The 72,089-nt window shown below is 41.3% G+C and overlaps 1 protein-coding gene across 1 annotated transcript; it reads left to right on the top strand.

Annotated features, from left to right (window-relative positions):
- The first annotated feature begins 24,758 nt into the window (after positions 1–24,758).
- On the top strand, positions 24,759–40,008 carry LOC133814986 (protein FAR-RED ELONGATED HYPOCOTYL 3-like). The gene is made up of 4 exons (XM_062247884.1): positions 24,759–24,936; positions 36,756–36,893; positions 37,850–38,265; positions 39,017–40,008. The coding sequence occupies exons 1-4, from the start codon at positions 24,759–24,761 to the stop codon at positions 39,218–39,220; spliced, it is 936 nt and encodes a 311-aa protein (XP_062103868.1). The 3' UTR covers positions 39,221–40,008.
- The last annotated feature ends 32,081 nt before the right edge of the window (positions 40,009–72,089 follow it).

Genomic DNA, 72,089 nt, shown 5'->3' with positions numbered 1-72,089 from the left:
GATTCAAGAAAGATGTTGAACAGTACGACAAAAGATGTGCTGACATATGCGACCATGTCTGATCATAGAAATGAAACCAAAGTTCAGATACAGTTATAAGTCAGAGATATTTGACTTTATTTATGTGTAATGATTATGATTTCTGTTATTATTAAAATGTGATTGTAACAAAGTTTAAACACGGCCCATCGGCCCATATGTGCATCATTGATCCTATAAATAGGATGGATTATACTCATTTTTGAGGGGGCAATAATTTGTATTCAGAGAGAACTAGTGTTTTTTATACACGACTTTTGTATCTTTTTTTGGAGCTTGTGAAACTCAGTGAACCCTATTTTGCTTATCGCAGGTTTCAGAGTACATCAATAAAAATACTAAGTGGACGTAGGTCATTACCAATATCTGGGACCGAACCACTATAAATCTTTGTGTTGTTTAGTTCTTGCATTCAGCTTATAAATCTTTGTCGTTTTGGTGACTCCGTGTCGTTGGCTAAATCATCAGCCAACAGCCTCCAAGTCAGTTTTCGTTTTATGCACAATGCTGACTTATTTATGCGAACAACTTCACCATTGTTTTTGGTTACACACACAAATGATATTTCCGCCAATGTTAAAACGAAGTCCCCTAATAGTCTGAAGAGCAAATTTATACTTTCTCGCTTTTTCAGTGTGCTTCAAGGGTTCTTATAGGAATATACCAAATTTTTGGGCTTGTCTACAATTGCACTCCTTAACAAATGAATGGTCAGTCCATTATTTTGCAAGAATTTTAGGCCCACAGCTTTGACTCGTTGTTTTTAGGCCCGTTCCACGCTTGAAGAAAAATGACCTAAAGATTTTGGGAAAAGTTGATAACTACCCATTTTTAAGAGTAGTTAACTAAAACTAGACACTAAATATATTTAGTTAAACTTTACCCATTATTATCATAAGACTTCCCAAATTATCCTTAAGTGTTGTTGTAGTATGTATTATGTGTCATATTATAATTAAATTATAAATGCATTCTAATTATAGTGTGTCATATATATGTGTGACAACTATATTTATAGGACTGTATTAAATCTATGAAAAATTATACTTTAAAATGTAAACATCAAGACTTAAAATCTAAATCACAACTCTTTAAAATTTAAATCACAAAGTTTAAAATGTAAACAACAATCCTTTAAAATATAAATCTCAAGACATAAAATATAAATCACGACCCTTTAAAAGTTCAACCTCAAGACTTAAAATCAAAACCAAAACTCTTCAAAATGTAAACCACAAAGGTTAAATATAAATCACAAGGCTTAAAATCTAAACCACGACTCTTTAAAATTTAAACCATAAGGCTTAAAATTTAAACCACAACTCTTTGAAATTAAACCACAAGGCTTAAAATTTAATTCATGACTTCTTAAAATTTAAATTACAATGATTAAAAGTTAAACCGCTAGGCTTAAAATCTAAATCACGACTATATAAAATATAAATCATGATCTTTTAAAAGCTAAACCATGACTCTTCAATATTTAAACCACTAGTTTTTAAAATTTAAACCACAAGGCTCAAAATTTAAATCATGACTCTTTGAAATTTAAATCATGTCTCTTTAAAATTTAAACCATGAGGCTTAAAAGTTAAACTATTATGCTAAAATATAAACCACGACTATATAAAATATAATTCGTGATCCTTTAAATCTAAACCATGAATTTTTAAAATTTAAACAATTAGTCTTTAAAATTTAAACTATAAGACTTAAATCACGACTCTTTAAATTTAAACCACAATGCTTAAAAGTTAAACCACTAGGCTTAAAATTTAAACCACGGCCATATAAAATAAACCATCATCTTTTAAAATCTAAATCACGACTCTTTAAAATTTAAATCACTAGTCTTTAAAATTTAAACCACAAGACTTAAAATTTAAACCACGACTCTCTCTCTAAAATTTAAACCACAAATCCTTAAAATATAAATCATGACTTTTTAAAATTTAAACCTCAATGCTTACAATTTGAATCACGAAGTTTTAAAATTTAAACCACAATGCTTAAAAATTATTTTACTAGGCTTAAAATTGCAATATAAAATATCAATCATGATCTTTTAAAATCTAAACCACGACTTCTTAAAATTTAAACCTCTAGTCTTTAAAATTCAAACTACAAGGCTTAAAATTTAAACTACGACTCTTTAAAATTTAAACAACAAAACTTAAAATCTAAACCACTAGGCTTAAAATCTAAACACAACCATAAAGAATATAAAACATGATCATTTAAAATCTAAACTACGATTCTTTAAAATTTAAACAACTACTCTTTAAAAATCAAATCACAAGGCTTAAAATTTTAACCACGACTCTTGAAAATTTAAACTACAATGCTTAAAATTTTAATGACTTTTTATAAATTAAATCACAAGGCTTTAAATTTAAACCACTAGGCTTAAAATATAAACCACGACCATATAAAATATAAACCATTATCATTTAAATCTAAATCACGACTCTTTAAAATTTATACCACTAGTTTTTAAGATTTAAACCACAAGCCTTATAATTTAAACCACGACTCATTAAAATTTAAACCACACAAGGCTTAGAATTTAAAACACAACTATTTAAAATTTAAACCACAAGGCTTAAAAGTTAAGTTATTAGGCTAAAAATCTAAACCATGTCTCTTTAAATTATAAAGAGTAACATTTAAAATCTAAACCAAAGCTCTTTAAAATTTAAACCACGTCTTTTTAAACTCTAAAGCATAACGTTTAAAATCTAAACCACAACTCTTTAAAATTTAAAGCACAAGACTTAAAATTTAAACCAGTAGATTAAAAATCTAAACCACGTCTTTTTAAACTATAAAACATAATGTTTAAAATCTAAACCACATATTTTTAAACTATAAAGCATAACCTTTAAAATCTATACCACAAGACATAAAATTTAAATCACTAGGGTAAAAATCTAAAGCATAACATTTAAAATCTAAACCAAAACTCTTTAAAATTTAAACCACTAGGCTTAAAATTTAAACACCACCAGTTCAAAAATTCCTCGGCACAATTATTTGTTTCATTTTGTAAAAGAAAAAAAGAAACCTCACCACCCAAATCCCAGTTTACAATGAATCTTATCTTTGATAAATTAGCACTCCATTAAATAGAGCACATGAAACTAAATTCCAAAAACGAGATTATTAATTCAGTTATTCTAGGACGTGCCATTTTTACATTACAAAATGCTTATTTTCTTGTCTCTTTCCCTAGAGTTAGTCCTCAGAAGAACATTGCTTGTGTTTCATACATTTTCATAAAGACCTCCCTGCATCATAGGAACACTGGCTGGGATTAATTGAAAGTGAAAAGCATAATTTGGAAAAAGATGTGTCAACCAAGATTGTCAAATTTACCTTAATCATTGATGATGATAGTAGGATGCCACCAGCCTCAAGTTTTTTTTTTTTTTTTTAAAGAGACAGATCACAAGTCTGTACGCCCTGGTTTTCCCATGGGCTGATTAGCAGGTCGAGCCTCGGACTAATCATGGTTTAGTCGGAGGACTCCCCCAGGCCGGAGATCCTGTTTTCAGATCGTACCTTCTTAGCTCGAGGGATCCTCAAAGGCTCGCCGAGGGCCCCCAAGACTGGAGGAAGGCATCAGAAGGCCTGAAGGCTGAAGGTCGGTTCAGGGAAGCAGCTCGTGGTACGAGCTGGCCATGGATCTCTGACCCTTTGTAAAGTCAACACACGCAAGATAAACGTGCATATATCTGACATCACGTGTCCGATATCCCCCCTGACTTCTCGGACACGCAGCAGGAACGTGCGCATTCAAACACCCACGGCTGGGTTGGGCCGTGCGGCCCATTATCTCCCTACATACTGATTAGACCACACTTATGTGTCAGGTTTAGGAATTAATCATAAATGTCACAGAGTTGATATGACAAATGGAAAGGTCACGGGATGACCTCCCTACCAACTTCCAGGTGCCTTCTCCTATAAATATGGGGACCCTGGGAGTTGATAGGGGTTGGGAAAAATAGTCTCTGAAGAGCCATATACTTTGTAAACCAAATACCCAGAATATATGAATAATATTGACTAGTGGAGTAGAAGGATTTTAACCTTTGAACCACTTAAAAAACGTGTCTTGAGTCACCTAGTTCATTCTCTAAGATTTCATATCTGTGACGGTTCTACTTTGAGTACTAATCCCTTTCTCTTCTTCTCTTAATTACATGTTGGCGAAGAACCACGTCAACAGTTTGGTGCTTTCATTGAGAGCAAGTTCGATTAGTACTACCACAAACATCCAACTATGGTAACCACTCGATCCAGACATGGCAACGAAACAGAACAGCATGATGGGCAGGAGGCCCACCATGTTGCCATCCCTGATGAACAAATTCCTGAAGTCCAGCAGAGGCCAGGAAAGCAGCTGGTGGGCCAAGACGACACTGGTAGTTCAGTGCCCCGGCCACCTAATCCGAGTTATTATACTGCGATGGAGATAGAGAATGCTCAGCTGAGGAGCCAGTTAGCAGCAGCTGGTCAGCAAATCCAAGATATTCTGGACTGACTACCCCCTCTCACAACCAACGTTAATGTTGGAGGGAGGCAAGGTGAGGCTCCTAAGTCTCGCCGGAGTAATCGGTCCAGACATAGCCGTTCAGATAGACTTCCTGCAGCCAACTCTACCCCTTCATCACACCACCAAGAGGCAAACTTCAGGGAAATGCCTAGAACCGGACAACAACAATACAGTCGTTCGGTTAGGACATCAACCCCTAGCTCTCAACCTTCCTCGAGGGCGCCCAGGAGAGATCGAGGAAATTCCCGAAGAAGATCCGGGGAGGGCCAAAGCGTCAGCCCGTCCCCGAAGACCGTCCTGCGCCTCGTCCAGCTCGCCCAGCGCGGGACTAGCAGGCTGGCAGGGCCGAAAGGCCCCCACCGAATTTGATCCGTCCGGACGGAACTAGGATCACCTCCCCAGTCAGGCATCCTCCTTCTCCAATCAGATACCCGTCTCCTCAGCCCGTCCGAGACATCCCGGCCTACGGGAGTAGTAGGAGAGACCCGCCGTCGGCTAGGCCTTCCTGGCGCAGCAGGGTGCCAGGGGAAGGATCAGATCGTTACCGCCAAAGACGCACTCCAAGCCTATCCAGCAGGAGCCACTGGACCGGTAGTCGCCGGAGTGATCTCACGGGAGGAGACCTGCGTCAGCGACTAAGTTTGGCACAAAGTCACCAGACTACACAGGGAGGCGACCTCCGAGATCGCCTCAACTCTCACAGAGACGATCGAACCAGAGATGGTAGCCAGGCCCGTTCAGTGGGAGTCCGATCCGAAGTACGTAACGGAGGGAATGTCCCAAATAACCTATCTCAAGATAGGGGGGGCAACAACCCACCTAATATGTACAACGGGTCCGGAGCTGTTGAACAGCCCCGAAATAACCCAGGATCTCAGGACAAAACCCTCGAGCGCCTAACTCAAATGGAGGAACTGATGAGAAAGCTCCTATCAGAAAAAGAAAAAGACGAATAATATTCGGGTGACGAAATGGAGCTCTTCGCCCCCAACATAGCAGCGACGGCATACCCGTCTGGCTTCTGTATGCCTCACTTGTCAAAGTTCAACGGGGACGGAGACCCGTCGGACCATTTAGGGATGTTCAACACCCTAATGATGGCCCATAACATCGGCCCGGAGCTGCGTTGCTTGATCTTTCCTTCCACACTGACTGGACCTGCCAGGCAGTGGTTCAAGCAGAGTAAAAGGCAGTTAATCAGCTCCTGGAAGACCTTTTCGGCTGACTTCAAAAGGGCATTACGCGCCTCCCAGGCCGCCCGAGTCCAGGCCGACTCCCTAGCTAACGTGAGACAACAGCTCGGTGAGACGCTGAAAGCCTACTTGAGCAGATTCGCGAATGTCGCTGCTCGAGCCAGAGACGCTGACGATAGCTCCAGGCTCATGGCCATGAGGACCGGAATCCTGGTCGGTGGAGATCTGTGGAAAGATATTCAAAGGAGGGGAGTCAGCTCGGTTAGCGAATTCCTTAACAGAGCCCAAGAGTGGATAAACTTAGAAGAAGCTGAAGCTTCCGCCGCGGGGATCAGCCAGATTCCCGAGAAGCCCGCTGGAACGGAGACAAAGATCGTAGTGGCGATTCCCGACGTCGCGCAAAACAACCAGCCCGGTGGTGGCAAAAGAAAGGGAAATGGTGAAAACAGCCATCACGGTCAAAAGAAGAATAAGTCTGTGGATAAATTCAAGCCCGTGTTCACAACATATACCGAGCTCACCCAGTCCAGGGAAAATATTTTCCTGGCCAACGCTGCTCGGGTCCCTTGGAAAAGGTCGGAGCCATTAAAGCACCACAAGGGAAAGAGAGATACTTCAAAATTCTGCCGTTTCCATAACGACGTCGGCCACAATACCGACGACTGCAGGCATCTCAAAGATGAAATCGAAACTCTCATCCGAGCAGGCCCATTGGCGCAATACTCGCGAAACAGGGTCCCAGCAAGTCGACCCGTTCCAGAGGTCCTAGCCAGCCAGCCCGGGCCTCGGATAGATCAGGGCGTCCTTCCCCCCGCAGTCGAGGGAGAGATATCCACCATCTCTGGAGGACCGCATATGGCTAGCACGAGTAGAGGCGCCCAGAAGAGATATGTGAATGAATTAAAGGCTCACAACGGAGCGGAGTTCGTCCCGGAGCAACGTCAGTCAAAACAGCAACGGTTAGAGAAACAACCGATAACTTTCACGGAGGAAGACGCAAGCCATGTCCAATTCCCTCATAACGATCCCTTGGTCGTAGCAGTCCAGCTCGCCAACCGGAAAGTAAGGAGAGTGTTGGTGGACAATGGGAGCTCGGTGAACCTCCTATTCCGATCCACCTTAGAAAAGATGGGTCTGACCGTCGCCGAGCTAAAGGCAACCTCGATGATGCTATATGGCTTTTCGGGAGAAGGATCGGCAGCATTAGGGACGATCGAGCTGGTGATCACCCTAGGAGAAGAATCTCGAACAGTATCCAAACTACTCGAGTTCGTGGTCATTGACTGCTCCGCTGCCTACAATGCCATTTTGGGCCGACCTACGCTCATAGCTTTCAAGGCTATCACTTCCATCCGACACCTCGCCATGAAGTTCCCTACTTCAACAGGAGTCTGTACTATCAAGGGTGACCAGCTCGCTGCCAGGGAATGCTACAGCATTTCCACGTAGGGAAAATCTAAACCCGGGCAGCTGACAATGGCCATTCAGGGCGAAGAGGAATCTCAGGGACCCAAGGCGGCTCTTGAGATTGAAAAACCTCAGATTTCTGAAGAGGAAAAGCTCGCCTTAAGCGAGGACATTGACCCCCGTGTAGGCGAGGACAGATCCGAGCTCCAGGCTATTGAAGAGCTCGAGGAGGTGAACGTTGATAAACAAAACCCATCATGAACGGTTAAGCTTGGGAAGAACCTCTATGACCAAAGAAAAGCGGAGCTGACTACGTTTCTGCAGAAAAACCTGGACGTGTTCGCATGGTCGCACGAGGACATGATAGGGATCAGCCCGAGTGTCATCATGCACACACTCCACTTGGATAAAAGTGTTCCTACCAAATCCCAAAAGCAGAGGCGTTTAGGAACGACCCAAGCCGAAGCCCTTGAAGAAGAAGTGGCCCGGCTCAAAAAGTGTGGCTTTATCCGCGAAGCCAAATTTCCAATTTGGGTCGCTAATCCCGTGCTGGTTCCAAAGCCCAACGGGAAGTGGCGGACCTGTACTGACTTCTCCGACCTGAATAAAGCCTGCCCCAAGGATTGCTTTCCATTTCCAAGGATCGATCAGCTGGTGGATGCCACGGCGGGGCACGAGCTCATGTCCTTCATGGACGCGTACTCAGGCTACAATCAGATCGCGATGAATCCGGCAGACCAGGAACATACCAGCTTCATGACCCCGACTAATGTCTATTGCTATAAGGTGATGCCATTTGGCCTGAAGAATGCCGGAGCTACCTACCAAAGGCTTGTAAACAGAATGTTCAAGGACCAGATCGGAAAAAACATGGAAGTGTACGTCGATGACATGCTGGTCAAGTTGAAGACTGCCGATAACCACGTCTCCGACCTGGAAGAGTGTTTTAACATACTGCGAGAGTATGGCATGAGGCTCAATCCTCAGAAGTGCACTTTCGGTGTCGCATCGGGGAAATTCCTGGGTTTCATAGTCAATACCCGAGGAATCGAGGCAAACCCCGACAAGATCAGGTCACTGCTCGAGCTTCCTTCCCCTAGGTCGCGAAAGGATGTCCAAGGCCTCACAGGAAGGGTGGCAGCGCTCAACCGGTTCATTTCCAAATCAACCGACAAGTGTTTGCCCTTCTACAACCTGCTCCGGGGAAACAAGAAGTTTGAGTGGACAGTGGAATGCGAAGGCGCATTCCTCGACCTGAAGACGCATCTGGCTGAACCGCCTGTGCTATCCAAGCCCAAGGCGGGAGAACCTCTTTTCCTCTACATGGCCGTCACTGAGGGTGCGGCTAGCACCGTGCTAGTACGAGAAGAGGACCAAGTTCAAAAGCCAGTCTACTACATTAGCAAGAGACTCCTCGGAGCAGAATCAAGATACCCAATGATGGAAAAACTGGCGTTCTGCCTAATCACGGCCTCGCGAAAGCTCAGGCCGTACTTCCAGTCCCACTCTATACACGTCATGACCGATCAGCCTTTAAGGCAGGTTTTGCAAAAGCCTGAAGCATCGGGACGTTTGTTAAAATGGGCGGTCGAACTCAGTCAGTTCGAGATTTTCTATACTCCACGAACTACCATAAAAAGTCAGGCCTTGGCCGACTTCGTGGCGGAATGCATGGGATTCCAGGAGAATCCATCAGAAGGCTTGCCTCAGGTCGCCTCCCCACATTCGTCGTGGAAGATCTTCGTTGATGGTTCATCTAACAAGAACGGCTCCGGGGCCGGAATCATCCTGATATCCCCCGAGGGACATAGATTCCACTCGGCGCTAAGGTTCGGATTCAAGGCGTCTAACAACGAGGCAGAGTACGAGGCTTTGTTGGCTGGGCTGAGGGTAGCTAGTGAGCTAAAGGCGAGCTCCGTCCAGTGCTTCAGTGACTCCCAGCTCGTGGTGAACCAGGTTCTGGGAGAATATCAGGCGCGGGGACCCAAGATGGCCGCCTATTTGGCGAAAGTAAAAGTCGAGCTGTCTGCATTTGGGCGAGGGTCGATCGAATAGATACCTCGGGAGCAGAACGCCAACGCAGATGCTCTCGCCAAACTCGCCACCTCGGGAGAGATAGAAACCCTGGGGTTGGTGCCAATAGAATTCTTGGAAAAACCAAGTATAGAAGGAGATCGGGCAGAGATCGAGATGATTGATATTAGGCCGACCTGGATGACTCCCATTCTTGAGTATTTCGTCAAGGGCAGGTTACCCGAAGAACGTAACGACGCACGGCGAGTCCTTTATCAAGCTCCTAGATATACGCTAGTCGAAGGAGTGTTATACCGACGTGGGCACTCCCTAACTCTCCTCCGGTGCGTTCTTCCAAGTGAAGCGAAGGCCATCCTGCAGGAAGTTCACGAAGGATTCTGCGGAGACCACACTGGGGGGCAAAGCCTGGCCTTAAAGGTTCTCAGGCAAGGTTATTATTGGCCGACTCTGTCCAAAGACTCGATCTCGTATGTGAAAAGGTACGACAAGTGTTAGCGATTCGCTGTGGTTGCCCGAGCTCCTCCGGTCGAGCTAAAAATGATCTCGGCTCCTTGGCCATTTGCCGTTTGGGGAATAGATCTAGTGGGCGCCCTGCCCACCGGAAAGGGCGGGGTCCGTTACGCCGTGGTAGCCATTGACTACTTCACCAAGTGGGCCGAAGTAGAGCCGTTGGCGACAATAACATTGAAGAAGGTACTCGACTTTGTGGTGAAAAGCATCATCTGTCGATTTGGCCTACCTAAGAAGATCGTCTACGACAACGGCACTCAATTTGACAGCGATCTTTTCACCGAATTTTGTGAAAGGCACGGAATTGTGAAAAGCTTCTCGTCCGTGGCCTATCCCCAGGCGAACGGCCAAGTCGAGGCTGTGAACAAAACTCTAAAGGCAAGCCTCAAGAAGAGGCTAGATGAGGCAAAGGGGGTCTGGCCAGAACAGCTCCCCCAGGTCCTGTGGGCATACCGGACCTCGCATCGGACTCCCACGGGTCACACTCCTTTCTCCTTAACCTTCGGGAGCGAAGCAGTCCTCCCCGTGGAGGTTAAAGTTCTGTCGCATAGAGTCCAGTCCTACGACCAAGATCAAAACCACGAACTCCTATGCCATTCCCTAGATCTAGTTGATGAAAGGCGGGAGGATTCGCAACTCCAGCTCGCCCATTATCAGCAAAAGATCACTCGCTACTTCAACACTAAGGTCAAAAAACGTGCCTTTAGCGTTGGCGATTTGGTCCTAAGGAGAGTTTTCCTGGCCGGAAAAGATCCCAAAGATGGGGTTTTGGGACCAAACTGGGAAGGACCATACCAGGTCATCGAAGTCATCAAGGAGGGAACTTATAAGTTAGCTCGACTTGATGGAGGGGCGATCCCGCGGACTTGGAATGCCATCCACTTAAAGAAATACTATCAATGATCCACTTGTAAGGCCTGGAAGGCCACTTTCTATGTATAAATAAAAATCAAATGTTTCTTTTTATTTGCAAGTGTGATTTTAAAGTAACCACGAAAGACCCTTTCCCAGTTACTTGGGGGGCATATGGTACCTGGATATAACCAGGTCTCCTTAACGACTTAGAAGTTAACTTAAATTTATTGATCCTGGTTCTTCTTAAAGAGCCCGGGATATGGATAAAAGTTAACACGAACTAAGTTTCCAAAATAAGTTCCTGGTTTTAACCGGGTCATAAAACTTAGAAGTTAACTTAAATTTATTGATCGTGGTTCTTCTTAAAGAGCTCGGGATATGGATTAAAGTTAACACGAACTAAGTTTTCAAAATAAGTTCCTGGTTTTAACCGGGTCATAAAACTTAGAAGTTAACTTAAATTTATTGATCGTGGTTCTTCTTAGAGAGCTCGGGATATGGATAAAAGTTAACACGAACTAAGTTTTCAAAATAAGTTCCTGGTTTTAACCGGGTCATAAAACTTGGAAGTTAACTTAAGTTTATTGGTCGTGGCTCTTTCTTAAAGAGCTCGGGATTTAAATAACGGTTAGCATGAACTAAGCTTATATAAAAAAATATATATATAAGTTAAGATTGCCAAGTAAATCGTCTCGAGGTGAAAACACCTCATGAAAAGGTTACAAAGACAAAATAAAAATAATTAAAAATGCATAAGGAGAAGTGCCCTAAGCCCCATCAGCTGGTCCTTTGGAGGTCGCGGTCTCGCCCTGCTCCGCCGCGCCAGAGGCTTCCCCAGTCTCCGAGGGCGGTACCTCTTTGTTTAGGTGGGCTTGGACCTTCGGCAGCAAAAAATCCCAGAGGTCCGGCGGCATAAAAGAGAAGTTAGCATCCGGGTTATGGGCCCAGCAGTGATAGAACAGGTCCTGCATGGACTGCTCCGAGATGGCCCGCTCGGCTTCCAAGGCGGCCTCCAGGGTGTCCTGGGCCTCAGTCTTCGCTGCCTCGAGATCTGTTCGCGAAGTGGCAAGGGAGGTTTCAAGTTCTCAGTTCTTTGAGCAGCTCCTCTCTAGCTCGGCCTTCGAAGCCGCCAGCGCATCTTTCGCGGCCTGAGCTTCCTGAAGGGCAGCCTGGCGCTCAGCCTCCATCTCCTCGAGCTGAGCCTTGGTCCTGGCGATACCTCGATGTACGGCAACAATTCCCTGCAAGAAAGGAAGGATAAGTTGGCTAAGTGGAAAAATAAGGCATTGTGTAAGTGTTAAAGCTTTAAAAGAGTGGGGCAGATTACCGTTAGGGTCATGTCCATCGAAGACTCTATGACTCGGACTGGGCTCGTTGTTTCGATAGCCCGGAGATCCCTCTCTTTGAGCTTGTAGAAGCGGCTGACGGCATAGCTCGCCGACTCATACACCGTCCCCCGGAATGCTTCTGGGATCTTTTCCAGATCCTAGGGGTCGACTGGGATGCGTACGCCCGGAGTCCCGACCTCCAGTACCACGTCCTGGGTGGCTAATGGAGATCGCTGGGGCAGCGGGGGCATGTGTCCTGCTCCGGCAGCAGGAAGGATTGCCCCCTCGACCTGGGATGGCGGGGTTTTTTCCTTCTCCTTAGCCGGGGATTTGGTGGAGGCCCCGGCCACGCTCTTGGACTCTCGGAGCCTTTTCAACCTTGGCCCTGCTGGGGGATTCCCGCCGAAGACTACACCCCGCAGATTACCCCTGGGCTGAGACATCTCTTCTGCCAAAAAGAAAAACATGGTTATTACAAGTTAGCAATCATGCAGAGGTTAAAAGCAAAAAGTATACGAATATTAAGGGAGCCCTACCCCCCGAGCTGGAAGAGCCTAGGACAATTATCTCACGAACTGGCGCGGGTTCTAGGTTCGGTTCTGACTCGGGGCTGGACTCTTCTACATACTGTCTAAACCCCGGAGCATAGACACCCCTCTGAAGTGATGGCCATGTGCGTAAGTTGGTCCCATACTCCTAAAAAAGGATCGACCTAAAAGCTAGGGTATTATCTACTACTACGGTACCCCTAGGCCGACTCTCTTGGTGATCCAGCACGAGCCGGTCAACACAATGGAGCAGGAGTGTATTCAGGTCCGGGTCCCTCCCGTGACGATGGACGATCTGCCTAGGATTGAACCTAACCAGCCGGGGGTCTGTAGTGGCCCTATCTACATTCTTAAACAAATAAGGGTTACCTTGGCCGGAAGGACCCGTGGCTGCTCCGGTTTGGATCCTCTCCTCGTCCATCCCCTGGGCGACCTCCAAGGTCCTCTTTCTATTCCTCACGAGCGGAACTTCAGCCGCCTCGTCCTCCTCGTCTTCCTCTGCCGCGACCTCCTCCACGGTGATAGGCCTGTTGTCGCGGGCTGGGGGCGGCCCCCGAGGCCTCTTCAGGTTTAGAGTCTGGTTTGGGAAGATCAATTTGCAAAACACCATTGTCTCGTCCGTCACGAGCACGCGGTAGTCCTTTTCGCTGGGGGGCAGGCCCGCCAATGTGTCATACTGACCCCTGAGGGTCGTAGACTTTTCGGTCCTTGGGTAGATGGCTGCAAGATTGGCTGGAGTCAGGGTGGAATACGGGAGGAGCTAAAATAAAAAAAAAACTTAGAAGGCGAGCTAAGGTCAGGGATCACTTACGAGGGCGATTAAAATAATGGTGCTCGCAATTCCGGAACTGGTCCTTGAAGTCATTTGGATGGCTTGGAAGCTCGATGACCGCCGCCGTATTAGGGAAACGGGTTAAGTAGTAGAACCCGTCACCTCGCCACCGCTGGTCCGGGCTGGCTTTGAGGCAGAAGAAATATAGAATATTCGCAGGAGTGGGGACCTCCCACTCCTGCTTCTTGAATAAATACCTCAAGCCCGCCAGCAGACGGTAGAAGTTGGGGGGGGGGGGGGGGAGCTGAAATGGGGCCAACCCCACATAATTCAGGAAATCAGCGAAGTACTGATCCAGGGGAAGGAAGGCCCCTGCCTTGAAGTGTTCACCGCTCCAGGCCGCAAACGATTCGTCGAGTGGCGTGCAGCTCCGCTCGCCCTCCGCAGCAGGTCGGGAAATCACGGAGGCTTTCCCCAGTGGAATGTTGTGGGTGAGGAAGAGTTTGTTGATCTTCGCCTAGTCGGTTACCTTTGAGACGATTCTCTCCACCTCAAAGAATGCGTCGGGGGCCACCTCGACCTGCTTCTCCACGGCCGGCCCGAAGTGGGGGATCGGCGAGCTTGACATCACCGCCTTTCCTTTCTCTTGCTGGGATACCGAGCTTCCCACGTTCTTCTGAGGCAGATTCCTGTTTGGAGCCATCTGGTCGCCTATCGAACAAAAGAAAACACTTTAGAAAAGGCGACCCAAGCAGAAGGATGAAGCAATTATTATTTACACGAGCTGAGGTAAGCCCAGCCCGTGGAGAGTGGAACCACGCGGTTCAATGAACGCGCGCCTATGCTCCCAACAGATCCCAGTTTACTCGGAATTCGTGTGTCAGGGGGTTCAGAGTAAAAATTTGCCTTGGGGGGGAAGTTTCAACAGGCAGAGCGTTGCAAAACCGCTTTTGAGGCGTATCCCCTAAGCTACCCGGTTTTGCACCCAAAATTCCTAAAGATCCTAACCAGAAATTGTTCCTGAAGAAGCATCTTGAAACCCATACTCTAAGGCGATTTCCTACAACAAGTGTGCCCTAGCCTAAAAGGGGCTGTCACCCTCCTACCCACGCAACCCAGAAAACCCTTGCATGCGGCTACAGTAAAAAAATTTACCTAAGCTACAGTGGCATGTTTTCAAAATGAACAGGGTCAGAAAACTTACAGTATATGGCTGGATGGTAAACGAGAGTGTTGCGTTGGTAGGAGCCTCGTCGATGTAGTAGCTTCCAAAGCTTTGGAGAAACTCGTGCGCCTAAGCTTCTTGAATAAGGAAAATGGTGGCAGTAGAGTCGAGGGTTTCGTTCTTCTGAAAGTCAGAGAAGGAAGAAGGAGAGAGATTTGGGAAATTTTTGAATGAAGGGATGGCCCGTGCGTAGGGTGGCCACCCCCTTTTTATATAAGGGAAGGATCACGTGAAGAAGGCTCTTGGATGGCCCTAGTGAGGGATCCGAGGCCTTCCACTCGAAATATGAAACGACGGCTGGGCAATAGGCTAGGCCATTAAATGCGGTTCTCGTAAAACGTACCGTCACCACCCATGACGTTCCACGTATCAGACGCCTGCACAAAGAATGGAATGTGAAGGGTTGTGGGGAAGTCTAAAATCCCCTACTATGGTCTTCTATATATGACGTCATATACCACGAGCAGGAGCTTGGGGGGTAGGTGTACACCCTGGTTTTCCCACGGGCTGATTAGCAGGTCGAGCCTCGGACTAATCATGGTTTAGTCGGAGGACTCCCCCAGGCCGGAGATCCTGTTTTCAGATCGTACCTTCTTAGCTCGAGGGATCCTCAAAGGCTCGCCGAGGGCCCCCAAGACTGGAGGAAGGCATCAGAAGGCCTGAAGGCTGAAGGTCGGTTCAGGGAAGCAGCTCGTGGTACGAGCTGGCCATGGATCTCTGACCCTTTGTAAAGTCAACACACGCAAGATAAACGTGCATATATCTGACATCACGTGTCCGATATCCCCCCTGACTTCTCGGACACGCAGCAGGAACGTGCGCATTCAAACACCCACGGCTGGGTTGGGCCGTGCGGCCCATTATCTCCCTACATACTGATTAGACCACACTTATGTGTCAGGTTTAGGAATTAATCATAAATGTCACAGAGTTGATATGGCAAATGGTAAGGTCACGGGATGACCTCCCTACCAACTTCCAGGTGCCTTCTCCTATAAATATGGGGACCCTGGGAGTTGATAGGGGTTGGGAAAAATAGTCTCTGAAGAGCCATATACTTTGTAAACCAAATACCCAGAATATATGAATAATATTGACTAGTGGAGTAGAAGGATTTTAACATTTGAACCACTTAAAAAACGTGTCTTGAGTCACCTAGTTCATTCTCTAAGATTTCATATCTGTGACGGTTCTACTTTGAGTACTAATCCCTTTCTCTTCTTCTCTTAATTACCTGTTGGCGAAGAACCGCGTCAACAAAGTCCATGAGTAACCTCCTCTCAAGTTTATTAAGCATTCTCACTTATGGACGAAGAAAATTGTGGTAACAAATAGCAAACTTGGAAATTTAAACATAAAAAAAAATACAAAACAAAACAACACAACACAAATAGAAAAAAAAAATACACTGTCAGCCTGAAGTAGTAGTTGTAAGGATGACATTCTACAACTTTGCATATTTTTGTACCAATCTTATAACTTTTCCCAGAATAACTACCATCTCTCGAACTCATAGACTTGTGAGCATAAATCACTCCCCAATTGAAGCTGATATAGTTGTGAATTGTGCTGCAAAAAACTAGCAAATTGGTCACTTGTAGTCTTGTGCCAGAGATTGATCATGTAGATATAGTTATAGGGACAAAATTCATCCTTCAGAAAGTAGGCAAAGTGCAGAATCTTTAGTATATTGATCATGTAATATACGTACCCTATCGATATGATATTGTGTATGATTTAGTTGATTACTTTATGAGTTAGAGAATGTTATGATGGCAGATTATATTGTCCAAGTGGGAGAATGTTAGAATATTATGTGGACTAATATAATCATAAGTATAATATCATAACTACAATCATTAATATAAGAGTGCCTAATAATGTCAATAACCATAATGGGATGGTTAATAGTTACTAATTGTGTTAGAGGCACATGAGAGCACCCTTATGACTATAATTGGCCCATTAAATTATGGTCCACCATTAATAATGTGTATTAGACCAATAAGCCCAATAATCCCTTAGGGTTAGAATATTATGTGGACTAATATAATCATAAGTATAATATTGTAACTACAATCTTAATATATCACACACCCATCTAACCCTAAGGGATTATTGGGCTTATTGGGCTAATACACATTATTAATGGTGGACCATAATTTAATGGGCCAATTATAGTCATAAGGGTGCTCTCATGTGCCTCTAACACAATTAGTAACTATTAACCATCTCATTATGGTTATTGACATTATTAGGCACTGTTATATTAATGATTGTAGTTATGATATTATACTTATGATTATATTAGTCCACATAATATTCTAACATTCTCCCACTTGGACAATATAATCTGCCATCATAACATTCTCCAACTCATAAAGCAATCAACTAAATCATACACAATATCATATCGATAGGATACGTATATTACATATGACTTGGCTTTGAATACAATATCAATCATTAATATTTGTCATACTAGACATACATGAGGTATAGTAAAGTGAGACTATGCGCATTCATCTCTCTTTATACATGTCACTTCGATAAACAACGTATATACAAATATGTCAATAACAATATGAAGTGACTTCAACATCATTATGCATGTTCAGAATACAAGTCATAAGCATTCCATTCAAAATACTAGCATGTTTAATACATAAATAACAAAACTCCCACTGAGCTCAACAAGCTAGGCTCCTGACAATCCCATTCGGGCAACGTGCTCCAAAAACACACATATAGGTAAGCCTTTTGTTAGTGGGTCTACTAACATGCTAGTGGTAGGCGTGTACTCAATAGAAATGAGGGACTCGGCGACTTTGTCTTTAACAAAATAGTACTTTATATCAATATGCTTTGAGCGAAAAGTACTCCTAGTGTTCTTAGAGAAAGCTACTGCTGCGGAGTTGTCACAATACAATTTAAGCGGCCTCGAAATAGAGTCTACAACACTCAATGTTGAAATGAAATTCTGCAGCCATATTGCTTGACAAGTAGCCTCATAACACGCCAGATACTCTGCCTCCATCGTAGAAGAAGCTGTGAGTGTTTGTTTGACACTTTTCCATGAAACAGCCCCTCCAGCCATCATATAAATGTAGCCTGAAGTGGACCTTTTATCATCCACGCATCCTGCATAATCAGCATCACTAAACCCAACTATATCAAGAGTGTCAGCTCGCCGGTAAGTTAACATATGATCCTTAGTACCCTGAAGATACCTCATGACTTTCTTAGCTGTTTTCCAATGGCTAAGTCCAGGATCACTCAAGTATCTAACCAACACGCCGACAACAAAAGCAATGTTAGGGCGTGTGCATACTTGAGCATACATCAAGCTACCAACCAGTGATGCATAAGGAACGACTTTCATTTCATCTTTCTTTTTATCATTTTGTGGACATTGAGCCTTTGAGAACTTGTCACCCTTCACTAGTGGTGCCTTCTCAGGAGAACATGCATGCATATTGAACCTTTTCAAGATCCGATCAATGTAAGTCTTCTGAGACAAACGAAGAATACCATTAGCCCTATCCTGAAGAATCTAAATCCCAAGCACATAGGAAGCCTCACCAAGATCCTTCATATCAAAATGGCTAAACAAAAGTTGTTTTGTCTAAGACAATAGGTCAGAATTATTAGATGCCAACATACAATACTAGAAAAATAAAACTGCTCCCACTGACCTTCATATATATACATTGATCTACTACATTCTCCTTGAAGCCATTTGCAGTGACAATCATATCAAACTTGAGATACCACTGCCTTAATGCTTATTTAAGTCCATAGATAGACTTCTTGAGCTTGCAAACCATGTGTTCTTTGACAGACATCTCAAAACCAATAGGTTGAGTCATGTAAACATCTTCAAACAGATCTCCATTCAAGAAGGCGGTCTTCACATGTTGGGGTTTTATGCCCTAAGTAAAACCCAAATTCTTTGTAATCTCATTTTATTATCAATAAAAGAATAGAAATCATTTTTTGACTTGGTCAATCACTTTGCTCACATGTTTTATTTTCATGATTATTTGTTTAATATAAACTTCTATTAAATCTCGAGCATATAGCTAATCTTATTTATAGTGACGTAATCACAGTGGAATATAAATATGATTATATGTTCAAAATAAGTTAGTCCTAAGATTAATCAGTGCACCGGATTTACACTGACTTGCCAATCTACGATATGATCTACTTACACATTCCAGTGTTATGTTCTTTCCAGAACATTAGCAAAGTAGATAAGATCGGATGTATTTGTTACATCAGACAGGACCGATATTGACAGTTGATAAGATAAGTAAACATACCGTTATTATCTATTCTAGTCATATCATATAGTTGACCATAGGTCAATTCAATCTCAATTCTGAGTGGTTAGTATTCTAACTGATTGTATTATTTGAGTTCTTTGACTTGTTCGTTACTAGCTTACCCTACGGACTAGCCCATACTTACATCTTGGGAACTCAGTAGTATAATTGAGTGGGAGTGTTAATCATAGATATGAACATCTATAGCTTTTGATGAAGAAATGAAACGATGGTTTCCTTTTAGTTTGGTTCAAGGTGTTAAATGATAGAGATATCATTCAGTAATTAAATTAGTTTACTGAAATATCATTTACAAGGAACTAAGTGTTTTAAGGATAAAATACAATGAGGGGTAAAACGGTATTTTAGTCCTATCTCATTGTAGACCGTCTATAGAGGATCGAGTGACAATTATGGTTGTAACAATGGATAATTAATAGCGTATCTATATTTGTTATAGAGCGTTCTATGAATTCAAAAGTGCAATTCCAAGTCTATAGTGGAGTCACGAGGAATTAATAAGTTAGTAAATTTATTTGTTAGATTTATGATAACTTATTGGAGCTTGATTTCATAGGCCCATGGTCCCCATTGTACCTTGGATAAAATCATCTAGATAGTCTCAATTAATTGATTTAATCATCAATTAGAATTATCAAAGTTGACCAGGTCAATTTTGGATAGTTTCACAGAGTTGTGTAATTTTGAGAAGAAAAGAAAAATTATGGCAGATTTATTAATTAAGATAAATTGGTATCTAAATTAATAAATAAATTTAAATCAAGGTTCAAATTATAAATAATTAATTTGATAAAGGATTTAAATAATTATTTAATGAATTAAATCAATAGAAAATAATACAGGCCTTGATTTTAAGTCCAATGGCTTATAATCAAATGGGAAATTTCACGGGCCTATAGCCCATGATAATTTCGACCTAGGGCTTCAAAATGGCGATTATTTTATTGATTTTTTAATTAAATTAAATGGCCTAATTGGGTCTATAAAAGGAGTGCTTAGAGAGAAGTCTAAAGAAGAAGTTTGATAAGTCACAAGTCAAATTTTCTGATAATTTTAGATTCTCTCTAAACACAAGTCCTTTTCTAAGCCTGTTTGTTATTTTCTCTTCTTCTCTCTATATCAATTTAATTAATTAATTATAATATGGAAAATAGGGATAAATTATAGGGTGTAATAATGATGTTTTGGGGTAAAATGTGTAGAAAGTGGGGTAAAAATGTGGTATTTTTGGACATAGGGACATAGTGATAATGTTGGGCTCAAGACAATTGGAGGCATTGTGGGCTTTGGTGGCTGAGTGTGGCTGGCTGCTGGAGGCGTGAAGAGCTTCGGTGGGTGCATCATGTGGTGTACGGCCTGGAGGCTGCTTGGAGTTGGCTGCATCAGACGTGTGGGAAGCTGCTTGGAGTTGGCTGCATCATGTTGGAGAGTGAACGTGGCTGATGGCATAAGGCAATGGCTGGAGAGCTGATGGGCTTCCTTGGGCCTTGCTGAAGGTAGCTTGTTGAGAGATTGGGCCTTGTGCTGATGGTGTTTCAAAAATGCCATCTTTCACTTCTTTTTCAGCTTTTTATCATTTTTTCCAAACACAAAAATACAATAAAATCCCTACAAAATAAACATAAAATAAATCATAATAAAATATTTTCAACTATAAAATAAATCAAGCTCATTCTTTGAAAATTTTAATTATAAATTAATTTATATTTAACACTTAAGTTCAATAATACAACATTTTTTTTACCACAAATTGAACTACAATAATTCAAATAATTAACTACAACATTTCACAAAAAAATAACTATAAAAACACACAAAAATATATAAAATCAAAATAAACCCCATAAATTAAAAATTACTTTAAAACTTAATAAATCAATTAAAAACTCAAGAATTAAGCAACAATTAGCACATAAAAAGTGGTAAAATAACTCTATTTTGTAGAGTTATCACACCCTCAAACTTAATATTTTGCTAGTCCTCGAGCAAAAGAAAAATTAAAAACACACATTTTTTTTTTAATTGGTGATATCAAATGCTTAACTCAAAAATTACATAATGGAAATAGTTCAAAGAAAATCACAAATAAAAGTAAAGCTTATGTAATTAATTTGAAAAGTTAAAATTGTTTTCAACATATATACTTAACATACAAACACAAAAATATTAAATCATCATGCAAACATTTAGACAAACTTATGTAAACAAAAATAAATTAAACCTCAAGAGATAATCAAGTAAATTCTAGGATTTTTCAAATTTTTTTTTTTTTTAGAGATTTAAAAAATTTAATGTTTAAATAAACTATATCCAAATATCACAAAAGCTCAAATATAATAGAAAAGTGATATATTATGAAAAATATATATTTAAACAAAACTAACTTAAAAATTAAAAATAAAACTTAATAATTATTTATATTTTTATAAGAACTAAGAACAATTTCAATCATAATTCTTATCATTAGAAAATGAAAATCACCAAAAAAATTTCAAACAAAACAAAGAAAATAATTTTTTTTTAACATTATATAACAAATGAAAATCACATAAAAACAAAAAGAAAAACAAATAAAGAATTTGTTTTTTTTTTTAAATTTTACAACAAATGGAAAAACATGCATAAATACAAAGAAAAACACATAAACACAAAGAAAAAAAACATACACATAATTAATTTAATTTAATCAATTTAAATTGATTATTTTAATACCACTTTTTTAGCTATAAATAAGGGAATTTGGGGTCCATTTTGAGGGAGGTTACCATACCAAAAATTCTACACATTTCAAAACCTCTCTATTCTCTTCATCTTCTTCTTCTTTTTGGTTATTTTCTATGTATTTTTAGAGGAAAATTTTGGGGGTTCATCCTCCAAATTTTCCTATTTATGTTTGTAATTTTTAGTTTGTATTTGCTATTCTAGTTTTGTGTTTCTAATCTTTTTAAGATTATTAAGGTGATGATGAAACAATATGTAACTAAATAGTATTTATTTTGTATGTTGATTTCTCATTTTGTGCAACAAAGTTTATGGAATTTTCTTCTTCAAATATCTTCTTTCATCTTAAATATCATGTATTTTGGATTGTTAGCATATATTTACACTTTGTTCTTCATTAGTGCAAAAACATAATATTCTTTGTGTAAGATGTGTCATTAAATTGTACACATCCATGCTTAGAAAAAAAATATTATATTTTGCCTTATAAATAATGTTCATTGATTTATTTGTTATTTCATTAGATTGATTTACACTAAATGCTTTGAAATTATAATTTTGAAAAGTGAAGAAAAATCCTATCTTTTTAGAAGTAATTTGTGCTTAAAATTATAAATCTATTTTGAAAATAATAGTTTGATTTATTTTAACTATCACTAAAACTTGGGAATCAATGTACTTATAAATATTATTGAACTTATATTTTATGGATTCTAATCCTTAATAATCTTATTTTACTATCTTGATTTCTATTATTAATTTATGTTTATATATTGTCTTTAATATCTTTATTATTATCTTTTAGTTTATTTTCTTGTCACAAATTTTCATCAATCTTTGGAGCAAGGTTATAATTAATTGCTTTTGATTTAAAATAGTTTTCTTTTCAATTTTACACAACTCCTTTGGGTTCGATCTCGTGCTTACACGAACACTATTCTATAAATACGATTCGTGCGCTTGCGAGTTATAAATATTTAAAACATACCCGTTTTGGGTTCATCACTTGATGCCTTGGAGAAGCATTTGGGTGTAGAATCGACTCCCGGACTCTTCTACAACTGGCTGACCAGGTAGGAAGAGAAGGCCCACACTAGCATGGGTGAGTTTGGTGCCTGGAGTGTAGGCCATATAAGTGCAGGAGCTACGCTCCCACTTCATAACTACTTCGCGTGATTCCTAAAATTCGTGGGAATCGCGTCGTTCCAACTCCTGCCCCAAGCCTACAAGCTGCTCACGGGGTGGCGCATCTTCTGTGCGTCTAAGGAGATCCCGGCGCCCACCCTTGCGGAGATGTTGTATTTTTACAAGAGGGAGCCACAACTTAATGTCAAAGACAAGACCCGAGACGACTTCTACAGATTGAAGTTGTACGGTAACTATCCGGCTCCCTACAACACCTGGAAGCACCCCCCGAATGTCAGACACTACTGATTCATGACATCCGGGTTCCTCCTGGAGAAGAACCCCACGTTGGTGTTGGACTTTTAGCACGTGGGTAAGTTGTCTTCCCCCTTGATTCTTTTGATTTTCCTTTAGTTTTATCTGTCTCCCACTCACATTCTTGGGAAACTGGACCGTACGCCCAGACTCTCCTCACCAAATCGATTCTGGACCAGAAGAAGTTCTACGCCACCCTTAGCGCCGAGGAGCTGGACATGGGGGGCTTTGTGACCACGGACAATCTCCGGCTAGTTGGGATGCTTTCCACCAACTTAACAATAGAGGCCCCTAGCCTCCGGGGGTTGCAATGTGAGAGGGATCCCACCCTGAGGGAGGAGTTGTCCTTCGTGCAAATCAAGGTTGTGGAGGTCGCGCGCCAGGGTGGACGTGGAGAAGAGGAAGGAAGAGTAGGCCCGTCAAGCAGAGAGGGCCGCGTCCGAAGAGCTGGACACCCTTATCAAGGGGTCTCATCCTAATATTGGGGCTCTCGGAGATAGCATCTCGGGGCAAGGTAATTTGCCTATGCTTTTAACTTATGCTCCTCACTTTGAGGACTTAGTTAGGGATAGGAAAATGTACCGAGACTACCTGATTGGGGCTATCAAAGAAGTAGGGCTTCCATGCCCCATTATCCTGGATATGCTAACCCTCATGTACTTGTCCAAGTTCCAACAGTAGGGTAATTTTCTGGACCTAGACGACATGGGGGATCACATTCATTCCTTCGCCCTAAGGGAGTTGAGTCATGCCTGTTCTTTAGATTATGGTTCATCCCGGAGGACTTTAGACCTTTCTATTTGCTTTAATTTTTTACTATCGTCCCCCTTCATATGGAAATATCAGATTAATTTCTCTGTTTATTTCAGGTGATCCAGAAATGTCTAACCCCGTGGCCAAGATGAAATAGATGATCGAGGCCAGGGCGGTCGCGGCCAAGGCGTCGTTGAAGAAAATTGCCAAGGGCCCAGCCACAAAAAAGGTCATGGAGCTGGTGCTCGGGGGTTCTAGGTCAATCCTGGATGTTTCTGAGAGGGCTCCAGCTGTGAGTTCATCCCCGGTAGTGCCCGCCGAAATGATCCCGCCCCAAGTTTCTCCTTTCCAAGTTATTAACTTGGATCAGGAGCCGTCTGAGGGTGGAAGGGAAGAGAAGAAGGTAGCAGGCTCCGCCGCCGAAGAATCCCTGAAGCGGGCCAAGAGGGCTAGGACCAAGGATCTTGCCTTGTCCAAGGAGCACTCCTCAAGGGAGAGCCTGATTATCACGCAACAACTCCCAGATGCGCCCAGGCTCCCTATCAACCCAGCTCTCCCTGAGGAAGGGGATCTATTCCTCCAGGAGGAGAGGACGAAGATGGTGTCCCGGGCTTGGGATGAAGGCTGGGACAAACGAGATGAGGTGTACTGGGCCCTGACCATTCGGCGGAAGGTAGAATTTTCCAACCGTCCAGAGGCTTTCAATTCTCCCTAACCTATTCTGGACAGACTGATAGCCGAGATCAGGTTTCGGCCTAAGCTGGGCCAGGACACGGCTCTGTTGGCTGCAGATTTGCTAGCCCAGGTGGGAAATACCATATCTACCCTCTAGTTGAAGCGGTACGATTCCTTGGCCAGCCAAGATGTCATGTTAGTCTCCCAAACCATTCGTCACCAGGCCACCGTGGTAATGCACAGGCCCGTGTGAGCTTTTACTTTACCATACTTATTACTTGTATATTTTCTAACTTTGGTCTGTTCCATGATGCCCTGTTGGCTCATAAGAATGCAAATCTAGTGGCCGAGATGGCGATGAAGCTGGAGACAGCCCATATGGAGCTGGAGGGGGCTGTGAACCAGCGGGAAGCTGCTAAGGAGGTCCTGGCCAAGGAAGTTGCTCGGATCAAGGCTGACCATGAGGAGGATATTCAGATTCAAGCTCAGCACGAGGAAGCTTTGTCCAGGAAGGACGTGACCATAAGAAGTTGGTGGATAGCCTGGAGGCGGAGCTTGTTCGTGTTCGAGGCTCAGAGGCATCAACCAAGGCCCTCTTGGAAGCAGTTGAGGCCCAATCTCGCCAGGACCGGGAGAAGGTTGCAACCCTCGAGTCCAGGCCCTAGACAGCCTTCTTCAGTTGGAGGTAAAACGAAACGAGGAGGTTCGCCAAGAGAATAAGCAGATCGATGCTTTGCTGGAGGCCACTTTCGACGAGGCCATTTACATGGTCTGGCTCCAGGACAAGGACATGAACCTCCATGTTTATCCCGATCCGGTCATAAAGAGACCAAAATTTGAGGCTAAGGAGAAAGTTGATGCGGAGCTTTTGGTCGGGGACAAGCAAGATGAGACGGTCCTGGATGTTCCGAATCAGGGTGAAGCCTAGGCCTGGGCCTTTAAGTTGTAATCATGGCTTCTTTTTGTTTATATTTGTATCACTTTTGTGGATGTAGATGTGTCCAAGACAATTTTGCTTATTTGCTTTTTTATATATTGATTTTATTTCTTGCACAACGTTTTCCCTTTTTTATTTGTTTATTTTTCCTCCAAAATTCACTAAGTGTTTTACCACTTTGCATGAACATGAGTTGAATGTTTGGTCCCGGTTCCAACAGCCGGGATCACTAGGCAAAGGTTGTAGAAGGCATTTAGCCTGTCTGGGGACCCGTGTTCGGGTCTTGACGGCCTGGACCATTTTAGACTTATTAATATGACTTTAGCTTCTTTTTTTATCTCGATTTTGTAGTTCGGGCTCCAACTACCTAGATCGTTAGAGATTTCTTTTGGATATGACTTAACTAGTTAACTCGCTTTAATCCTGACGTTCTGGTTCCAACGCCCTGTACCGCTATGGAGTTATTAACTATCGTCAGATTTATTTGTCCTGATTCTGATGTTCAGGTTCCAACGGTCTAGACCATCAAAGATTAGTTGATTAGCTTATTTCGAACCTAGGGGTCAAGTTCCAATGGTCTGGGCCATTTATAAGTCTAATTTTAAACAACTTAGACCTAAGACTCACGTTCCAATGGTTCTGGGCCATTATATAGGAGACATGAATAGGGATTCGGTTACTTGAGACCATGTTGGGTCAACTGTTTTTAGGTATTTTGTACTCCCGGACCGTGTATGTCCGAGTTAGGACTGGACCTTAGCCGTATGTCCTATTGGGCTTTATACCCCCCGAACCATGTATGTCCAGGTTAGTACTGGGCCCGAGCCTTGCGTCTTGTTGGGCTTTGTACCCCCCGGACCATGTATGTATGGGTTAGGACTGAGCCTAAGCCTTGCGTCTTGTTGGGTTTTGTACCCCTCAGACCATGTGTGTCTAGGTTAGGACTGGGTCTGAGCCTTGTGGGAGCTACTTGTTACCATACTGTTGTTTAAAAGCGTAGCTTTAAACGAATGAAGTTTGTCTTGTTGGGTTTTGTTACCCCCAGTCTATACGGTCCGGGTCATGACTAAACTTTGCGTTTTGCATCCTGTTTTGTTTTTATTCTTGGACTTTTTCGTATAGATGGTCATACCCCCCAAGTGATGAAAGATTGTAGTCTTGGGTCACTTGTTAGAAAAAGAATGAAGATGGATGCGAACTTTTATTTCTTTACAATATTTCCTTATGATGTTTTGTACACACCATTTTTATTAAGTAAGAAATCACCCTGTCCATTCAAATTTTTTGTTTCCTTTGAGTAGATTAAAAAATGGGACACACTTGTCCATAGACTTAGATATGAATCTACTTAGGGCAATGTTTACCGAGTTTTTCAGAAACTAGAATTATGAGAAATATGAGAGCTAAAAAGTAAGGATTGAAGATAAACAAACAGAGTTTTTACGTGGTTGGGCGTTAATGAGCCTTAGTCCACGTGTCTATTGTATTAGACCTTAGAAAGCTTTTACAATGGAGTTTTATGCAAGTCTGAGTAGAGTAATTGCTTACAATAGAAAATTTGGGGGCCCCTTCTACTATGCACAACCGGTCCTATTTATAGGGAGTTGGATGCAATGGGCTTGGGCTGGACTAATCCGAGCCCAATAGGGATATAATCATGGCTTGCTCGCTAATGGAGGCTCAATACAAAGGACTTTTCTAAATAATACACATTAATCAGGGCCCATTGGGCCAACTTGGACATAACCAAGCTTTACAATTGACAACGGTACGTAGCCTCAGACTAGTCCGCGTGGGCTTCTAAGGTGATCCTAAGGATAGGATTCACCAGAGTAGTGGAAGTACTGTTCCCCAATAACGGCATACATTCCGTATGTAACCTCTTTTGCAGGTTAGTTGAGGAGACCAAACTCCGTGTTTCTCGGGAATGTGTCAGCGTCAGGGAAGTTCTATCCTGCCCACTCGAATGCCAGGTCCGGTTTTATTTACTAACGTCTCAGTCTGTTTACCATGACCCTGGTTCGTTCACCTGAGCTCGGGTTTATTTACTAACATTCCAGTTCTTCTCAAACTGTTGAGCTTGCCACCCTTACTCGCATCCCAGATGATGCCATTAGGTTGGAACTGGGAAGATAAGTTAGGTCCGCATCTTGATCTCGATTCCCTCGTTATGGTGGCGCCCATCGTACAATGTTGGGCTGACTGAAGATTGGACCACTAGGACTTTCTTCTTCCCTGTCCATTAGGCTTAGGGGGGGCCTTTGATCTCTTCGAGAGAGCCCACAGACCCATTATGTCGTGCCACGTGTCCAAGGGCAAAACGGGGATAACAAGCAGCAATTCTTCTTGTCAGGCTTTATACATCTTTAATTTTGGCAGGTGACTGCATCTCGATCAGTGCTTGAATTTTTTTGGGATTAGCTTCGATTCCTCGTGAGTTTACTATGAATCCCATAAATTTTCCTGACCCTACACCGAAGGAACACTTTAGAGGATTCAACTTCATCTGATATTTGTTCAAGATGTTGAAGCATTCCTGTAGGTCCTTGATATGTTCACCGACCTTTCTTGACTTGACCAGCATATTGTCAATGTAGACTTCCATGTTATTGTCGATCAATTCTTTGAACATATGGTTGACTAGTCGCTGGTAAGTCACACTAGAGTTTTTCAAACCGAAAGGCATTACTTTGTAGTAGTAAAGTCTCGTATCTATTTGAAAGCTAGTGTGATCATCATCAAGTGGATGCATACTAATTTGATTATAACCAGAGTACGCGTCCATGAATGATAAAACTTCATGTCCTGATGTAGCATCGACTAGCTGGTCGATTCTTGGAAGCGGGAAACAATCCTTCGGGCATGCTATATTAAGGTCCGTGAAATCCACGCATGTCCTCCACTTACCATTTGGCTTGGGAACTAGTACAGGATTAGAGACCCAAGATGGATAAAACACTACCCTGGTGAATCCATTTTCCTTCAACTTCTCGACTTCTTCTTTTAGGGCTTTAGATCTATCTTTGTCGAGCAGCCTTCTTTTTTGTTGTACAGGTGGATGATTTTTGTCTATATTCAAGACATGGCTAATCACCGCTGGGTCTATTCCAACGATGTCTTTATGCGACCAGGCAAAGACCTCCTGGTGTCTCTTAAAAAACTCCACCAATTTGTTTTTTGTTGTTGTCTCTAAGTTTTTACCGACTTTCACAACCCTGGTCGAATCTTTCTCTTCTAGTTGGACCTCCTCGAGGTCCTCCACAGGCCCAGTGTTTTCTTCAAAATCCCCAAAGCGAGGATCTAAGTCCCTATCCTCACTTTGGGCAACGCCCTATTTGGTGACTTGTTCACCTGATTGGGCTTGCATTTCATTTACTACCAGCAACCTTTTGTGATCGAGGAATTGTGGCATTCTCCGGCTTCTCGCTGGTTTCCCAACACGCATCCAACTCCTGCATGTTGGAAACTTCATTGTCAGATACCAGACCGAAGTTATGGCTCGTAGATCGACGAGTATGGGTCTTCCGATCACAACATTATATGCAAATGGACAATCAACTACCATAATAGTAGAGAGTAATGTTTTATTTGCAGGTGCAGTTCCTACTGTGATTGGGAGTCTGATCGACACTGTTGGTGCTAGCCCTTCGCCAAAAACTGTAGATGGTTTGATTGCATGGCTCTAAATCTTACATTGACAATTTCATTCTTTCCAGTGAAGAATTATACAAAATGTTGACCGAGCTTCCTATATCTACCAACACTCGTTTTATCATCATGTTGGTGATCAGAACATCCACGACCAGAGGATCTGAGTGGGAAAATCAGACATGTTGTGCATCTAGCACGGAGAAAGTTATTAATTCTTCTTCTGTTCGAGCTTTTTTAGGATTTCACTCCTCAACATTCAGCATTTCGATGTCCTGATCGTGACGTAGGGTCTGGCATATCTCTCCCTCGCCTTACCACTGTCACCTGCTATATGTGGTCATCCGCAGATGGTCAACAATGTACCAGCAACCGGAGCTGGCTGTAGAGGAGGCAAGCGTTGGCGTACAGGCGCCTGCTCGTTGCCTCTGTGAGCATCCTGCTAAGAACCTACATTTTCTCGTACATATCTCCTCAGATGTCCTTGTCGAATAAGGAACTCGTTCTCGTCCTTGAGCTAGTTACACTCGTTGGTATCATGGCCATAGTTGTTGTGAAAATGACAAAACTTGGTCGTATCCCTTTTGGATATGTCTTTTTTGATCGAGGCTTGTCGCCTAAAGGGAACGGTGGTATGACTAGCCTAATATACTTCAGCTCGACTATTGACCAAGACAGTGTAATTGGTGAACCTTGGTTCATATCTGCTCTGTTTGGGGCGCTTGCTATCAGATGTTGTCGGTTCGTTGTTCGCCATTTTTTCCATTACTTTTGCCGTTGTTGTTGGGTTTACCAGACCCATTGGCAACTTTGGTGGGGTCTTCTTTCTTGCCCTGGTCGTCCATAGGAGACTTTCCTTCATTGGCAATAGCCTCCTCGAGCTTGATATATTTGTTTGCTCGATCCAAAAATTCCTGAGTGCTCTTGACTCCATTCTTTCGCAGACTGCTCCAGAGAGGAGAATGGCGTCGTATTCCAGCTGTGAGTGCCATCATCTTTCCCTCGTCTCCGATAGTTTTGGCCCGAGCAGCCGCTCACATGAACCGCTAAATATACTCCTTGAGAGTTTCTCCTTCCTTCTGTCGAATGCCAACCAGCTGATTAGCCTCTGTTGGATGTATTCGACCAGCATAGAACTGTTAAATAAAACTCCTTCACGAACATCTCCCAGGAAACTATACTAGTCAGAGGGAACTTGAAATACCATTCTTGAGCAGATTCAGACATAGTGGCAGGAAAAATCTTGCATCGAGCAACTTCTGACACCTTTTGGATATCCATTTGTATCTCAAACTTGTTCATGTGAGATACTGGATCTTCCCCTCTTGTGATTTTAGGTAGAATTGGCATTTTGAATTTTCTTGGAACTTCTGCCACAACAATTCTATTAACAAATAGGGTGCCCTTCCTTCGATCAAACTCTATGTCGGACATTTTATTCCCACCTAGTTGCTGCACGGCCTGATTTAAGGCATCTATCTGGGCCTGTACAACATTTGGTATTGCTGGAGTGGCCGAAGCTGGGGGGAGTACTCGTTGTGTCTTTCTCTTTGGTTACTGAGCACATCCCTTAGATCTTCATCCCTACGCCTCTGCTTGCTTGCACCTAGTCAGCCAAAGGCATTGGGCTGTTTAGGTTGCCCCCTAGCATTTTGGCTTGTTGGTCGGTTCTCCATTGGCAGAAGATTTTGCTGTCCGCCTCTTTCCTCCTACTGCCGACCATCATTCCTCCTACTAGAGTTCGCCTCATTATAATCATGGCCATCTCTTAATTGTGACCTATGAGTGTGTGACCTGCTGTATGCACTGTTCCCCTCTCTTCCTACTAGTACTTCTTGATAAACAGGAGGAGGATTGCGTTGGTCGTTAGGTCCTCTGACATTACTATGTCGTGGGGGATCCCAGATCGCAGTGCTGAGTCCACTTGTCTTCTGCTTCCTGAGGAACGTTGTCCCTTTCCAGGAGGGTTCTGTTCCCCAGCTGTTTGGCATCTAGGGCTTCTGGGATGCAGCTCGACCCTATTCTGCCTGTGTTGCTAAATGTTATCTCGACTAGATTGAGAGGGTGGTTTCTGCTCGTTGTTTCGTTAGGATTTTGGGCTGGTCTTTCCTGTTGAGCAGCGGGAGGTTGTTCTGGTCCTTGAGGACTCCTTGGATTTGGTGGATTGTGATGATACTGGGGATGCTCTGACTGCAGATTTTTTTGAGGGTGAGAGTTGGGTGGCTGTTCTGGTTAGGAGGTAGGTGCAGGTTGTCCTCGAGCCAACTGGATGGTCACTTCTAAAGCTGCTGTGACATCTTTCTGCCAGTGATCCATGTCAGCTTGCCGCTCATTTAGCTCTCGGTGCTGCCGGTCAATCTCCCTTTGCTGCAGCAGCATTGTTTCAACCACATTCTCTTGATTAGCTCTCAGAGTAGCTAATTCCTCTTGCAATACAATCAAAGATGTTCACAAGGTTTCAGCATCCATCTCTTCCTCTTCCAGTTCTACCTATGGCTCGTCCTCCGCTACATCTGGAGGAGGTTGATTTGGCATACTTCCAGATGTCTGCCCTGTCTGACCCGCTTTCCTGGATGTTTTCGCCATTGTTTATCTTGAAGGTCTTGAGTTCAACTCTCAATGAAAGCACCAAAATGTTGATTGATGATTTAGCCAACGACACGGAGTCACCAAAACGATAAATATTTATAAGCTGACTGCAAGAACTAAACAACACAAAGATTTATAGTGGTTCAGCCCCAGATATTGGTAATGACCTACGTCCACTTAATTTTTTTATTGATGTACTCTGAAACATGCGATCAGCAAAATAGGGTTCACTGAGTTTCACAAGCTCCAAAAAAGGATACAAAAGTCGTGTATAAAAAACACTAGTTCTCTCTGAATACAAATTATTGCCTGTTGATCCCAAAAGATGGTGTTTTAATATTTAAACTCGCAAGTGCACGAATCGTTTCGGAATATAATTTTCAAGTAAGTACGAGGTCGAACCCATGGGAGTTGACTAACATCAAAAGAAACTATTTCAAACAAATCAAGAATATTCTAACCTAGTTCCAAATATTTGATGAGATTTTGTTTTAGAAAAATAAAAGACAAGTAATAAAAAGATTTAAGATTAAATAGAAAAATGGTTTTCAAATAAGATATGCAAAATAAGATTATTAAGATATTAGAATCCACAAAATGCAAGTTCAATAATATTTGTAAGTATATTGATTCCCAAGTTTAGATATAGTTGAAATAAATCACACTATATTTTTTCCAAAATACATTTTCTATTCAAGCACAAGTTACTTTCAAAAAGGTAGGATTTTTCTTCACTTATATAAGATATAATTTCTAAGCATTAGTTGTGTTACAACCTAATGAAACTACAAAAAATCAAAGAGATTATGTTTAGGTAAAATATGATATTTATGCTCTAAGAATTAGATGTGAACAATTTAATGAAAAACATTTAATCAAAGAATATCATATTTTTGCATAATGAAGAACTAAGTGTAATATGCTTTGACAATCAACACTAGATGAAAAATGCATATCTTTGATAGAAAAATCCATAAACAATGTTGTACAAATGAGAAATCAACATACAACAAAAAAATACTATCTAGTTACATTTTGCTTCATCATCATCTTAATAATCTTTGAAAAAGATTAGAAGCTCATAACTAGATAAAAATTACAAAATAACATACTTGACATGCTCTTCAAAAGATGAAAATGGTAGAGAGAAAATAGTGAAAAGAAGAGAGAAAAATATGTGTAGAAGATGTTGAAAAGATGAAGAAGAGCTCCCTAAATGGTCTTACAAGACTCTATTTATAGGCAAAATATGGAGATTAAATTAATCAAATTAAAATAAATAAATTGATTAATTTAATTGTGTTGGGAAGTGGTAGGATAAATATAGTAAGTGTAAGAGTATTGGAAAGATGAAATGTTTGGTTGGGTAAAAGATTAGTGAAAAGCTAGGGTAAAAAAATGAATTAGGAATGTTTATTTCGGTAAGAAAAATAGGGAAGAGTGAATTGATATTTGAGTGAAAAATATTGGGAATAAAAATGTGGTTTTTGGCCTTTTGGTGGCTATTGGCAGCTTGGTTATCTTGGCATGGGAGCATGATTGCTTCACGTGGGGTGCCAGGCGTGATGAAGCTGCATGGCTGTGTTGCTTCAGATTGGGCCAGGGAGCAGGATGATGGGCCGAGCAGTTGCTTGGGTTGGTGGGTTGCTTTGTGGTGCTGAGGCTGGCGGGCTGGACATTGGGGTTGGCTGAGTTGCTGGCTTGGGCCAAAGGAGTGGAACAGGGAATGGTCAGCTGGGTATTGGGGTTGGCTGAGTTGGTGTTGGGCCTGGCTGGTGGCAGGCGGCCCAAAATCTAGTGAGAAGAGCTGCTGGTCCGTACGGCTTTGGTTGGTGCAATGGGCAGCCAGGCGTTGGAAGCCTTCAGGATGCTATATGCTGAAGAGGAGAGCTGGACAGGTGGCGACATCTGGAGGAGAGGCATGGATGCTGAAGAGGAATAAGAGCAGGGAGCTGGATGAAGTAGGTGGACATTGAAGCAGCTGGCAGGCGTTGTTGGCTGAGAAGCTGTTGGGCTTGGGCCCAAATGAGGCTTTTTTATAAATGCCAACTCTTTGTCTTGCTTTCTTGAAAATGCCATATTGTCCTTCATTTTTCTTTCTTTTTAAGAGCATACATTCCCTACAAAATAAATATAAAATAAATCATAATACAATATTTTCAACTCTAAAATAGATCAATTTAATTCTTTGAAAATATTAATTATAACTTAATTTATATTTTACATTTAGGTTCAATAATACAACATTTTTTTACCACTAACTTAACAATAATAATTCAAATAATTAACTACAACATTTTACAACAAAATACTTATAAAAACAGACAAAAGTATATAAAATCATGATAAGACTACTAAATTCAAAATTACTTAAAAACTTAGTAAATCAATTAAAAACTCAAGAATTAAGCAACAATTAGCACATAAGAAGTGGTAAAATAACTCTACTTTGTAGAGTTATCATTGCCCCCTCAAAAATGAGTCCCATCCATCCTATTTATAGGCTCAAGGATGCACATATAGGTTGATGGGTCGTGTTTAAACTTTGTTACAAACACATTTTAATAATAACAGAAATCATAATCTTTACACAAAAAATAAAGTCAAATATCTCTGACTTATAACTGTATTTGAACTCTGGTTTCATTACTATGATCAGACCTGATCGCATATGTCAGCACATCTTTTGTTGTACTGTTCAACATCTTTCTTGAATCCATCAAGCAACTTCTATTCTTGATGTTGGTCGATCAGAATGTCATCACTGAATAGTCACGTGCTACCCACATGCACACCGATTGCGCCACATCAGCAAGTAAGTATTTTTTTAGGGTAAAACAGAGGCAAATGTTATACCCATTTTTTAGGCATGATGATGTGTCAAAGAATAACTATATTGAGGATCTCGAACTTGCTAGTTATTTCCTTCAAAGAAGATATGAACAAAACTTATAACAATCTTGTTCACACACAGTAGACATCCAAATGCTAATAGAATGAGTTTGGTCAACTAATGATATTGGTCTATTCTTGTACGTTCATAATTGCCTGAGGGATGCTAACAAAGATGCTTGATCGCGAACCTTTATTAAGTTCATGCCTGTTCATTCAAGATAGGCTACCTGCGCCAACATAATTAGCAACGGATGACAGAGTTGCCATTTATTGAAATACAACTGTATTTATGTAATTATAATGTTGTATGTATTAATCATGGGTCAAGTCCAATAGCTTAGGCCCACAACTCAAATGTAACCTTAAACTCCTCACTGTAAATAAGAGGAGATGAAATCTAAATAAAGGTGGCAACTCACAGTGCCTATACACTAAAAACTTGTACAAACTATTCTTTATGTAATCAAAGCGAAGGATGACTATAGAACAACCAGCAGCGCAGCTGTAAACTATGGTTCTTCAAGCTTAAATGTCAATAAAAGTGACTAAGTGGACATAGGTCATCTTTTTTGGGCCAAACTACTATAAAATATTGTGTTATTTACATTCTCATATCTATATTATTGAATCCATGCTCTAATGTTCTTAAGTTGATGAAAAATCGAGTCAACAAACCCATGTATTTTCCTAAGTTATTTAGTTGGACCCTGTGTTTTATTAAATGATAATTTGGACTCGTGTTTTGTAAAACATATCAAATTAGTATCCTCACCCAATTTTGGCCAAAATAATTTTGAATATAAGATTAATTGTCCATGGCAATGCGATGGGTTCAGAGAAGCAGAGCAATGAAATATTATATATAAAATTATTTTAACCAAAATCGGGCTAAACATACAATTTTGATTCATTTTGGAAAACATAGAATCCAAAATATCATTTAACATAATGCTAGATATAATGGGATAAATTTTTAAAACATATATACTAATTTGGAATTTAACCAAAAAATCAATCATTTTCAATTCATTAATTTTTACATTTAAAAAAAGTAAAGAATATAAGCACAAAATTTTCCCAAAAAGTCAATAATTTTTGCATTAAAAAAAAAGTAAATAATATATGCACAAAATTTATAGGGTAAACAACATCTAGGGTCCCCAAGATTTATCACTTGTATAACTTAGGTCTCAAACTTTTATTTTGTAGAAATTAGAACCCAACATTTACTTTTAGGCTCACATAAGTCCCCAAAGTTATATTCTATTAAATAAATTCTAATTTATAAGGATAAGAAAGGATTTTAACAAAACAAAAACCATAGCACCCATTTTTCTTTTTTGCTCTTTAAACCCTTATTAATTAATTAATTATTACCAAATATATTATTTTGGTAATTGACTTAAATATTCTTTTGAAATAATAATAAATTTTTTTACATATTTTAATTTTTTGAAGCATGAAATTTATAAAGGGTGCTCCTATATATAACATCATTTTTCTCTCACTACACACATTTCTATTTAAACTTCTCATAAATTGTTAAAAATTCTTTCTACTTTAAATAGAAATGAATGTAGTGAGAAAAAGATAATGTCATAGATAGAAGCACTTTTAATAAATTTAATGCTTCTAAAATTTAAAGTGTGTAAATTTTTTTATTAAAAATAATATGTTAATTAATATATAAATGATATTAAATATTTTAGAAGTATAATAGAAGATAAACTTTTAATATTTGATTAGAATATTTAGGTCAATTTTCTAAAATAATATATTTGACAATAATTAATTAGGTTAAAAAGAGAAAATAAATAGGTGCTACAATTTTTTTTTTTGTTAAAATTCTCACTTCACCCTTATAAATTATGTTGGACTTATATTTTTTTGGATCCTGTATTTTTTCTGATTATTTGTTTGGACCTTGTGTTTTAAAAAATTCATTTGTGGACCCTATATTTTTGTAAAATAATTCAAATATACTCCTAAACTTAATTTTAATGAAGAAAAAATTGAATATAACAATACAATTTTTAAGGAGAATGATTTTATTTTTGTTCTGAATTATTAGTTTGATGAATTATTTATGATTTCAGTTGAGAAAATTTTAACTAAAATCGGGTTTAAAATTTTATTTGAATTATTTTATAAAAAATATAATCAAAAAATAATTTACCAAAATATAAAATTTAAATAAGTAATGGGACAAAAAGAATAGTTGAAAAAAGTATAAACCCAATTATGTTTTATTTGAGATTTAATTGTTATAAAATAAAAAGGTTGGATACAAGCACTAAAGCTTAGTACAAGTGTTATTTACAGAAAGTTAGTAAATATTTTCATTATATTAACTGGTGTTTCGTGGAATCGTGGCAGGAAGAAGAAGAAGAAGAACAAGAACAAGAACAAGAAGTTGCGTACGTCTAGCCTAGCCTTGAGGTTCTCTTTACCTTTTTTCATTTACACAGAACAGTCAATGTTTCTCTTTACTGTCACCTTCTCACTCTTTTCGCTTTTCGCTTTTTCCTTTGTCCTAATTTCTTTCTTTTCCTTTTTTATCCTACTTTATTTATGACAATTCAAATTCCTTTATATCTTCTTTCGAAATTATCTGTTCGATCGTCTATGAAATTTATCAGCATCTCTAAAACTTTACTGTCTATTCATTTCTGTATAAAATTATGCTAAACTTACATGTTTGGATTGGGCATTGTGACCTAAGTCTAAGACGTAAAGAGTTCATATCAAGTAGTTGATAAAAAAAAAACAAGAAGCAATTTTGTAGCCCAACCCCGAGATTTCCTTTTTGTAAGAAAACGGGTGTGTCTATTTTAGTTTTACAATTTTACAACATAGCCTTTATGCTCTAATGGGGGCTATGCTTGCATGTAGTAACTACTTTTATTATGCTTCTATTTAGTGGAATGTCCTTCGAAGGAAATGCTAAAAGTCATGCTTGATGAGACTATTTTACAGATTTCTTGTTGGAATGTATTGATTTGATCCCATAAATGGGACTGGGGGAATATTGTAAAAATTGTTTGATAGAATTGGGATTTTTTAGAGATTGGATACAGTTATTGAAGCTCTTTGTTTTCTTCCTAATCTGTACGAGTCCAATCAAGTAAGACTGATTTCTCTAGGGGAGCAATATCACTCGCTTATTATCATACTGGCTAGGCTACTTTGTGCTTGACCAGCAAAAAAGTTCTCTAGCAGTGGCTTCAATGATATGAAACTGACCATTGGGGATAGCCCTTTTAAAAAAATGGGAATAAGACTTTGATAGTTAGTGTTGTAGTAAAACTAGTTTGGTGACACACATGGCTGGCATGTGCTTATGTGTTTCCAAGTAACTTGTGTTAATGTGCAGGAGTGGATGTGCAAATGGGTGATGGAATTGAGAGAATAGGAACTTATGCAGGAGAATCAAGTGCACTTGAAGGTGGCAGTGATATGGAACCACATGAGGGGATGGTATTTGAATCAGAAGAAGCTGGTAGAGCGTTCTATGATGATTATGCCAGAAAAAAAGGATTCTTGACTCGTGTGTTATCATCTCGGAAATCTGAGCGTGACGGATCAATAATCTCTCGTGGGCTTGGATGTAGAGGACTTCCGGACAATAGAACAAAAATTGAAATTCAGAAACAGGGCAGGCAACGAGATGTTTGCACTGCAATGATTTTGCTGAAAAGAGAGAACAATGGAAGATGGGTTGTTAGGAAATTCGTGAGTGAACATAATCACCCATTGGTGGTTCACTTGCAGAAGAGTCGTCGGATACTTGTAAGTTTATTTTACCTGTTAGACACAGCATAAATTCATTTGAAGACTGAGCTGTGATATGATTGAGCTATTTTATAAATTTAACGTATCTCCCAACTCTGGTTTTCAATTAAATTGTTTTTCTCTACTTTGAAATAACAAAATGTTAATGCTGAAGATAAGCTACAAGTCTATTTTCTGATAGACACCCATGAAGGGGAGAATTAATAGGATAATGATATTTGAGGGGTATATGAATAGTTGTAGCTATGTTTAGTGAGTGGGTTGATATGGTTTATTGGGCTTGGTTGGGTGTTAGTTAAAAGTGCATTCAGGTATTGACAGAATTGGGGGAGGAATTCAGGTATTGAGGAATTGGGTCCTTAGGGATTTGTATGGTGGAGAGTGGAAGGTCTCTTGAATATCATTCAAGCTTGTACCTGACTTTTACCTATTCAATACAGAAAATCATTCAGCTCCTATCTCTCTTTCTGTCTGATTTCTTACTTTCTTTGCTACTGTCTTAACTAGATGTAGGGTCCTATCAGTTTTATCAACTAGTTGTTACTTCATTTGAATGGACTAGAACCATCACTTTTTCATTTGGAATGTAGTCAATAGTCTCATCAATCATTGATGTAGAGTACACCCCTACATTTCTAGGGCCTAACTATATGCTTGTGTCTGTCTTGTTTAGATATCCACATACTTTTAATATTTGTTTTCAACTTTCCTTTTTCATTTAACAGTTTGTTTTTAATTTGTTTTTCAGGATGATAAAGACAAGAAAATTCAGGAATTAACTGCAGAACTACGGGTTAAGAAAAGGTTAAGTGCATCATATCGGGAACAGCTACTTGCTGTTATGAAAGATGTCGAAGAGCATAATGGAAATGTATCCAATATAGTTCAACTAGTTTATGAAAATCTGAGAAAACTTGAATCTAAGAGGCAGCAGCCCTTATGCCGTGGATAGTTTCTGCGACAGTAAGTACTAATCCATTGAACATTTCCATACTTTATTTTAGTTTGTTTGATGCCATATTTGGATTAGGAAAATATTTATTAGTTTTGAATAAAGCCATCATATTAGCTGGAAGAAGTCGAAAAATGATGTATCATCATTTGGAGGTGGTCGTTAATGAGAGATGGTTGTTAGTGATGGTGTAAAATTAAACTAGTCTAATAACAATAGTCATTGCCAAAAAAATGCCTCTAGCTTATAACTTAGTTTTTCACTTTAGCGAGACTTTAAGGTGTTCGGCATATCAATATATTTGTTCATCCGAGAGAATTTGTGGGAAACTCTATGGGATTTGTCTAAATTTTGAATACTTAATTTATTTTGATCTAGAAATCGTTGTCGTAGTGTCTGACATTGTTGTGATAAGACAATAAACCATCCTATCTAGGTACACTGACCAAGAGGTAGACAGAGTGCAGTTGATGCTGAATCGTAGGAAGTGTGTGTAGGGTAGCTGCAAGACATTGACAGAGATTTTTGTGATATCAAAGCTAACATTAGGCAATTGAAAGGAAGATAGTTTGTGTGTACATTATGGACGAAGGTACACTACAAGATGCAAGGCCCTGTTACTACTAAGACCAGTGGTTCAACAATCTATGGAGTGTGGACCAATTGGATATTGTAAGACAAGGTAAATTCTATTACGTTTTTTTTTTGTTGGTAAGAATGTAAAATAGATTTCTATTGTTATGTAACAAAAATTGAGGGCGGTCATTTATGGATTATTTAGTTTTTTTTTTTGGCCCAAAACTTTCTTGCTTTTTGTGTTCTTTTGTTGGTTTTCCTACACAGGTGTTTTCGGTGCATATAGATAGAGTACTTTCCAAGTTTTACTATCAAAATCAAATTTTAAAAGAGAAAAAAAAACTACTAAAAAAATGAGGAAAATGATAAATTTGTTACCAAATGTTACAATTTTATAAATAGCATTTACATAAACTTGCTATGTGAAAATTTTCTATTATTTTCAGTACTCCAAAATATGAAGTGATATTGGTGGCTAAACTACGTATATTTTATAATTTGTTACTCAAATATGTAATTTTTTTAAAATAAAAATTGGTGGGCCCGTTACTACCTCTTTACGGGATTAAATTTTGGACAAATAGTAATTTTCTCTTTTGAGCTATAGGCCTTGTAGAGTTTTGTTTCTTGAATTATTTTTTTGTAGTAAAAATGTCTCCTAAATTATGAAAATTATTGTAAACATGCCCATTCTATTAATTTTGTTACATTCTGTTAATTGTTTTAAGCAGATTTCTATGTAGTCACATATTACATGCATAGTTACAAGACAATAGTTTATTTAGCTAACTAAAATTAGTTAAAATAAGTTTATTGATGTTAAATATACAAAAATTAGTTCTAAAAATGCATATACATTTTTTAAAATTTATCATTATATCACATGTATGTATGTATTTGCCTATTTTGACTGTTGAAACTTGTCATATTAATGCAACATTAATGCTACAGGAGCAATATAAGGATTATATTTATAATAGTTGTTATAGTTCAAATTTTAGGAGGCAAAACTCTACAAAGATTTTAGGGAGATTTTCCTATTTAACCTTAAATTTTTTGTTGAAGTTTCACTAAAATGGGATATGTGTATCTTGGCATCTATCACGCAAATGTTACATTTCTATTTGTCCTACTCATTACTTTTTTTTTAAAAAAAATTACAACCTAAAAAAAAATTAAATTAAAATATTTTATTATTAAAAAATAAAATAATTCTAATCTTAAAACTAAATATAATTAAAATATAAAAATCTCTAATCCCCAATTTTCTGGATTCTCTCTTCCTCCTCTTCTGAACGTAAATGTAGCCTAGCCTTCCATGAAGCCAAGCCGAGCAACACCCAACCCACCCATCGAAGCCCAGCCCCAACATTTGTCCCTAGAGATGCAGCCAAGGGTTGTTGCCAGCAGATGGTTTTTCTTTTTTTGGTAATATGAGTATGAGGAAGAATTTGAAATTCGGCTTTGATTTGGAGAATAATTTCTTGGTTGGAATTTGAAATTTTTTGAGGTTTTTTGAATTTTTTTAGATTGATTGTCATGAGATTTTTTTTCGGTTTCCATTTTTTATTATTTGGATTGGTGGTTGTGAAATTTCTGAGTTTTCATTTGTGAGTTTGGATTGATTGTTGTAAAATTATTTTGTGAATTTAGATTGTCAATCTAATTTTTTTCTTTCATGATTTTGGATTGAATACTTTAGAATTTTTATTAATTTAGATTGTTAATCTAAGGTTTTTTTTTAATCATTTTAGCTTGATTATTTTGGAATTTTGGTTACTTTATTTGTTATTCTCACATTTTTATAATTATGGAATGATTAGTTTGAGATTTTTGATAAGTTTTATTATTAAAATTTTAGGATTTTTTATTTTTAATTTGATACATCAGTGTTTAGAATATTTATCAAATATGTTTAGTTTTTGATAAATAAAAGACCAATTCTTAAGTCCTTGGCTAAGTCCTTCAATGTGAGTCCATTTTTTTGGCCATGTGTCGGTCCTTCAATGTGAGTCCATTTTTTTGGCCATGTGTCACATTATGAGATGAATAAATATTTTTGTCACTTGCTCTATCTGGTTATGAGAACCGGTTGGTTGACTAAAAATATTTGATGTGATTGTAAGAAATAAGGGTAAAAGTGTAATTTAATATCAAAAAATTTATTTAGTCGAGGGTTGTACAATAAATTTAGAATGAAATTGAGATATATTTACAATATTAGTTACGCAAAAATATGTATGGAGCTATGTAATTTAAATGTTGTGTTGCATAACACAAAACAAGTAAAACGTAATACGTAATAAAAACTGATATATATTATATTTGTTTTGTATTAAATTTCTTTGGACAAATTTGACTTATGTTTTATTTTTAAAATTTTAAGATGATTGAATTACCATTAATTATGTTTGAGAATATAATATTTTTGATTTTTTTGTGATTGATATATTTTTGCCAAAAAATTATTAATATTTTTCACCTAATTTTTTAAAATATTTTTTTGCATATTAAAGGAAAAACAATTATGATAGTGATATGAAGAAAATTAATCGATAAATATTCTTACCATATTATACTAAGTTTAGTTGAAATAACTTGTAAGATACATAGTATTAAAATGTTGACCATATTGGAGGCTTGATTGTAGAGGAAATTATGATTTTTTTGTATTAATTTAATAGTTTGGTTAAGTATGAATTAAGAGCTCGATTAAAGAGTTAGCCTATATTTATACATAGTAGAATGTTTAGCATTAATTATTTTTGTTAAAGTATTTAACAATAGCATTAATTAGATTTTTATTTTTTATAAAAAAATAATAGATCGTAGAATGTTTAACATTAATTAGTTTTGTCAATATATTTAATATTATCAAGTTTTTATATTTTTTTTAATTAATAAAATCTTTATATTTTTTTATTTAGTTAAATAAATCTTTATAATTTTATTTAATTAAGAACAATTCAAAAATACTTTTAATTTTATATTATTAAAAAAATTAAATATGATTTTGAACAATATTATGCAATAACATATATTTAACCATAACTTTATTACTATCATTTTTATTATAGCTATTTTATTTAATAATAATAATAATAATAATAATAATAAAACTTTCGTATTTAATATTTATTTTTAATTTTGAGATTATAACTTGATGAAAATATTATGATCTCTCATTTTCTTCATAGTTGTACTTCACTTTTGATGAGTTAATAATTTCAATAGTTAACTCTTGAAAGTCACAATTTTAATATTTTAGTATACAATTAGTAATCTCAGTCATAAGAGCTTGACCATATGGTTGATATTGTCTCTAATATGTCTCTTTTATGATAGATCATGATAAAATAGCAAATCGATGTTCGACAGTGGCTAAAGTCATTAATCTAACATGTTGACCTGCAAAAGTCCACTTTCTGATACTTTAGAGGTATGGTTAGTAATCTTGATCATCAAGATTTTATATTTAAGTGGACAAACTACGAAGTTTAGGTAGTTTAGCCGCGCCTTAAAGAATGAGATTATGAGAAGGCTTTGACTATCATAGATACACAGGTTGTAATATAATTATGAGGGAATCTTGATTTTATTGTTATATATATATATATATATATATATATTAAACAATGAAGATTTGAACCCCTCTCATCTTTCACACACTTTTTTTTAAGTAGGAATATAACTACATTAAAAGGCTAAAAGCCAACATATTACAAACTAAGAAAAGGATCTAAGGTCTTACACAGATAAGAAGATAGGCCACCAAACTTTTTCCAATCTTAAGAGAAAGAGCTAACTGGGCAATAGATGGCTATAGAACTAGTCAAATTGTTACAAAGCACAAATGATATGTCAATGAAATTGTTACATGGAAGAGCTATATGATCTAAAACAACACCAAAAGTGGAATGTTCAACCACTTTCTTGTTGTAAGCCTCACAAGCTTGAAGGCAGTCCATTTTCATAATTAGCGAGTGGTATCCCAACCACTTACCCAGTAGAAGACACTACCTCAGAACCAAAGCTTCAACCACATGGGGTTCGGGCACCAATCTGAGAGGAGTAGCAGAGGATCCTAACACCCTACCTGTACCATCATGTAAGACCACCCCAGAACCTACTTTGAATTAAGCGAGGTCAAGGCCTGTGTCCATGTTGGCTTTAATCAACCCGATTAGGGGTGGGTGCCAACTGTGACGCGTTGCGACACGACACACCTCTAGGGGGCCATTTTATATGTATGAGCATGCCTTGGTGCTTGATCATTAGTCAAGCCTTGCACCAAGTAACCTCAAGGGTAGGGGATGTCACTTTTGTAATTATGTATATGTCTCCCAGGAGAAAATCATATATGTTCCTGGGAAGACTTTATTTCCTTAGAATGCTCCTTATGGGGAGGTGACCTAGTGACTTAGAGAAGCACCATGGCCACCAGCAGATAGGGGCTTAAGTTGTGTACTCCCTTGCCCTATCAAGGCTTTATATGAATAAAAGATGTTTATCCATGTCCCTTTGTGTATGCTCCCTTTATGGTCTATGTGTTGCTTGTTTGTTACCTTTGTTTATCCACTTGCCTATGTTGTATGCTCTAGTTGTTGTGTGGGATGTTGCCTTTGGATGGCTTGCTTTGTGCTTGCTCATGCTTCGTTATTGCCCTTACATGTGCGAGACTTGTATCGTGGCTAACCGTTAGGTTTGTTTGCCACATGTGTGAATTTTAGGCTAACTTGCTAGCTGAGAATGCTAATAAGTGCTGCACGTTTTGTCAATTCGAGGAGTCAAGTTGGTGGCCCGTGACAGTTGGTAACAGAGCCAGGTTAGAGAAAGTTTGGTGACCCTGCATGATGGTGAGCAACACTCAAAGGATCAAAGCGCTGGAGAGGTGCGTTGGAGAGCTAGATGGCCTGGACGAGAGGGTCAGGGATCTTAGCTCTGTCAGGCTAGAACCGAAGAAGAATAACACACAAAACTGCATGGCTGTGTTGGAGCAAGATACGACCAATTTACTAGCCCGCACAATTGCAATCGAGCGAAATGAGAACCTTTCAAGTACATCCAATAGTCCTCAGAGGGAGGAACGTATTGAGGTAGTGGAACAAGCGGTGAAAGACCTACAAGAAACACTAAATAACCTTGTAGAGAATTGTAGGGGGTTAGTTGAGGCATTGAAGGACGAGATGTTGGAATCAGCTTGCAACTGGACCCATTGGCATGGAATACGAAAGGGTAAAGGTGCCTGAGCCGATGCCCTACGGTGGGGCTAGAGACGCAAATGACTTAGAGAACTTCCTCTTTGATATTGAGCATTACTTCAGAGCCGTGAGAGTTGAATCAGAAGATGGCAAGGTCGCCATGGAAACAATGTACTTGTCTGCAGATGCTAAAGTGTGGTGGAGGATGAAGTACAATGACATTCAGAACGGCAGATGCACCATAGAAACATGGGAAGATCTAAAGAGAGAATTGAAGACGCATTTTCTCCCTGAAAATGCTACCTACATAGCTCGACCCCAATTGAGAGAGCTGAAGCACATAGGAACGATTCGAGAATACGTGAAGAAATTCTCTGGGTTCATGCTTGATATCAAAGACATGTCTGAAGTGGACAAGCTTTTTGCATTTTTGGAAGGTTTGAAGCCTTGGGCAAAGCAAGAGCTCGAGAGACAGCGAGTGGCTGACCTGGCCACTGCTCAAGCTGCTGCCGAACGACTGACCAATTACTCATCAAGGAACATTCAATGGAAGAAGATTAATTCTTCACCTAGCGGAAGCAACGTTGGGGGTAAAAATTCGGGAAAGTCTTGGCAGAGCAAGAGTGGTGGAGGAGAGAAGAGGAGTGTGGAGTCTAACTCTCCTAACAAAGGTACTAATCCTCTGTTCAAGAAGCCTCTTACATGTTGGATTTGTACCAGCCGCATAAGTCGACAGAATGTCCTCACAAATCCAAGATGAGTTCCCTCCAGGCATCATTTTCCCAAGGGGAACAAGTCAATGAAGAGAAGAATGAGGAATATACGCACATGGGTGCCCTTCGGATGCTAAATGCTCTCAAGAAACATGGTGCGAAAGTAAAGAAGACCCTTGAAAAGGACTAATTTATGTGGACGCCACTCTATATGGTAAAATGGCTGGAAGCGTGATGATTGACACGGGCACCACTCACAACATCATTTCGAAGATCGAAGCTAAACGTTTGGGACTAAAATGGGAGAAGGACTGTGGCCGCATGAAAGCAGTTAACTCAGAAGCCTTAGCCACAACTAGCGTGGCTAAGAAGGTGAACATGAAGATAGGCTCGTGGGAGGGGAAAATTGACTTGGTGGTCGTGCGAATGGACGACTTTGATGTGATATTGGGTATGAACTTTCTTACAGAGAAGGGAGCCATTCCCATCCCACCTACGGGAAGTTTACTCATAATGGGAGAGAAACATGCATTGCCTGCTAAAGTGAAGCAGCCCTCAGAAACCAAGCTGTTGTCAGCCTTGCAATTTAAGAAGGGTGTAAAAAGACAAGACCACGTATATTGCCCTACCCACAGTATACGAGGATACGGTGGATGAAGTCATTCCACAAGAGATTCGAATGGTCTTGAAGAAGTATGGAGATGTTATGCCGAATCAACTCCCCAAAGCCTTGCCACCTAGAAGATGGATTGATTACCAAATCGAACTGGTGCTGGGAGCCAAACCACCCGGAAAAGCGGCCTATAGGATGGCGCCCCTTGAACTAGAAGAACTGAGGGAGCAGTTGAAGGAATTACTAGAGGCAGGCTTCATCAGACCATCGAAGGCACCATTTGGTGCGCTCATCCTATTTTAGAAGAAGAACGACATGAGCTTGAGACTGTGTATTGATTATCGGGCTCTCAATAAGGTGACAGTGCGCAATACGTACCCCATCCCCTTGATCGCAGACTTGTTCGACTAGTTAAGTGGAGCAAAATTCTTTACAAAACTGCATTTGAGATCGGGCTACTATCAAGTGCAGATAGCAGAAGGGGATGAGCCGAAGACAACGTGTGTGACTCGATATGGAGCATTCGAGTTCCGAGTCATGCCGTTTGGGTTGAAAAACGCACCAGCCACATTCTGTACGTTGATGAACCAATTTTTCCATGAGTACCTAGATAAGTTTGTGGTAGTCTACTTGGATGACATTGTTGTTTATAGCTCCACAATAGAAGAACATCAATGACACTTAGCTTAAGTGTTTCAGAAATTGAGAGAGAACCAACTCTATGTGAAGTGAGAGAAGTGCCCCTTCGCACAAGAGAGAACCAAGTTCCTAGGCCACATTGTAGAACGTGGTCGGATTCGCATGGATCTAGAGAAGGTGCGGGCTATTCAAGAATGGAAGGCCCCCACCAATTTGAAGGAACTATGCTCAAGCATTTGAGAGTCTAAAGGAAGCCATGATGCGAGATCCTGTCCTCGCCTTACCAGATGTTAGTAAACCCTTTGAAGTGCAGACAGATGTGTCTGATTATGCTTTGGGAGGAGTACTTGTACAAGAGGGCCACCTCATAGCTTATGAAAGCCGCAAGCTTATGGAGGTAGAGAGGTGGTACACTACACAAGAGAAGGAGCTTCTTGCAGTAGTTCATTGTCTACGAGTGTGGAGGCACTATTTGCTGGGGTCGAAGTTTGTGGTGAAAACAGATAATGCCGCAGTGAGTCATTTCCTCACCCAACCAAAGCTTACCCCTAAGCAAGCAAGATGGCAGGAGTTCATAGCAGAATTTGACTTTCATTTCGAACACAAGGCGGGTCGATTAAACCAGGCAGCTGATGCCCTGAGTCGCAAAGCTGAGTTAGCGGCTCTAATTTTTTTAGCAAATATGTCGGCTAGCGTGGTGACTACTCCCATTTGAGATCGCATTAAGGAGAACCTAGTGAAAGACCCGGTGGTGAAGACCATCATGAATCTCGCAAAAGAGAGAAAGACTCACCAATTTTGGGTGGAAGACGATCTTTTGTGGGCCAAGGGTGGCCGCTTATATGTTCCAAAGATGGGAGATTTGCGAAGGACACTAATGAGTGAGTGTCACGACACCTTGTGGGCGGGTCATCTAGGGTGGCAGAGAACACATGCCCTGTTGAAGCAAGGGTACTACTGGCCACAAATGCGCGATGATATAGTGGAGTACACCAAGACTTGTCTCACCTGCCAATAAGACAAAGTGGAGAGACACAAGACGCCAGGGTTGTTAGAACCTTTGTTAGTCCCAAGCCGACCATGGAAGAGTGTGTCGCTTGACTTCATTACTAGTCTACCGAAGACAGGAGACTTGAGTGCGATCTTAGTGATCGTGGACAAATTTTCAAAGTATGCAACATTCATACCGGTGTCGAAGTATTGCTCGGCAGAAGAGACATCAAGACTTTTCTTTAAGTATGTTGTTAAGTATTGGGGAGTACCCCAAAATATAGTCAGTGACCCAGATGGAAGATTCACAGGGACCTTCTAGTCCGAGTTATTCAACCTTTTGGGGTAATAACAAAACATTTCCTTGAGCTACCATCCTCAAACAGACGGACAGACTGAAAGATTCAATGGGATGCTGGAAGAGTACTTGCGGCATTTTGTCAACGCCAACCAAAAGAATTGTCCGCACCTACTAGACGTAGCTCAATTTTGCTTCAACTCTCAGAAGAGTTCTTCGTCAAACAAGAGCGCTTTTGAAGTTGTCAACGACCAGCAACCACTGTTACCCCACACAGTGGATGAGTATCGAGGAAGAAATCCAAGAGCCTTTAATTTCACGAAAGACTGGAAGAAAACCACCGAGATTGCCTGAGCCTATCTGGAGAAGGCTTCAAACAGAATGAAGAAGTGAGCCGATCAGAAAGGATGACTGGGAATTCAAAGTAGGCGACTTAGTGATGATCAAGCTGAGGCCCGAACAACTGAGATTCCGAGGGAATAAGGACATCAGACTCGTCCGTAAATACGAGGGTCCTGTTCCAGTCATCTCGAAAGTGAGCCTAACCTCCTACAAAGTCAGCTTACCAGAATGGATGAAGATACACCCGGTCTTGCACGTCAGCAACCTCAAACAGTATCATGAAGATCCAGAAGATCCAGCTCGCAACTAGTCTACCAGAGAAGGAGTCAGGGTCAAGCCACGAAGCAGCAGAAAACTTAAAGAAATCCTAGCAGAGAGGACCATGTTCCTGGATAGAAAGAAGAAGAAAGATTTTCTGGTGAAGTGGAAAGGGTTCAGAGATGAAGAAATTTGCTGGGAAAGGGCGGAGGACTTGCACAAGCTTACGCAGAAGATTGAAGATCAGCAAGGAGTAGGTTCGTCGAGGACGCCGAAGATTTAAGTGGGGGAGAGTGTGACGTGTTGCGACATGACACACCTCTAGGGGGCCATTTTGTATGTATGAACATACCTTGGTGCTTGGTCATTAGTCAAGTCTTGCACCAAGTAACCTCAAGGGTAGGGGATGACATTTTTGTACATATCTCCCAGGAGAAAATCATATTGTTCCTGGGAAGACTTTATTTCCTTAGAATGCTCCTTAGGGGGAGGTGACCTGGTGACTTAGAGAAGCACCATGGCCACCAGTAGATAATGGCTCAAGCTGTGTACTCCCTTGCTCTATCAAGGCCTTATATGAATACAATGATGTTTATCCATGTCCCTTTGTATATGCTTCCTTTATGGTCTATGTGTTGCTTGTTTGTTACTTATGTTGGGCCATCGCGTGCCACTTGCCTATGTTATATGCTCTAGTTGTTGTGTAGGATGTTGTCTTTGGATGATTTGCTTTGTGCTTGCTCATGCATAGTCATTGCCCTTACATGTGCGAGACTTGTATCGTGGCTAAGCGTTGGGTTTGTTTGTTGCAGGTGTGAATTTTAGGCTGACTTGCTAGCAAGTGTCACACGTTCTGTCGATTCGAGGAGTCAAGTTGGTGGCCCGTAACACCAACAAACCTCATCTTCTGACATAGCCTGCTTGTGGTTGGAGACCACTCCACTTTTACCATGGGCCTGTTGGACAAGCCATCATGAACAAGTTTATTTTTCTTATGCAACATCTTCCAAGACATTTAACATATGACTAAGAAATCGAATCAATGAACAAATAATCAAGAATATTTTAAAAACAATCTCGCTAGTGATGCAGCCTCGCTAGCTTTCTCATAAATAAGATGAAACTTTATAAAATGAAATTAATCACACGACTATTTATGTTGTGTTAGAATATTTATTTATATGGTACATAAAATCAATTATGTTACAACTAATTGATTTAAATTCATTTAATATATCAAAGTCAATAATTTATTTATTAGCAAATATTTTAATTAGTGGTCAACATTATTTGTTACCTGATTTTGTATATTCCAACTGATTGAGAGAATTTCTCAATCTGTGGCAGAATCCTGATGGAATGTCTCGCCCAATAAATATAGGGTACCAGTCCCCACGCTCACTGCTCATTTTCCGTCTTTCAGTAACTCCATCTAAAAGAGTTAGTGAGAGCTTGGAAGTCCGTGTACTCATTCTAATTTCTCTTCTTTTTATTTTGTAGATCTAAAGCTAATAGATCGAGATTATCAATAGCAATGGTTGGAGGTACATATATTCGATCTTATTAATTTATATATAACAATATGATTATTTCGCATTAGGATTGTTATGCATCTAGATTAATTTTTAATCTAACATTTGGTATCAAGAGTCATGTTTATCTCTGTCTTGTTATTTTTGTATGCATATATATATTTTTATGATTTATATATGCATATGTCTTTTTATATATATATATATTGTTGAATGGTTGAAATTTTTGGATTATTAATTCAAATTTTGTTTCTCAATTTTAGTTGAATTGGAAATCCTTTAGTAAATGATTTTGATGATTTGTTATATGAGAAACTAATCTAAAAATAATGGAAGCAATTTTTTTTTTTGCATTCCACACGTTCATGGCCGAATGAGTAAAATTTTGGTTTTTGTATCAAATTTGTTTTTCAACCCTTAATATCATTATAATTCTTTTATCTTAAGCTTTCTAATGTTTTTATTGCATGAAAACGAGTTTTAAACTCATAATAACAATTTTGCAACCTTGAAAATACAATCATTACCATTTTAAAAAAAAAAAATTATAGGCCAACTTTGAGTTGTTATTTATGCATTATAATTACATGAATCACTTTAGACATGCTTTTATAATTGTTCTGGGCAAGAGTCCATGCATTTCGATGTCAAAAACGTTGTTTTCCAGCCGGGTTCACAACCGGGTTCGAAGGACTCATTTTTCTGCAACCGGGTCAAATCGACTCAGATAGAGGTTGAAGAAGGTGGAAAAATGACACATCATTTTTCACCATGCAGCCCAAAATGACTTTTCGTTTCTTCAAGTCATGATGGACCCAAAATTTGTATGTTTTAAATATTTATATCGCAAGCGCACGAATCGTTCATATAGAATAGTATTCATGTAAGCAAGGATGTCGAACCCAAAAGAGTTGTCTAAAATAAAAAAGAAAAATATTTTAAACCAAATTAATAAACTCTAACCTAGCTCCAAAGATTGATGAGATTTTCGTATCAAGAAAAAAAAAATAAAAGATAATAATAAAGATATTAAAGCAAGAAAAAAAATAAACAAGCTAGGAATTGTAAACAAGTTGTAAGAGAAAGATTATTAAGATAATAGAATCCACAAAATATAAGTTCAATAATATCTATAAGTATATTGATTCCCAAGTTTTATTAATAGTAGAAATTAATCAAACTATCACCTATTCAATTTAGATATTGTTTTTAAGCACAAGTTATTACATTAATGTAGGATTTATCTTCACTTTTAGCAATATAATATCAAAGTATTTAGTGTAAATCAATCTAATAAAATAACAGCAAAATCAAGGAATATTATTTATAAGGCAAAACATAATATTTGTGTTCTAAGCATTTGATGTGCACAATTAAATGGCACACCGTAATAAAAGAATATTATGATTTTGCACTAATGAAGGACAAAGTGTAAATATATGCTAACAATAAAAAATACATGATATTTAAGATGAAAAAAGATATTTGAAGAAGAAAAATCCATAAAGTTTGTTGCACAAATGGGAAATCAACATACAAAATAAATACTATCTAGTTTCATATTGTTTCACCATCACCTTAATAATCTTAAAAATATTAGAAAATCATAAATAGAATAACAAATACAAACCACAAATTACAAACATAAATAGGAAAATTTGGAGGAGGAAACCCCAAAATTTTCCTCTAAAAACTCATAGAAAAATGACCAAAAAAAAGAAAAAGATGAAGAGAATGGAGTGGTCTTGAAAGTGTAGCAATTGTGTAGTGTAACCTCCTCTCAAAATGGTCTTCAAATCCCTTATTTATAGCCAAAATAAAGTGATTAAAATAATCAATTTAAATTAATTAAATTGGTTAAATTAAATTTTAAATGAAGAATAATATGACAAGTATGGGTAAATTTTAGGGTGTAATGATGAATTTTGTAGTAAAATGTGTAGACAAGTTGGATAAAAAATGACATTTTCAGACATAGGGAGACAAGGGGATAAGGAGATGTTGGCCTCAAGAAAAAATGGCATGGCAGCTTGTTGCAGACGGTTGGGCCGAAATGCATGCAGGCCTGGCTGTTTGGGCTCGAATGGTGCAGGAAGGAGGAGGCTGCAGACTGGTGGCTTCTTGGGCCGATTGGTGCAGGCGGGCCCATTGGATGCAGGTAGGGAAAAGGGCAGCTGGCTTTGGGCCTGGGCTTTGGGCTTTGTGGCAAGCGGGTTTGGGAAGTTGGCGGGATCGGGCCCAGGTGGAGGCAGAAAGTATGTGGGCTTCGGAAATGACACTTTTATCTCTTTTCTTTTTCAGTTTTTCCATATTCTTTTATTCATTTTTCTTGGCTTTTCAAGCACCAACAATACAACAATTTCCTATAAAATAAAAATAAATTAAGCCATAATAAAATATTTTTAAGTATAAAATAAACCATATTAATTCTTTGAAAATATTAATTATAACTTAATTTAATTTAGCATTTAAGTTCAATAAAACAAGATTTTTTTTTACCTCAAACTAAACAACTATAATTCAAATAACTATACTACAATATTTTACAACAATATAACTATAAAAATCTATAAAATTAAAATAAACCTAATAAATTCAAAATTACTTTAAAACTTAATAAATCAATTAAAAACTCAAGAATTAAACAACAATTAGCATATAAAAAATGGTAAAATAACTATATTTTGTAGAGTTATCAAGTCACACGACAATACATGTCATTTTCCCTATAGCAAAATTAAAAAAATTGAAGAAAATTCATAAAAAGTATCTGAAAATTACCTTTTTTAATTTATTTTTGGAATTTCATTATTTTCTTGATTTTAATGCTTATATAGACAATAAATTTCATTTTAAAATTTTTTTTTTTGCCAATGTAATTAAAACATATAATTTTGGTAATTTGTATGTTATTTGGAAATTAATTAAAATGTACAAATATTTGATTTTGGTGTATTTATTGTGTGATATATTTCCTTTATTCACGCAATATTAAATAATTGTGGTATTTTAAGAATGTAATTACATTTTGTTTTACAATTAAGTTTGTGCAATTATTTTATTAATTCACCAAATCAATAAATGATTTTATTGTCTTATTTAGCCTGAATTTTTTCTCCCATTAAGTGTGTATATGAAATTATTGTATTTATTTTCCTACATATAATTAATTATGCTAATTTGTATAATTATTTTGTTATTATTCATGCAAAATTTATTCTTAGTATAATTATATTTAATTTTATATGTATGACTTTATAATTTTAAATACATTTTATATTCCATTATTGTGCTAGATACATTAACATTATATTCAAACATTGTACGCCTTGATTTTCCTACGGGCTGATTAGCGAGTTGAGGTACGACCTGATCATGATTGCCAGGCAGACATCCCCAGGTCCGGAGTTGTTGTCGTAAGGTCCTACCCCCTTAGCTCGGGGTAACCTAAAGGTTCGCCAAGGTTGCCTAAGGACTGAGTCTAGACTCTGAAGACCGCAGGTCGAGGGAGGCATCCAGCTCCAGGCGCGAGCTGGGGTTTGAAGCTGTGACCTTTTATAAAGTCAACCACGCAAGGTAAACGTGCGCATATCAGACATCACGTGTTTGATATATCCCTGACTTCCCGGACACGCAGCAGGAACGTGCGTATTCAGACACCCACGACTGGGTTGGGCCGTGCGGCCCATTATCTCCTTACCTATTGATTTGACCACACTTATGTGTCAGGTTTAGGAATTAATCATGAATGTCACAGAGTTGACATGATAGGTAAGAAGGTCACGGGATGACCTTCTTACCAACTCCCAGGTGCCTTCTCCTATAAATATGGAGACCTTGGGAGTTAATGAGGGTTGGATGCTCAATTGTAAGAAAGACCATGTAATCAAATATCCAGTATATAGCAATAATACTGACTAGTGGAGTAGAAGGATTTTAACCTTTGAACCACCAAACAACGAATCCTGAGTCACCATTTCATTTCTAAGATCATTTATCTATTTCGGTTAAACCTAGGCACTAATCCCTTTCTCTTTTTTCTTAATTACCTGTTGGCGAAGAACCGCGTCAACAGTTTGGTGCTTTCATTGAGAGAAAGTTCGATTAGTGCTGTCACAAACATCCAACTATGGTGACCACTCGATCCAGGCATGGCAACGAGACGGAACAGCATGATGGGCAGGAGGCTCATCATACTGCCATCCCTGGTGAACAAATTCCTGAAGTCCAACAGCGGCTCGGCAAGCAGCCGACGGGCCAAGACGACACTGGAAGTTCGGCGCCCTGGCCACCTAATCCGAACCCATGTTATTACATGGCAGTGGAGATGGAAAATGCTTAGCTGAGGAGCCAGCTAGCAATAGCTAACCAGCAGATCAAGGATGTGCTGGCCCGACTACCCCCTCTCACAACCGACGCTAACGTCGGAGAGAGGCAAGGCGAGGCTCCTAAGTCTCGCCGGGGTAATCGGTCCAGGTATAGCCGCTCGGACAGACTTCCGACAGCCAACTCCACTCCTTCATCACACCATCGAGAGGCAGACTTCAGAGGAATGCCTAGAGCCGAACAACAGCAGTAACAGCCGTTCGGTCAGAACTTCGACTCCTAGCTCCCAAACAGCCTCAAGTGTGCCCAGGGCAGCTCGAAGAAGTTCCAGAAGGAGGTCCGGGGAGGGCTCCCAGTGTCAGCCCGTCCCCAATAGCCGTCCTGCGCCTCGACCAGATCGCCAGGCGCGGGACGAGCAGGTTGGCCGGGCCGAAAGGCCCCCACCGAACTTGATCCGACCTGACGGAACTAGGATCGCCTCTCTGGTCAGGCATCCTCCGTCTCCAATCAGATATCCATCTCCTCCTCAGCCCGTCCAAGATATCCCGGCTTATGGAAGTAGTAGGCGAAACCCGCCATCAGCCGGACCGTCCCGACGTAGCAGGGCGCCAAGGGAAACTCCAGATCCTCAGCACCAAAGGCAAGCTCCGAGCCTCTCCAGCAGGAGCTACTGGAACGGTAGTCGTCAGAGTGATCTTTTTGGCGGGGACCTGCGTTAGCGTTTGAGTTCGGCACAAAGTCCACAAGCCACCCAGGGGGGCGACCTATGAGATCGCCTTAACTCTCACAGAGGGGAGCCAGCAGGAGGAGATAGCCATGCTCGCTCAAGGGGGGCCCTGTCCGAAGTACGTAACGGTGGGAATGCCCCAAATAACCTATCTCAAGATAGGAGGGGCAATAACCCACCAAATATGTACATTGGATCCGGAGCTGTTGAACAGCCCCGGAATAACCAAGGACATCAGGACCAAACCCTCGAGCGCCTGGCCCAGATGGAGGAGCTGATGAGGAAGCTCCTGTCAGAAAAAGAAAAATATGAATATGATTCAGGGGACGAGATGGAGCTCTTCGCCCCCAGCATAGCAGCAACGGCTTACCCACCTGGTTTCCGTATGCCGCACTTGTCTAAGTTCAATGGAGACGGAGACCCGTCGGATCACCTAGGGATGTTTAACACCCTGATGATGGCTCACAACATCGGCCCCGAGCTGAGATGCTTGATATTCCCTTCCACACTGACTGGACCAGCCAGGTAGTGGTTCAAGCAAGGAAAAAGACAGTCAATCAGCTCCTGGAAAACTTTCTCGGCTGATTTCAAAAGGGCATTCCGAGCCTCCCAGGCTGCCCGCGTTCAGGCCGACTCTTTGGCTAACGTGAGGCAGCAGCCCGGCGAAACTCTGAAGGCCTACCTGAGCAGATTTGCGATGATAGCTGCTCGGGCCAGAGACACGGATGAAAGCTCCAAACTCATGGCCATGAGAACTGGAATCCTCATCGGAGGGGATCTCTGGAAAGACATACAAAGAAAAGGAGTCAGCTCGGTTAACGAATTCCTTAACAGGGCCCAGGAATGGATCAACCTGGAGGAAGCCGAAGCCTCAGCTGCCGGAACCAGCTAGGTCCCTGACCAGCCCGCTGGAGTGGGGACGGAGGTCGTGGCAGCGACCCAAAATGTCACACAGAACAACCAGCTCGGTGGTGGCAAAAGAAAGGGGAATGGTGAAGGCAGCCAGCATGCCCAAAAGAAGAATAAGTCCATAGACAAGTTTAAGCCCATCTACGCTACTTATACAGAGCTCACCCAGTCTAGGGAGAATATTTTCCTAGCTAATTCTACTCGCCTCCCCTGGAAGAGGCCCTGAGCCGTTGAAGCACCAAAAGGGGAAGAGAGATACCTCCAAGTTTTGCCGCTTTCACAACGATGTTGGCCACAACACCGACGATTGTAGGCATTTAAAAGATGAGATCGAGACTCTCATCCGAGCCGGCCCTTTGGCTCAGTACGCGCGGAACAAGGTTCCAGCAAGTCGACCCGATCCAGAAGTCTCGGCCAGTCAGCCCGGGTCTCGGATAGATCAGGACGTCCCTCCTCCCGTGGTTGGAGGGGAGATATCCACCATTTCTGGAGGTCCACATGTGGCTGGCACGAACAGGGGTGCCCAAAAGAGGTACGTGAACGAGCTTAAAGCGCACAATGGAGAAGAGTTCATCCCGGAGCAGCGTCTGCCAAAGCAACAGCGATTGGAGAAGCAACCAATCATTTTTACAGAAGATGATGCGGGCCATGTCCAGTTTCAGAACAATGACCCTCTGGTCGTAGCAGTTCAGCTCGCTAATCGGAGGGTTAGGAGGGTGCTGGTCGACAATGGGAGCTCGGTGAACCTCCTATTCCGTTCCACGTTAGAAAAGATGGGTTTGACTGTTGCTGAGCTTAAGGCGACCTCCATGATGTTGTATGGTTTTTCGGGAGAAGGATCGGCGGCCATAGGGACGATCGAGCTGGTGATCACCCTGGGAGAAGGACCTCAAACAGTCTCGAAACTCCTCGAGTTCGTGGTCATCAACTGCTCCGCTGCATACAACGCAATTTTGGGACGACCTACGCTCATAGCCTTTGAGGCCGTCACTTCCATTCTCCACCTCGCGATGAAATTCCCTACTTCCATGGGAATTTGTACTGTCCATGGAAATCAGCTCGCTGCCAGGGAATGCTACAGAATTTCCATGAAGGGAAAATCTAAACCCGGGCAGCTGGCAATGGCCATCCAAAGTGGTGAAGAGGAATCTCGGGACCCCTTGGTTGGTCCTGAGATTGAAAAACCTCAAAGCGCCAAAGGGGATAATATCGTCTTAAGTGAGGATATTGACCCCCGAATAGGCGAGGACAGATTCGAGCTCCAAGCTATTGAGGAGCTCGAGGAAGTAAACATTGATCTGCAGAATCCATCACGGATGGTCAGGCTCGGAAAAAACCTCTGCAGCGAGAGGAGGTCGGAGCTGGTCAGATTTTTGCGGGATAACATGGATGTGTTTGCGTGGTCATACGAGGACATGGTGGGAATCAACCCGAGTGTCATCATGCACACACTTCATCTGGATAAAAGCGTTCCTGCGAAGACCCAGAAGCAGAGACGCCTAGGAACAACCCGGGCTGAAGCCTTGGAGGAAGAGGTAGCCCGACTAAAAAAATGTGGCTTTATCCGTGAAGCCAAGTTTCCAATATGGGTCGCCAACCCCGTGCTGGTCCCGAAACCCAACGGAAAGTGGCGGACCTGCATAGACTTCTCCGACTTGAATAAAGCCTGCCCCAAGGATTGTTTTCCACTGCCAAGGATTGACTAGTTGGTGGATGCCACGGCGGGGCACGAGCTCATGTCCTTTATGGACGCGTACTCGGGCTACAATCAGATCGCCATGAATCCGGCGGATCAGGAGCACACCAGTTTCATGACCCCGACTAACGTTTATTGTTACAAGGTCATGCCCTTCGGGCTGAAGAACGCCGGAGCTACGTATCAAAGGTTGGTGAATAGAATGTTCGCAGGCCAGATCGAAAAAAACATGGAAGTGTACGTCGATGACATGCTAGTCAAGTCAAAGACTGCCGATAACCATGTTTCCGACCTGGAGGAATGCTTCAATATACTACGGGAGTATGGCATGAGGCTAAACCCACAGAAGTGCACTTTTGGAGTCGCATCGGGAAAATTCCTGGGTTTCATCGTCAATACCCGGGGAATCGAGGCAAACCCCAACAAGATCAGATCACTGCTCGAGCTTCCCTCGCCCAGGTCGCGAAAAGATGTCCAAGGCCTGACAGGAAGAGTGGCAGCCCTTAATCAGTTTATTTCCAAGTCCACCGATAAGTGTTTGCCATTCTACAACCTGCTCCGAGGAAATAAGAAGTTCGAGTGGACAGAAGAGTGCGAAAGCACTTTCCTCGACCTGAAAGCACATCTGGCCGAGCCACCCGTACTATCCAAACCAAAAGCAGGAGAACCTCTTTTTCTCTACTTGGCTGTCACGGAGGATGCAGCCAGTGCCATATTGGTCTGAGAAGAAGACCGGATTCAGAAGCCAGTCTACTACATAAGCAAGAGACTTCTCGGAGCTGAATCCCGGTAACCGTTGATGGAAAAATTGGCGTTCTGCCTTATCATGGCCTCGCGAAAGCTCAGGCCATATTTCCAGTCCCACTCGATACACGTCATGACCGATCAGCCTTTAAGGCAGGTTTTGCAAAAACCTGAAGCATCGGGAAGTTTGTTAAAGTGGGCAATCGAGCTCAGCCAGTTCGAGATTCTGTACACTCCGCGAACTGCTATAAAGAGTCAGGCCCTGGCCTATTTTTTAGCCGAGTGCACAGGATTCCAGGAGGATCCTGCAAAAGCCTCACCCTAGGTCGCCTCGGCCCAGGCATCGAGGAGGATATTCGTGGATGGTTCGTCTAACGAGAACGGCTCCGGAGCTGGGATCATTTTGATATCCCTTGAAGGACATAGGTTCCACTCGGCTCTGAGGTTCGGGTTCAAGGCCTCCAACAACGAGGCCGAATACGAAGCTTTGCTGACCGGGCTAAGGATAGCTCAGGAGCTGAAGGCGTGCTCCGTCCAGTGCTTCAGTGACTCCCAACTCGTGGTAAACCAGGTTCTGGGTGAATACCAAGCACGAGGGCCCAAGATGGCTTCCTATCTAGCAAGGGTAAAGGTTGAGCTGTCCGCGTTCGAGCGGGGCTCGATCGAGCAGATACCTCGGGAGCAGAACGCTAACGCAGACGCTCTCGCCAAGCTCACCACCTCTGGGGAGACGGAGACCTTGGGGCTAGTGCCAGTAGAATTCTTGGAGAAACCAAGTATCGAGGAAGCCAGGGCGGAGGTCGAGATGATTGACGCTAGGCCGACCTGGATGACTCCCATCCTTGAGTATCTCGTCGAGGGAAAGCTACTAGAAGGGCGTAATGAGGCGCGACGAGTTCTGTATCAAGCTCCTAGGTACACTATGGTAGATGGGGTGTTATACCAACGTGGGCACTCCCTACCTCTCCTACGATGTGTTCTTCCAGGCTAAGCAAAGGCCATCCTGCAGGAAGTGCATGAGGGTTTTTGCGGAGATCACACTGGGGGGCAAAGCTTGGCCTTGAAGGTCCTGAGGCAAGGTTATTACTGGCCAACTCTGTCTAAAGACTCAACCTCACACGTGAGGAAATGCGACAAGTGCCAACGATTCACCACCGTTGCCCGAGCTCCCCCGGTCGAGCTGAAGATGATCTCTTCCCCATGGCCATTTGCAGTTTGGGGGATTGACTTGGTTGGCACCCTCCCTACTGGAAAAGGCAGGGTCCGTTACGCCGTGGTGGCCATCGACTACTTTACGAAGTGGGCTGAAGCAGAACCTCTGGCAACGATAACTTCCAAAAAAGTTCTTGACTTCGTGGTTAAGAACATTATCTGCCGATTCGGGCTGCCCAAGAAGATTGTCTCCGACAATGGGACTCAGTTCGACAGCGACCTGTTTACCGAGTTTTGCAAAAGGTACTGAATTGTGAAAAGTTTCTCCTCCGTGGCCTATCCTCAGGTGAACGGCCAGGTCGAGGCTGTCAACAAGACTCTCAAAGCGAGCCTCAAGAAGAGACTAGACGAAGCGAAGGGGGTCTGGCCAGAACAGCTCCCCCAGGTTCTCTGGGCATACCGGACCTTACATCGGACTCCTACGGGTCATACTCCTTTTTCCTTGACCTTCGGGAGTGAAGCAATCCTCCCCGTGGAGATTAAGGCACTTTCGCATAGGGTCCAGTCATACGACCAGGATCGCAACCGCGAGCTACTTTGCACTTCCCTAGACTTGATTGATGAAAGACGAGAAGATTCGCAGCTCCAGCTCACACAATATCAACAGAAGATCACCCGCTATTTCAACTCAAAAGTCAAAAATCGCGCCTTTAGCGTTGGCGACCTGGTCCTCAGGAGAGTTTTCTTGGCCAGTAAGGACCCCAAAGATGGAGTCTTGGGAACGAACTGGGAAGGACCATATCAAGTTATCGAGGTCATTAAGGAGGGAACTTATAAGTTAGCTCAGCTTGATGGAGGAGCAGTCCCATGGACTTGGAATGCCATCCATTTAAAGAAATATTATCAATGATTCACTTGTAAGGCCTGAAAGGCCATTTTTCATGTATTACGCAATGAGAATCAACTTTTTGTTTATGTTTGTACATGTTTTTCGAGTGTAATCTGAAGTAACCACGAAAGACCCTTTCCCAGTTACTTGGGGGGCATATGGTACCTGGATATAACTAGGTCGCCTTAATGACTTAGAAGTTGATTCATACCGATTGATCGTTGTTTTTCTTAAAAAACACGAGATATTGGTAAGGATTAACACGAACTGAGTCCTATCCTCGATTTAACCAGGTCACAAAACTTAGAGGTTGATTCATATTGATTGATCGTTGTTCTTCTTAAAGAGCTCGAGATATTGGTAAAAATTGACACGAACTAAGTTTTCAAATTAAGTTCCTGGATATAACCAGGTCATAAAACTTAGAAGTTGATTCATATCTATTGATCGCTGTTCTTCTTAAAGAGCTCGAGATATTGATAAAAATTGACACGAACTAAGTTTTCAAATTAAGTTCCTGGATATAACCAGGTCATAAAACTTAGAAGTTGATTCATATCTATTGATCGTTGTTCTTCTTAAAGAGCTCGAGATATTGATAAAAGTTGACACGAACTAAGTTTTCAAATTAAGTTCCTGGATATAACCAGGTCATAAAACTTAGAAGTTGATTCATATCTATTGATTGTTGTTCTTCTTAAAGAGATCGAGATATTGATAAAAATTGACACGAACTAAGTTTTCAAATTAAGTTCATGGATATAACCAGGTCATAAAACTTAGAAGTTGTTTCATATCTATTGATCGCCGTTCTTCTTAAAGAGCTCGAGATATTGATAAAAATTGACACGAACTAAGTTTTCAAATTAAGTTCTTGGATATAACCAGGTCATAAAACTTAGAAGTTGATTTAAATCTATTGATCGTTGTTCTTCTTAAAGAGCGCGAGATATAGATAAAGATTAACGTGAACTAAGTTTTTCAAAATTGTAACTAAAATGCGTAGAGGCAAAGGGAAGTAAATCAATTAACAGTAAAATTGGGTTAAATTGTCTCGAGGTGGAAGCACCTCATGCAAAGGTTACACAAAAAATTAAAAAATATTGGAGGAAAGGGCACGAGAGAGGAAGGCCCTAAGCTCCGCTAGGTGGCCCCTTGGAGGTCGCCGTCTCGCCCTGCTCGGCAGCGCCGGAGCCTTCCCCAGCCTCGGAGGGCGCTTCTTTATCGAGGTGAGCTTGGAACTTCACCAGCAAGCGCTCCCAGATGTTCGCTGCCAGGAAAGAGAAGTCGACGTCCTGGTTATAGGCCCAGCAATGATAGAACATGTCTTCCATGGCGGCCTCTGAAGTTGCCCCCTCGGTCGCCAGCTCGGCCTTGGCCTCCGCCTTCGCGGCATCTAGCTCTGCTCGCGCAGTGGCAAGGGCGGTCTCGAGCTCTTGAAGCTTCGGGCGAGTCTCTTCCAGCTCGGCCTGCGATGCCACCTGCAGAGAAGCCTGGTGGGTGGCCACGGCCGTCTGGTGCTTGTTCCTCATCTCCTCGAGCTGAGTTTTGGTCCTGGCGATGCTCCGATGAAGGGCAACGACGCTCTACGAAAGCGGAGAGGCAATTGCCTTAGAAAAAGAGAAGAAAGAAAAAACAGGGCAAAGTGTAATAATAAAAAACCACAAAAGGGTAAGGTGAGCTTACCGTCAAGGCCATGCCTAGTGAAGACTCCAGCACGCTCACCAGGCTCCTGGTTTCGATGGCCCGGAGCTCCTTGTCGTTGAACTTGTATATGTGGCTGACAGCGTAGTTTGCCGACTCATACACTGTTCCCCGGAAGGCCTCTGGAATCTTTTCCAGGTCTTGAGGGTTGACTAGGATGCGTACCTCGGAGGGTACAATCGCCGAAGCCTCGAGCTCCGTTCCTGCGTCCCGGGCAGTGGTCGGAGCTCGTGGAGGGGGTGGGGGCATGTTGCTTCCCCCAGCAGTAGGAGGATTAGTTCCCGCGACCTGAGTGGCGGGGGCTGCTCCTTCTCCTTTGCATGAGACTTAGTTGGGGTTCTGGTGGCTTTTTTCAACGTCCGGAGCTTCTTCATTTTTGGCCCAGAGGCCTCGGCTGAGGGGTTCCCACCGGAGAACGCACCTCGCAGACTCTCTTATGGCTGAGACATCTCTTCTGTCAAAACAAAGAATTGGTTAACACCAAAGTTAGCAATCTTACAGAAACAAAAACAAAAGGGGAAAAAGGAGAAAATCAAGTATATGTATACTAAAAGGGATCCTACCCCCCGAGCTAGAAGAACCTATGGTTATGACCATCGGTCCCGGAGCTCCCGCGGGAGAATCTAGGTCGATTATCTCCCGAGCTGGCGCAAGTTCTGGATCCGACTCTGGTTCTGGACTAGATTCCTCTACATATTGCCTAAGCCCCGGAGCTACGGCGCCCCTCTGGAGTGATTGCCATGACCGAAGATTAGTCCCATACTCCTCAAATAGGATCGACCTAAAGGCTAGGGTGTTATCTATGACTACGGTACCCCTAGGTCGGCTATCTTGGTAATCCAGCACGAGCTGGTCGACACAGTGGAGCAGGGTTATGTCCAGGTCCAAATCCCTTCGGTGACGTTGGACGATCTGTCTGGGATTGAACCTAGATAGCCGGGGGTCGGCAATGGCCCTATCTAAATTCCTAAACATATAAGGGTTACCTTGGCCAGAAGGACCCGCGGCTGCTCCGGACCGGATCCTCTCCTCGTCCGTCCTCTGGGCGACCTCCAATGCCCGCTTCCTGTTCCTCACGAGGGGAACTTCGTCGGTCTCTTCCTCCTCATCTTCATCCCCCGCAACCTCCTCCACGATGGTAGGTCTGGTGTCGCGGGCTGGGGGAAGCCCCCGGGGCCTCCTTAGGTTTAAAGTCTGATTTGGGAAAATTAGCTTGCAGGCCACCATCGTCTCGTCTATTACGAGCACGCGATAATCCTTCTCGCTGGGGGGCAAGCTCGCCAGTCTCTCGTACTGAGCCCCGAGGGTCACAGATTTCTCTGTCCTCGCGAAGATAGCTGCAGGATTAATCTAAGTCAGAAAGGGATATAGGAGGAGCTAAACAATACTTAACTTACGAGCTAAGGATGAAAAGCACTTACGAGGACGATTGAAGTAGTGGAGCTCCTAGTTTCTGAACCCCGTCGACATAAAGAATTGATCTTTAAAGTCATTGGGGTGGCTGGGCAGCTCGATGACCGCAGCCGTGTTGGGGAATCGGGTTAAGTAATAAAACCCGTCGCCTCGACCTCGCTGATCCGGGCTGGCCTTGAGGCAGAAAAAGTACAAAATGTCTGCAGGAGTGGGGACCTCCCACTCCTATTTCAAGAATAAATATCTTAACCCCGCCAACAGCCGATAAGAGTTGGGGGGGAGCTGGAAGGGGGCCAACTTCACATAATTGAGGAAGTCAGCAAAATACTGATCGAGCGAGAGGAAGGCCCCCGCCTTGAAGTGCTCATCGCTCCAGGCTGCGAAGGCCTTGTCAAGCGGCGCGCAGCTCTACTCGCCCTCTGCGAGAGGTCGGGCAATCACTGATACTCTCCCCAGCCCGATGTTGTGGGAGAGGAAGATTTTGTTGACCTTCATCTGGTCGGTAATCTTTGAGACGATCCTCTCTACCTCAAAGAACGCATCAGGAGCCACCTCAAGGTCCTGCTCCACCGCGGGCCCAAAGTTGGGGATTGGAGATTCGGGCATCGCCGCTTTTCCTTTGTCTTGCTGGGAGGCTGAGCTGCCCGCAGTCTTCTTTGGAGCATTCTTCTTTGGTGCCATCTGGTCGCCTAGTGAACAAAAGAAAAGATTTCAGAAAAGGCGATCTGGGCATGAGGAAAAATCAAATGTTCTTTGCACGAGCTGAGGTAAGCCCAGCCCGTGGAGAGTGAGACCACGCGGTTCTATGAACACACGCCTGTGCTCCCAACAGATCCCCGATTACTCGGAATTCATGTGTCAGGAGGGTCAGGTTAAAATTTTGCCTTGGAGGGAAAGTTCCAATAGGCATGAAAGGCAAAACCGCCTGTGAAGCGTGTCCCCTAAGCTACCCGGTTTTGCACCCAAAATACCAAAAATTCTGCCCAGAAATTTTCCCCAGAAAAGGCACCCTGTAAACCATATTCCTAAGCAATTTTCTACTGCAAAAAAAAAAAATATATATATATATATACCCTAACCTAAAAGGCTTTCACCCTTCTTACCCACAAAATCCAGTAAACCCTTGCATGCGGCTACAGTAAATATTTACCTAAGCTACAGTGAAAAATATTTTCAAAACATGCACAGTCAGGAGACTTACAGAGTGTTTGGCTGGAAGGTGAATGTGGCAGTCGCCTAGGTTGGGGCTTCGTCAGAGTATTTGTTTCCAAGGCTTCGAAGGAATCCTTACACCTGAGCTTCTTGAATGCTGAGGGTGACCGACGGAAAGAAGAGGGTTTTTCTTTTGAGATGAAGAAAGAGGAAGAAGAGAATTTCTGAGAAATTTCTAATGAAAGGGTGGCCCATGCGTAGGGTGGCCACCCCTTTTATATGCGTGAAGGGTCACGTGAAGAGGGCCATTGGATTGCCTTGATGTGGGATCCAAGGCCCTCCACTCGAAAGATGAAACGACGGCTGGGCATAGGCTAGGCCATTTAATGCGGTTCTCGGAAGACGTACTGTCACCCAACCACAATGCTCCACGTACTAGGCGCCTGCGTAAAGTGTGGAATGTGAAGAGTTCATGGGGAAGCCTAAAAGCCCCTAATGTGGCCTTACACGACGTCATGTACCACGAGCAGGGGCTTGGGGGGCAGATGTACGCCCTGATTTTCCCATAGGCTGATTAGCGAGCTGAGGTACGACTTGATCATGATTGCCAGGCAGACATCCCCAGGTCTGGAGTTGTTGTCGTAAGGTCCTACCCCCTTAGCTCGGGGTAACCTAAAGGCTCGCCAAGGTTGCCTAAGGACTGAGTCTAGACTCTGAAGATCGTAGGTCGAGGGAGGCATCCAGCTCCAGGCGCGAGCTGGGGTTTGAAGCTGTGACCTTTTATAAAGTCAACCAAGCAAGGTAAACGTGCGCATATCGGACATCATGTGTTTGATATATCCCTGACTTCTTGGACACGCAGCAGGAACGTGTGTATTCAGACACCCACGACTGGGTTGGGCCGTGCGGCCCATTATCTCCTTACTTATTGATTTGACCACACTTATGTGTCAGGTTTAGGAATTAATCATGAATGTCACAGAGTTGACATGATAGGTAAGAAGGTCACGGGATGACCTTCTTACCAACTCCCAGGTGCCTTCTCCGATAAATATGGAGACCTTGGGAGTTAATGAGGGTTGGATGCTCAATTGTAAGAAAGACCCTATAATCAAATATCCAGTATATAGCAATAATACTGACTAGTGGAGTAGAAGGATTTTAACCTTTGAACCACCAAAAAACATATCCTGAGTCACCATTTCATTTCTAAGATCATTTATCTATTTCGGTTAAACCTAGGCACTAATCCCTTTCTCTTTTTCCTTAATTACCTGTTGGCGAAGAACCGCGTCAACAAACATTAATATAGGTTGAATGATATTTAGCACATTGATATTCATAAAATATTCACATTAATATTCATAAAATATTTAGGGTGAATAAAATTATGAATAATACATAAACAATTTTGTGGTTGACATAAGAACGCATGAAACTGAGACAAATGCTCAATCTAGAACGGTTTTTAATGATCTTCGGATGACCACACTAGGAGCACTACTCTCTGTGATTGCCTATTATGTTATAACGAAATTTTTCTTAGGTCTTCATAGAGCCTAAAACATAAAGTCTAGTGAACCATATAATTTTAACCACAACATCTTTAATTATATAAAATTATATATTAATATGAAAGGATCATATAATGGACATAAATTGTGATTAATTATATATATATAAGTATAATAATTTTACCCCATACAGATTTTATTATATTTATATAATTAATTAGGATAATATATTAAATTAATTTTCTTAATTTATCCACAGGAGTTATGATAATTAATTTAATAGTTTTATCATAAAGTTTAATTTAGATAGAAATATCAAACCTTAATTTATCACAAATAATTTGTTTGAATAATCTATCATAATGTACATCCAATTTTATTAAATTAAAAATTTAGCCCAATTCATCTTTCAGCATGTTATACATTGGTAAAACATGACTACATTAAGCCTCAATCTTTAGAAATCTAAATTTGTAATCCTACTTATTGTAACGCCCTAGTTACCTTAGAACAGTTATGGTGAACGGTGAACCAGAAATTTGACCCGCTACCCGAGTCCTTTGGTTAAAAAACATGCTCTAAGTATGATTAACAGGTTAAGGAGGAAAACTAATGAAAAGGAAATGGATATTTTTCATTTCAAACTGCTCTGCAGAGCTAATCAAAACATTTACAAGTTGTTCTCAGTACAAAATAGTCATTACTGTTTCAAATTTACAACCCCGCCGACCTAAGCGGAAAAAATAGGGTAAACCCCCTAGTTCCTCTGATAACGCCTTGGCCGTGGTGGTCAAGCGGCCGCATACGTACACATCACCACCTAAGCTCTCCACTCAAGGTTGGGTGAGCTTTTCTTTCCCTTTACCTGCACCACATAGCACCCATGAGCCAAGGCCCAGCAAGAAAAGCATAATAAAACATGATATAATATCAACAATGATCGTAATAATCACTCAAGACCAATAGTCCAAACAAATAGGTGACAGTCACAAAAGTGGGCACAACCCCCTCTAGCCATGTGATGATAGGGTCACTCGGGCTTAACTGGTAAGTGAATCTTTCATAAGTTTGAACAGGATAGGTGTATGGTGAAAGGTCACCAACATAACCTTCCTCATGACCTTAGAGTCATAACCCTGGAACAACGTTCCCTAGCCATGTGACAAGTAGTCACCGGGGCCATATGCCCTGACTCTGAATAACTAGTCTTAGACTAGCCAAGCGCTTATAAGTTCATCGACCTTAGAGTCGGTCAAGAATTAATGCCATAGAGCCATTCAATGCTGATATCGATTAGATCTAATCTTCATTCGGCCCTGCGTTTAGGAGGCTTATGTCGTTTCTGACTCTTAAGTCAGTGTCCCTGACTAATCAGTGCCATATACAGATAATCAACATTCACTAGCATTTAATATACAATCCATGTCCACATTTACCAATCAACATGCCTCAATAACAATCACGCATGTCATATATACACAGGGTGCAGTTTTCTTACCTCAAGTTCGAGCGAGAAATATAATGTGGATGACCCCTGAGAACGATCGATCTTTTAGTTCCTTAGCGGTTACCTAGTCACAACCAATTATAACCTCCATTAATGAGAAACCACAATATTAGGGTCTTAAACTAAGCACCCACTCTCAGGACCTCAAAACATGCCCACACGGTGAGTAGATTCGATCCTGGGCCTTAAGGATTGAAACCCCAAGTCAAAAACCCTTAAAAACACTCAAAACGGGACTTAGAAGGAATAGGGTAGCACTATAGCGCTCAACCCCTAGCGCCCCAGCGCTATACTCAGAACCACCAATATGCCAAAAATCCTTCTGAGGAGTGCTGTAGCACCCTAGGGTGGGCGCTATAGTGCTACCTCCAGACCAGCACTTCCCTGAACCGACCTTCTTCAACTCCTTCGATTCTAACCTGATTCCCAAGCTTCCAAATCCCATTCTTGATGCTAAATGAACCCAAAAACCATCCTAACACACCCCAAACATCACAAGCATAGGAACCCTCGCCAAAACTCCCAACAAAACCAAGTATTCACCCTAGAAATCACAGCTGTAAAACAAAACTAAAACAGGGCAAACCAGAGAATTCTATGGTTAGAAACTTACCCAAAGCTCAGCTTATGATGCTCTTCAATGGTGGAACACACTCCCAAACTCCCAAGGCTTGGTTCCCAAGCTAGAATCCTCAAGATTGGTTCAAAAATCACAAAGAAAGGTGAAGAGAAGAAGGTACGGGAGAACTCAGAAACTTACTCTGTTTTTACTTCCTTCTTTCAGCCAACACTAAATATATCTATCCTAGGGGTGAAATGTCCATTTTACCCCTAGGTCAATTAATAGTTTCTAAAGGCTCCCAAGGGCATATATGGTACTTTCCTCCTATCTCGTTAATCATAATTAACACTCTCCAATTCCCGCTGTAACGCCCTACTTCCTTAGAGCCGTTACTAAGTGAGTTTAAAAACGTGCTTTCATCTCGCTAATCGAGGTTTTAGATCAAACAGTGTAATTAAACTATAAACAGAGGAAAAACCTTAGAAATATTAATTTCCATAGAAAATCATAAAAGGTTTACACTTGGGATCCCAAATACAGTTTAGAAATGTTTACAACATATTAATTAAACCAAGTCGACTAGACGACAAAATTAGAGTTTAATTACAAGCATCTCCCAAAATCCTCTGGCCGTGGCGGCCAGGCTGGCCAAACATGTACACGCCGCCTCACGCCTGCTGTACTCATGGTTGGTTGATCACCCCTCTGTACCCTTTACCTGCACCACAGAGCATCTGTGAGCCGAAGCCCAGCAAGAGAACCCACAAGCAGATAACATATGCAACACATATATCAAACATATAAACATGCCACCAATGGCTAAACACATACGGCCTAGCCGTCCCAGGCATTTACCAAGCCCTAGGTTCGCGAACCATGCCGTGAGGATATCCCAGGTATCCTTCTGGGGACTCGCCCTGGCAACTCGCACTCCACGTGCTCAGCGCTGCACCCGGCCCCTTGCCATTCTCGGCCTTGCACTCAACGTGCCCAACGCCATTCCTGGCCCTTCGCCGTTCTCGGTCTACACCGTTCCCGGCTCAAGCTGACCATTCACATCATAATTAACATAGCATAACAAGCAAGTATAGAATTCTAGCATAATCAGATAAAGGGCTACGCCCCACAATTCTAACATATTGGGCTCGACCTTGCATATTAATCCATTCAATCACACTGGGCTCAGCCCTGCATATCAGTTCATTCAAACACATTGGGCTAAGCCCTGAACACAAGCTCTATGGGAACAAGGGTTCTCTTACCTGAGTTCCGAGCTTTCTGAGTACCGATGCCCCGAGCACAATCCTCCAACATGAGCCTCGCCGAGATCCTAGTCACAACACATTAACAATGTCCATCCATCAAATTCTAATCCAACAAATAACGTAGAGCCATAACCCTAACCTCTGGGTCCTTGAATTCTATCAATCCGGGTGATATAATCCATCCCGAGCCTTAACCATTGAATTCCCAAGCCTAAACACCCTTAGAAATGCAAACTGGCACTAAGGGTCGCGGCCCCACCCTCAAGAGTCGCGGCTAGCCTCAAAACAGAGGCTAGCACCACACTGAACCCCACACGGGCCGTGGCGCGCCCACCAGGCGCCGCGGCGGGCGTGAACCTTCTCGGCCTCCCATGGCCGCGCGCGCACATGGGCCGCGGCGCTCCTCACCGAACCCAGAATTCTTCATCAATTTCCTACCTTTTCTTCAAGCCAATCCTCACCAAAACTCACCTATCTAACCCAGATATTAAACCCATATACTCCATCTCAATAATAACTCAGTAACAACATCAAAACCCATTATAATCCACCCCAAAACTCAACTAGACCACACAAGAACAAATCAAACTTGCTAGCATGCATATTCTAATAACCAGCTGCAACTTTAGACTTATCCACCATAATCAAAACTTACCTCTTGTTGAATTGAGCCTTAGAACCAGTTCCCCCTATGCTTCAATCTTCAAGCTTCAAGTTCCCTTAGATTTCCCCAGCTGAAATCCCTTAGCTTTAGATTAGTTTTCCTTAAGTTTCCCCTTGGGTTTGCCTTAGTGAGTGAGAGAGTGAAGAAGAAGAAAGCTATCTCAGCCAAGGGAGAGTGTATAAGTCAGTTTCCCCAAGGTTCTAATTAATTCCTCTTTTGTTTTATTCAGCTTAAGTCTATGTGGTTACCTCAAGGCTCGGGGTACCAAAACGTCCCCGAGGGAAAAATGGTAAACTTCCCCAATACTACCGCCTAGGCATTCTATCCTCAAATATATCTCCAAATATTTATTTTCATGCCCCAATAATCCCATAACACTCCTAGTACCCAAATTACCCCTTGACTCGCCCCGAGTCGGAATCTCAACCCCGTTGTGACTCTCAGGCTAACCGCTCCCCAGGACTGTCACGGATCGTGCTGCGCAGACATTTCACATATATAACATATATCCAGACGGGGCCCACATGCACATTTAACTCATTAAACATGCATCACTATCATATATCCACATTAATTCACCCATTAACACAATAAAGCATAATAAATCATTTGTTGCCCTCCAGGCACACTAATCAAGGCCCTAAGCCCGATTAGCAAATTCAGGTCGTTACACCCGCTATTCTCAATAATCTCAAACACCAATAATTCACATCCTGTTACCCTCTAATGCCCGGTAACGCTCTAATCATTAAAATCACCCCGAGACTCAACCCGAGCCCCGCACTTAAACCTGTTGTGACCAGACCGCTAATCAATAATCCAAGATCGTTTCATGCCAAATAGGTCGAACAAACCCACATTATAATGTGGTCTCAACACATAACATCGACATGCATACAATTATACAATTATACCCTCAACGGGCCAAATTACCATCACACCCCTGTAATTAAAATGTGGACCCACATGCATGCATTTAACATCATATTTTAATATAATTCACATATACATGCATAATATCACTTAATGGCATAATTAAACAGATATGGTCCTCCCGGCCTACTAATCCTGCCATTAAACCATACCGGAGAATTCGGGGCATTACACTCATGCAGCTTCTTCATCCTCCTCCAATTTCGCTGAAATCCTTACCAAAAATTCCTGAGCTTAGGGGTGATAATTTCAAAATATGGAAGGAACGAGTTCTTCTTCACTTAGGTTCTGTCGACATGGACTACGCAATAAGGAAGGACGAACCTGTTGCAATCACTGCGACTAGCACTGCTGTTGAGATCGCACTATATGAGAAATGGGAGCGATCCAATTGTCTCAGCATCATGTTCATTATGTCCAAGATCCCTATGGGAATGCGTGGATTGGTGGAGCAACTCGAGAAAGTCAAAGACTTGATCAAAATGATCGATGAGCAGTTCGATACTTCGAACAAACTACTTTACAACAACCTCATCCACCAGTTCTCATC

Source organism: Humulus lupulus, chromosome 2 (assembly GCF_963169125.1).
Source record: "Humulus lupulus chromosome 2, drHumLupu1.1, whole genome shotgun sequence".
NCBI classification, from domain to species: Eukaryota; Viridiplantae; Streptophyta; class Magnoliopsida; order Rosales; family Cannabaceae; genus Humulus; species Humulus lupulus.
This window is presented reverse-complemented; position numbering and strand designations above follow the sequence as displayed.

What these genes read in the sequence shown, in the direction of transcription:
- LOC133814986 (XM_062247884.1), top strand. Translation starts at nt 24,759, where the DNA reads ATGGCGATGAAGCTGGAGACAGCCCATATGGAGCTGGAGGGGGCTGTG. An exon ending in GAAGGACGTGACCATAAGAA is followed by an intron (nt 24,937 to 36,755) that starts GTTGGTGGATAG and finishes TAAAATAAAAAG; the next exon opens with GTTGGATACAAGCACTAAAG. An exon ending in AGAAGAGTCGTCGGATACTT is followed by an intron (nt 38,266 to 39,016) that starts GTAAGTTTATTT and finishes TTTGTTTTTCAG; the next exon opens with GATGATAAAGACAAGAAAAT.